The sequence below is a fragment of the Sturnira hondurensis genome, unplaced genomic scaffold (genome assembly GCF_014824575.4).
Source record: "Sturnira hondurensis isolate 20B ecotype Veracruz unplaced genomic scaffold, ASM1482457v3 Scaffold0015508, whole genome shotgun sequence".
Classification (NCBI taxonomy): Eukaryota; Metazoa; Chordata; class Mammalia; order Chiroptera; family Phyllostomidae; genus Sturnira; species Sturnira hondurensis.
Genome location: NW_028088139.1, coordinates 1020964 through 1093052, shown reverse-complemented (window position 1 = coordinate 1093052; position 72089 = coordinate 1020964). Strand labels below are relative to the sequence as shown.

The window sequence follows — 72089 nt, the reverse complement described above, 5'->3', positions numbered from 1 at the left end:
ACTGCGAACCACACGATTGTGGTTCAGTTCCCAGTCAGGGCACATGCCTGGGTTGCAGGCCAGTTCCCAGCAGGAGACTCACAAGAGGCAACCATACATTGATACTTCTCTCCTTCCCTTCCCCTCTAAAGATAAATAAAATCTTTTAAAAAGTTTTTATATATTTTTAGAGAGCAGGGAGGGAGGGAGGAAGAAAGAGAAACATCAATGTGTAGTTGCCTCTAGCATGCCCCATACTGGAGACCTGGACAGCAACCCAGACATGTGCCCTAACTTGGGACTAAACCAGAAACTGTTTGGATGACAGGCTGTCAGTTCAGCCCATGAGCCACAGAAGCAAGGCATCTTTGGCTGAAATGTTGATCAGTTCTTTTCATTCGGGCAATATTTCTCTGTTTAATTGTACCTGTTACATTCTGAGGGGTGGTGCCTTAAATATTTGCCAGGACAGGGGGACACACTTTGCTGTGTTGTGCTGCTGTTTGTGGAGCAGGGGTCAGAGAGGTAACAATCTTGTTTACTCATCACTAACCCAGCTTTCAGTCAATTCTCCCACTACCCTCAAGCAAACTGACCTTTCTGGTGCTAATTCCATGGTGAGTGGTCTTGTATACACCCTAGGATCCCTGCAACAGAATTTCCTGTGAGACTGGGAGTTTCTCCTGCTGCTACAACCTTCACAAGTTTTTGCAGGCTGAAATTTTGTGGCTTTAGTTTCCCGCATTCGAACCCTAGATTTTGCGCTCGCTCTCTCTCTCTCTCTCTCTCTCTGTCTCTCTCTCTCTCTCTCTCTCTCTCATTCCACTGTTGTTCTCCTGGTTTATCTGCATGCAAATGCAGAACCATCAGGTCTGTCAACTGTTTCCTCCCCTCCCCAGTCCTCCAGATGCTGCCTCACACTCTTGGTATGCCATCTGCCTACTTGCTGTGAATCATGTCCACACTGACTTTCCACATCTTTCCCTCCTATTCATCTGGATGAATGCTTCTTCTTTAACTACTTGGTTGTCACACTCCATACAGTTCAATCTTTGGGCACTTCTGGTGGTTTGTTGCTTTCAATTGGTTGTTATCCTTTTTTGTTCATGCAAGGAAGCAAATTATGTCTACCTACACCTCCATCTTGGCCAGCAGGGATAAGCTCACTGTTTAGTAATGAAGCCATGTTGTCTGGTACACATGCCATACTTCTCAATGGCACAAAAAGGAAGACACCAAAAATAAGTCACACATGACTTTGGGTAGAACAAATTTTATACAATTTAATTTCCCAAGAAGTAAGAAATGTAGCAGCCACAATTTTATTTTAAAACATAGCATAGTTACTTTGAGAACAAGGTTATTCTTGATACAAGACTATTTTCTGAAAAATACGGTAAAAGATAGGCTTTTAGTTTTACTCAAAACTTGAGCTATTTTCAACAACAACATACCCAAATACATACAGAGACCTGATGCATGTTCCCTGCTCTGTTTGTAACTTAGAATGAAAACATCTTAGAAGAGTAAAAAAACAATGCAACCCAATTGTTAACATTTTTTGCACACAGTAAGACATACTTATGCATATGAAAACTAGGTAGAAATGAAAATTAATAGAACATATAATTTCTATATCAACATAAATGAAGGTTATGTTATCAACATTAATCAACTGTAAATGTGGTGAATCTGTCAAAGATACCATGTGTGTTTTCTAAATAAAATAAAGAGAAATACACAAATAATGATAGAAAAGAAGTTAGAGCTATGGTTTCTTAGTATTTTATTTCTTTGAAAATGTCTTTGTATCATGAGTGGTGAACTACATCTTACCAATTTATCTAAATTAAACATACATTTATAACAGGAGTCTTCTAAAATTACCTGAAAATATGAAAAGTGATAATGTAGGGTATGTCTGTGACATGAGTGTGCAATGTAACAAAAATTTACAGGAACAAGGCTTCACTGATTAAATCCTCCATGTCAAGTTCCAATGATCTCTATGAAATAAATGTATGGCTTTCATTTCCCAAAGAAAACAGAAGTTAAAAAAACAACAAAACTGTTCAGATGGAATGTGATAGTTTTTTCAGATCCCTCAATAATTCCCTGTTAGACTCTTGTTAATGACAAAAGAAAACTATTAACTCTACACTGAATAGAGCATCTCAGTCAAGCGACTATCAGGTGGATTGGATCAATCCATATGCAGTGACTGAGGCATGCAGAAGAACGTGTCCTTACTGGTGTGACACTACTGCCGAAATACAGAAATAAGAAAGTGATTATGTGAAAATAATCATAAGTAAACAATCATTTTTTCCAATGTTAATCCACATATACCTCTCATGTTCAGTACACTAATTGTGTATTTAAATAGCATGACTTTCTTACCAATTGAGTGACAAAATCTATTCTACTGACTCTTCTTTTTCAGAAAATTCAGAGCGATTCTCACTGGAAAATCTGCATTTTCTAACCTCTAATGTACAGAGGTGATGCTGCAGCCACATGAACTTAAACATATTATTTCCCTGCTCCACCAATACCTGACCTGGGAGCCCATCCCAACAAATATATTGCACACGGCTGCTTTCCCAGGTTGATCTGTCACAAAGGGGATATGTTAAGTGTTTGAAGGTTATTAATTAAAGGAAGGAATTCTTGACCTTGGGCAGCCTTGATAAAAAGAATGCAAAGAAGGCCCTTGGACAAAGGAGAAAAGTACTATTCATAAACTACTGCCTTGGACAATCATAAATAGAAAATGAAGTAAGTAGATAAAAAGAACCTCACTATCAAAGAACATCAAATAAAAGAAATAAAGGTTGCTGGATCTTAATCCAATCATATCAGGAGGAAAAGCAAACACAGCCTCTGACCCCAAACACATCTTTTACCTGAGAAGTTGCCATGTCCTCCTGGTGCTGATCCTCCTCCTACTCTGAGTTCTTTTTTCAGGCAACCATATGCTGAGAAGTTAAGTTTGCATTTCGAGAATGTGTCTTCAAAGGCAGAGCCCTTTTATGCAATCCCACCACAATCACTGGCAGAGGGACTTGGAAATGCTGAAAGGCCCACTCTCACCTCTCCTTTGTCATGGGGAGTCTGGACAATGAGCTGCTACATGGAGACCACACTGAGTTGGTTTTTTTTTTCTGTTTTCGTGTGCTCTCTCCTCCCACAAGCTGCTACAGTAATCAGAACTTGTGCTGCTCTCCTGGACCCCACACCTAACAGAGCATTCCATTATCTCCTCTGAACAAAGATTGCTTTCCACTCTCACAGATGCATTCCAGAGTACTCCTGCCAATCAATGGGTTCACCTGAACATCACCTAGAGTAACTCATTCAACAACGATACCCCACCAGAGAACTTGACTAAGCGTGGGGTGCACACAGGTGATGTCACTTCTCAGATCTCCTCAGGTGATCTAGTAACAACCTGAAGGGGTACAGTTTACCTGTAAAAAGTGTGCAGAATCCTTTGGGATCCATGTCCCAGTCAGCATCCATAATCTTCTTTGCTGCCTCCGCACTCGGTTTCATAACTCCTCTTCTCCAAACCACTCTGTCTGAAGGGCATGTTACTCAACAGGGAGGATTTCAAAGGGGGCTTTGGTACATCTCCACCCCGAGGAGCAATTCAAGCTCCATGGGCAGAGAATGGTGAGGCACATAGATTGTTTGCTTTACCTTATCCGTGACGTTAAATGGGAAGCAGTGGGCTGGCTGCCCAGGCAACAGCTGTCAGCAGAAAATCCACGAAAGGAAGGGAGAGAAACCTCAGGCGGCATGGCTCAGTATTTTAGTGAAAATGGCCCTTCCGCCTGGTAGCGAACTTGTCAGTTTTGAAGGGGGTCTCATCTGTATTCTGGATTCACTGTTGCGGGAGGTGCGGCAGCGAGTATGTCAACCCCACTATCAACCCTCCAGCTTCACGTGCGCAGAAATATGAACTGATAGGATCTGCTTTGAACTGGAAATGCCAAAAGAAAGATTTGCGTGGTGGTCACGGTTGTATGAAGATTTCCAGTAGTCTCAAAAGGTGCGCATGCGCGTTTCATCAAAGCGCACGGTAGGAGTCTGAGCAGAGCACTTCCGGTGATGGGCGGCAATTGAATACGTGCAGGTGGATGGTGGAGACCTGGGTAGCTGCCTGGAGAAGAGAACTCGGGGTTGGGGGCAGGACTTCTTTCTACATATTTCTCATTGGTTATATTTTTTGCTTGATCCTTCCCTTTGACTTAGGAACTATTTTGTAAGGCTTCGACTTAATTACAAAATTTGTGAACTTTCCATCAAAAATTAATATTATGTCACTCCTAAAATTAAATTTTAAATGAAATCTTTGACACATTGTATTAGTAAAATATCACTTATGTTTGTATTTACTGTAGTTTAGTACTGTATGACTCTCAATTAAATGTTACTGAATCCATTAATACCCAGCTTGTGTCCCAGAGATTGCTGGGTGTGGTGGAAAAATCACACAATTTGGTGATAGGAAGTGTCAGGAGTTTAGTGTGATGGGTGAGTGTAGTAATACTAATCTGATTAAACCGGTCATAGAGGCAAGAAAACACACTAGAAACACTTCTCTCTAAAAGAAAAGGAAAACTGCGTTTTTTCTTCCATAGAAAACTCTGCCCATCAAAAGAACAATACACAACCTTTAAATATGCACATAGCACTATAGCAGGACAAAACATTTTGTGGGCCCCCAAGCAATTCTGGATAAATTTTACATGAATTCAATTCATACAAAATATGTATCTTTGAGCCAAGTAGATTAAAATAGAAACAAAAAATAGAAAAATTTCTTTGAAATCCCTAAATATTGGGCATATAATCACATGCCTGTGGCAAACCATGGGACGAAGAAAAATTAAAGTGGGCATTAAAATGTATTCTTGGTGACCAAAGCCAAATCACACACCAAAAGACCTGCTCACAACATGTATCCTCCCAGTTCTTTCACTGAACCAAAGACCTATAGCAGGGGTGTCCAACTCATTTTCACTGGGGCCACAGCAGCTTCATGGTTGCTTTCAGAGTGCCAAATGTAATTTTAGGACCATATAAATGTAACTACTCCTTAACTAGGGGCAAGGAGCTCAGTGCTGCTGTGTAGAAACAAGGCGGAGGGCCTGATTCAGCCCGCAGGCCTGGTGTTTGCCTCCTGCGACCTAGAGCAACTCTCTTACCTCATATTTATAGAGCACTAACTTTGTTCCTGTGCCTATTCTATGTACATTTTCATGTCAAAGGAAGAAATGTTATGAAAAATGTGTCAAATAAAAAAAGTTTAATAGAGTTCTACATGAACCATGACACATGTTGCTTCCAATCCAAATTTTTATTATAATTTAAGAAAAAAATCATTTATTTTTAGAGGGGAAGTGAGAGAGAAAGAGAGGGATAGAAACTTGACATACCATTCCAAACTGTGGCCCTCCAGTTTCTGAAAATACCAATGAAGTCACCTTCTTTAGTAATGAATTACTGGTCACATGCCATTCAAATTAGTTCTAGGGTTGCTTAGTTAAAAACACCCTATAATAAATACATTCTTGTTGTGAAAACCTACCTTTAGCTTTCTAGAAAAGGTAGGGTATTTTTCCACCATAACCCCAAAATATAAACCAATTTGCAGTAACCATACTGTTCATGTTAAAATTGAGAAAAAATACACATCTTTTTGACATATATGTTGAACATATATAAATGCTAAACAACAGACAATATATTACCGTGGTAAATAATCAAAAACAGGATTCCCTAATAATAATATAAATAAAGGACAGTTTAAAATTGTACAAATAGTAATAGCATTGGGAATATCAAAAAATCAGTAAAACATTTTCTTAACACAAAATGCTTTTCTGAATATCTGTTTAAAGAAAAAACTATTAGGCCATGGCTGGTATGGCTCAGTGGACTGAGCACCAGCCTGGGAAACAAAGAGTTGATTCTCAGTCAGAGCACATGCCTGGGCTGTGGGCCAGGTCCCCAGTGGGAGGCATTCGAGAGGCAACCACACGTTGATATTTTTGTCGCTCTCTTTCTCCCTCCCTTCCTCTGTCTAAACATATATAAATACAATTTTTTAAAAAACAGTGTCAGTACCCACAAAGAATGGGCATTTTAGAATATAAACAGATAGGGTATGGGTTATATTGCAAAATACATCCTGAAAGACCATCATCTATATATGTCAAAATAGAAGTTAAAAAAGAAAATATTCTAGGAAGCCATAATAAAACTAGCAATAAATCACCAGTAACCATATTATAGAAAGCTACACTCTGTCAAAATCCAGTGAAATATGATAAATGAATATTCACAATATAAGTTAAAATAAGAAATTTAACAATTTTGGTATAAACTTTGCAGGCTAAGACTCTTTGTTTTGATATTCAAAATTAGTGTCCCCTTTGCTCAAGTTTCTAATTACTTGCTATCACATATCATGTAACAACCTCTGCAATGAAATAGATGTTGGGAGTGGTATTAGCAAAAGAGGGTACAGGAAACTCTAGGCACTGATAACCCTGTGAACAGACCAAGTTCACAACATAAAAACAAAAATTCTTTGGGGAAAATTCTAAAATCCAAGTAAGAAGCTGCAGCACTGAAACAAATGCCTACCCCTAAGACATTGAACAAAAATTATAGGAAAGTTTAAGGCAACTTCCATCCTTTACCAGCACACTACAGTGAGATAGAACGCAAGAGAACTTCCCAATTCCCAGCTCTTCTCTTGGAGAAAATTCAAATCCAAACCAGAATGAGATATCACCTCTCACCCCTTAGAACAACTGTCCTCAAACATGGCAGAGATAGCAAATGTAGTCAAGATGGTTGAAAATGTAAATCCTAGCACACTGTTGTTGGAAATTTATATTGGTGAAGCCACTATGGAAAACAAGATAAAGGTTGCATAAAATACTTTAAAAAGGAAAACCATTTGATCAGGATATCCCAGTTCCAGAAATGTATTTAAAAAAATAGAATCACTACCTCAAAAAAAAAAAAAAACAACCCCTGCACACCCATGTTTATTGGAGCATTATTTTCAAAAGCCAATATACAAAAGGAACTGAAATGTTTAACAACCGGTGAATGGATAAATAATATTCTGTATATAAAGAATTAGAATGGAATATTTATTACTCAGCCATACAAGGAAAAAAAAACTGCCTCTTGTACCAACATACATAAACCATGAAGGCATTGTTAAGTGAAATAAAGCAGAGATAGAAAAAAATTAGAATTGCTCTCCTATGTCATATACATACAATCTAAAATAAGAAAGCCTAGAGGGTTCTGGTCAAGATGGCAGTATAAACACTACTCAAATTCTCCCACAACCACACCAAAATTACAACTAAACTACAGAACCACCATCATTCAGAACTGCCTGAAATCTTGCTGAGCAGAAGTCCCACAACTGACAATATAAAAAAGCCATAGTGAGACTAGTACAAGGGGCAGAGATAAGGAAAGGTCTGGTCCCACACCAACGTGTGGTGGGTAAATTAAAACCGGGAAAAATGACTTGGCTGCAGACTTCTCCACTAAGGAGCTAAGGGTCCTAGCCCCGCACCATAACCCTTGCCCAGCATTCCAGGGCCAGGAAGAGAAGTTCCCATAACTTCTGGTTGTAGAAACCAGTGGGGTTTTGGTTGAATGGCAAAGTGGGTATCTGCAGTCCCATGTGTTCCTATTAAAGGGCCTGAGCATGGACTTACATGGACTCACTCAGTCTGAGCACCAGTACTATGGCAGCAACTGGCCATTTAAAAAAAAAAAGGAACTGGAGGGGAAGATGGCGGCAGAGTAGGACAAAGGATTTCGCTTCCCTTCACGCACCGGAGAAAAACCAGGCTGCTCTGCAGAGGAGCACAGCGAACACCCAACAGGGACCCAACATATGGAACGGCAGGACCCCAGAAAGTATAGCAGACACTGAATGACCAGAGGTTGAGGAGAGGAGACAGACCTCAGATCAACAAGGTACGAGGGAACTGCGCAGAGGCTGCAGGCCCTCCACCAGGCAGCGCCAGGGCCCTGGCAGGGCCGCCTTGATCTCTGAGAGCCAAGGGAGGGCAACAACGACACCCCTATGAGAGAACTAGTCACCGGCATCCTCTCTAAACAGCAGGGTGCAGATTGGAAAACACCAGGAGAGATCGGTCTGCCTGTAGTGGGAGAGAGAGGAGTGGGCATTGGGAAGCAAACTGGAGAGCTCTGAAAACCTGTGGAGTCAGGCTGTGGTTGCCAGTTTGGGGAACTGAGGGGCCCCGACATTCCCAGTAGCCTGAGTCGGCTCTCCCACAGTCTCGGGGAGCTGTTCTGCCCCTGGGAGAGCACCAGTCACCAGCTCCCTCCCTACCCAGCTGGGCGCAGACTGAGAAGCACCGGGAGTCTCATTGTAGTTACCAGCTTGGAGGACTGGGAGTCCCGTGCATTCCCAGTGGTGTGCATTCCCGATAGCTGGGGACTCCAGCTGGCGCTCACACAGCCTCGGGGAGCTGCAGGCTACTGGCAGGGCCCCCGACGGAGCACCAGTGGGGAACTGAGAGCTCGGGACTTGGGCCTATGCTCCCGCAGTCTCGGGGAGCTGCACGCTACTGACAAGGCCCCTGGGGGAGCACCAATTGCCAGATCCATCCCTACCCAGCTGGGCTCAGACTGAGAAGCACCAGGAGTCAGGCTGTGGCTGCCGACTTGGAAGAATTGTGAGTTGCCCAGTGAGTGCAGCCACAGCACTGGGAAAGGTCCAAGCCCAAGCCTGCGAGACCAGGAAAGCCTGGCTGGGAGTGCGTGCCCTCACGTCAGGCCAGACCTGGAAAGCATGGGAAAAAACCTGCTCTCAGCGGGGCACACGAGAGCGGCGCCATTCTGGATCTTGGGAGGGCACTGGCGAGACCAGCTAAGTTCACCGAGACAAGAGAAAGACCACACTAATAGCCCCTTAGGCTGCTGCAGCTAGGGAGACCGAAAGAAAAGGTTTCACCAGCTGGAAACCAACAAGAGGAGTAGGTGGAAGTGGAAAACACCAAGATACCTGCAGGAGACTGCACCACTGAATCTCACAGGCATCTTCTCACAGAAGTTCACACCATAAACCCAGGAACCAAGAACAGATCACTTTAAGAAGCTGAAGCCAACAAGAAGAGCAACACAAACAATGGGAAGACAAAGAAACAATGCCCAAATGAAAGAAAAGGAGGAAGTCTCAGAAAGAATGTTAGATGAACTAGAGGCAAGCCAACTATCAGATACTGAATTCAAAGCACTGGTTATCAGGAAATTCAAAGAGCTTACAATGAGCTACCAGAAACTACAGGGGAGCTACAGTGAACTCTCTGCAAACTACACCAACATGAAAAAGGAAATAGAAACCATCAATAAAGGCCAAGAGGAAATGAAGAATACAATTTCTGAACTGAACAACACAGTAGAAGGTAGGAAGAATAGAATCGATATGGTGGAAGATCGCATAAGTGAGATAGAATACAGGATAGAAAGAATCTCCCAGACAGACCAAATAATGGAAAAGAGAATCAGAAAAAATGAGGAGAAGTTAAGAGAAATGCAAGACAACATGAAACGTAATAACATACGAAGAATAGGAATACCAGAAGGAGAGGAAGAAGAACAAAGGATAGAAAACCTGCTTGAAAGAGTAATAACGGAAAATTTTCCTAAGTTGAGGAGAGAGAAAGGCACACGGATTCAGGAATCGCAGAGAGTCCCCAGCAGGTGGAACCTAAAGAGGTCTACTGTAAGACACATCATTAAAATGGCAAACCCCCAAGACAAAGAGAAAATCCTATAGGCAGCAAGGGAGAAAAAGGAAGTAACATACAAGGGGGACCCAATAAGGTTGGCTACTGACTTCTCAATGGAAACATTCCAAGCAAGAAGAGAATGGCAAGAAATATTCCAAGTAATGACAAACAGAGGCCTACAACCAAGGCTACTGTACCCAGCAAGGCTCTCAATCAAGATAGAAGGCCAAATAAAGAGCTGTCAAGACAAAAGAAGTCTAAAAGAATACGCTTCCACTAAACCAGCTCTACAAGAATTACTAAAAGGGCTGCTTTAAGGAAGGGAAGGAAAAGAGAGAGACAGAGAGGAACACAGGTACATAAATGGCAATGAATAAGTACCTTTCAATAATAACCTTAAATGTAAATGGATTAAATGCACCAATTAAAAGACACAGAATAGCTCAATGGATAAGAATGCGTGACCCACACATATGCTGCCTACAAGAGACCCACCTCAGGCCAAAAGACCATCACAGACTAAAGGTGAAAGGATGGAAACAGATTTTCCAAGGAAATGGACAAGAAAAAAAATCCGGGGTAGCAATTCTCATATCAGACAAAATAGACTTCAAAAACAGGGCCATAAAGAGAGACCCAGAAGGTCACTTCATAATACTCAAGGGAAGAATCCAGCAAGAAGACATTAACATCGTAAATATATATGCACCCAACATAGGAGCACCCAAATATATAAAGGAAATCCTAGAGGACCTCAAAAAATGATATTGACAGCAACACAATTATAGTAGGGGATTTTAACACCCCAGTGTCAAAAATGGACAGATCTTCCAAACAAAATATCAACAAAGATATTGCAGCATTAAATGACAATCTAGATGAAATGGACCTAATTGATATATATAGAGACCTTCACCCTAAAGAAGCTAAATACACATTCTTTTCCAATGCACACGGAATATTTTCCAAGATAGATCACATCATAATAGGACACAAAACAAGACTCAACAAATTCAGGAAAATAGAAATCATACCAAGCATTTTCTCTGATCACAAGGGACTGAAATTGGAAACTAACCCTACAGGAAAAAAACAAAAACACCCAAAATCTTGGAGACTGAATGGTATGCTATTAAACAACGAATGGGTCAATATTGAAAATAGGGAAGAAATCAGAAAGCTTCTGGAAACAAATGAAAATGAACTCACAACAACCCAAAACTTATGGGACACGGCCAAGGCAGTCCTGAGAGGGAAGTTCATAGCAATACAGGCTTACCTAAAGAAGATAGAAACATTTCAAACAAACAACCTAACCCGACGCCTCCAATAACTTGAGGAACAACAACAAAGACAGCCCAGAGCAAGTATAAGGAAGGAAATAACCAAGATCAGAGCAGAATTAAATGACATAGAGACTCAAAGCACAATTCTAAGGATCAATGAATCCAGGAGTTGGTTTTTTGAAAAGATAAACAAAATAGATAAACCTTTAAGTAGGCTCATCAAGAAAAAAAGAGAGAGGAGCCAAATAAACACAATCAGAAATGAAAGAGGAGAGATTACAACGGATAGCACAGAAACAGAAGAGATTGTAAGGAATTACTATGCAGAGCTGTATGCCAAGAAATTTGAAAACCCAGATGAAATGGACAAATTTCTAGAAAAATATAATCTTCCAAAACTCAATGAAAAAGAAGCAGAAAACATGAACAGGTCAATAACAGCAGCAGAAATTGAAGAAGTAATCAAAAAACTCCCATCACACAAAAGCCCTGGACCAGATGGTTTCACAGGATAATTCTACAAAGCTTTTAAGGAAGAACTAACCCCGATTCTTCACAGACTATTTCAAAAAATCCAAAACGAGGGAAAACTCCCCAACTATTTTTATGAAGCCAGCATCATCCTAATTCCAAAACCAGACAGAGACACAACAAAGAAAGAAAACTTCAGGCCAATATCGCTGATGAACATAGACGCTAAAGTCCTCAATAAAATATTGGCAAATTGCATCCAACAATACATCAAAAAGATCATACACCATGACCAAGTGGGATTCATCCCAGGGATGCAAGGATGGTTCAATATTCGTAAATCAGTAAATGTAATACACCACGTAAACAAAAGAAAAGACAAAAACCACATGGTCATATCAATAGATGGGGAAAAAGCTTTTGATAAGGTACAACACCCATTTATGATAAAGGTACTCAGCAAAGTGGGAATAGAGGGAGCATTCCTCAATATAATAAAGGCCATATATGAAAAACCTACAACCAACATCATACTCAATGGACAAAAACTAAAAGCTTTTCCACTAAGATCAGGAACAAGACAAGGTTGTCCACTTTCACCACTTCTATTCAATATAGTATTGGAAGTTCTAGCCACAGCAATGAGACAAGAAAAGGAAATAAAAGGCATCCAAATTGGAAAGGAGGAAACAAAACTGTCATTGTTTGCAGATGACATGATAGTGTACATGGAAAATCCTATAGACTCTACCAAAAAACTGCTCGAACTAATAAATGAATTTGGCAAAACAGCGGGATACAAAGTCAATATCCAGAAATCAAAGGCATTTTTGTATACTAACAATGAATCAGCAGAAGCAGAAATCAAGAAAAAAATCCCATTCGATATAGCAAAAAGAAAAATAAAATATCTGGGAATAAATCTAACCAAGGAGGTTAAAGACCTGTATGCAGAAAATTACACAACACTGAAGACAGAAATCAAGGAAGACACAAACAAATGGAGACGTATACCGTGTTCATGGATTGGAAGAATTAACATCATCAAAATGTCCATACTACCCAAAGCAATTTACAGATTCAATGCAATACCTATTAAAGTACCAATGGCATATTTCACAGACATAGAACAAACACTTCAAAAATTTATATGGAACCATAAAAGACCCCGAATAGCAGCTGCAATGTTAAGAAAGAAGAACAAAGTAGGAGGGATCACAATACCTGATATCAAACTGTATTACAAGGCCACTGTAATCAAAACAGCCTGGTACTGGCACAAAAACAGGCACATAGACCAATGGAATAGAACAGAGAGCCCAGAAATAAACCCAACTCTCTACAGTCAATTAATATTTGACAAAGGGGGCAATAACATAAAATGGAGTAAAGACAGCCTTTTCAACAAATGGTGTTGGGAGAACTGGACAACTACATGCAAAAAAATGAAACTTGAGCACCAACTTACACCATACACCAAAATAAATTCAAGGTGGATAAAAGACTTAAATATAAGCCAGGAAACCATTAAAGCCCTAGAGGAGAGCATTGGCAAGAAAATCTCAGATATTCCACGCAGCAATATTTTTACTGATACGTCCCCTAGAGCAAGGAACATAAAGGAAAGAATAAACAAATGGGATCTCATCAAAATTAAAAGCTTCTGCATGGCTAAGGAAAACAGTATCAAGATAAAAAGAGAAGCAACTGTTTGGGAAAACATATGTGCCAATGATACCTCAGATAAGGGTTTAATCTCTAAAATATACAAAGAACTCACTCGACTCCACTCAAAGAAGACGAGCAACCCAATAAAAAAATGGGCAGAGGACTTGAACAGACATTTCTCCAAGGAGGACATACAGAGGATCCAGAGACACATGAAAAGATGCTCGATATCACTAGCTATCAGAGAGATGCAAATTAAAACCACAATGAGATACCACTTAACGACAGTATCCTTCTTAAATCCCTCAGGCTGGCGGGCTGGTGACCGCAGTGTCCGCAGTTGCCACCTTTTACGTTAACTTAAGCCCACGGGTCTCTGCCCGGTACTAATCTGCCTGCCTAGACGGGGAGGGGAGAGTCAGTTCTCTTCCGAGGAGTGCGTTGCCAGTCCACCGGATGCCGGTTCTCCAGCGTTCACTCCGTCACCGGTGCCCTGGCCCTGGATTCAGACAGGGCTCCTGTTTCCCCCTGATGGTGCCAGCCCCCATTGCGCACCAATTCTCGTTGGTACTCACCCTCCACCAGAGTTCGCCTGCCCTGGGAGCGCCCGGGCGGGCGCAGTCCGCAGCCTCCCGCGGGCGCGCAGCCGCTTTTGTCTTCACTGGCCTTCTGGATTCCTTGCCGACCTGCCGATGTTTGGTTCCTCCGTTACACTCTCTGGTCTCCTATTTTCATAAATGTTGGGGAACTGTTGGTTGATTATGCTGTTCTTCGGCAGATCTGCCCGGATTTTCCACCAGATGCACGAATGATGGGTTCCCTCGGTGCTACTCTGTCCCCATCTTAACCCTCCTCCAAGATATAAATACTTTTCTGTTTTTAAGTATGTTTTGAGATAAAAACTTTCACCCTTTATTATGAATGTAAAATTCTTCCACATTTTGCAAACCTTGACATTGAATATAGCTGTAGGTGCAGTTACAGGATTCCCCACATTCTTCAGATTTAAGATTTCTCTATAGTCAAGAGACAATTCTCACGTGTCAAGTAAGTTTTGACCACAGGTTAAAAACTTTGTCACATTATTTACATTTGTAAGGTTTCTTCCCAGTATGAATTCTTTCATTTTGGGTAAGCCTTTAATCACCAATGCTGATTAAAGGCTTTGGCACATACACTACATTTATAAAGCTTTTCTCCAGTATGAATTCTCACATGCTGGGTAAGACTCCAAGGGTGAATAAGGTTTTGCCACATTTTCCACATTTGTATTGCTTCTAGTGAGAATGAATAATCTGATGTTTAATAAGATATAATATAGGACAGAAAACTGTACTTAAACAAGAATTAAATTTAAAAAATAAGATACAAATTCCAAGCAAAGGCTTTACCACACTTTACATCTCTAAGGTTTTTCTCCAATATGGTCTGATGTCATGTAAATTTTGAGGAGGGATTAAAGGCTTTGCCAAATAGGCCACATTCATAAGGTTTTTCTCCAGTATGATTTCTCTGATGCTCAGTAAGTTCTAAGGACTGCCTAAAAGCTTTGCCACATTCTCTGTATTTATAAGGCTTCTCTCCAATATGAATTTTCTGATGGTGAGCAAGGTGTGAGGATTGGCTAAAAGCTTTGTCACATTCTCTACACTTGTAAGACCTCTCTGCAGTATGAATCTTCTCATGTGCAATAAGATATGAGTGGCGTTTAAAGGCTTTGTCACATTTCCCACATTCACAAAGCTTCTCTGAAGTATGAATACTGTGATGTTGAGTAAGTTTGGATTTCTCATAAAAGGCTTTACCACATTCTCTGCATTTGTAAGGTTTCTCTCCAGTATGAAATCTTCTCTCATGTACAATAAGACATGAGTGCCATTTAAAGGCTTGGCCACATGTTTTACATGTGTAAGGCTTCGCTCCATTGTGATTTCTCTTATGTTTCATAAGACACCAATGGTAATAAAACGTTTTGCCACATTTTTCACATTTGTAAGCCTTCTCTCGAGAATGAGTTCTTTGATGTTTAGTAAGGTATGAATGCCAGGAAAAGGTTTTTCCACATTCCTTACATCTGTAGGGTTTCTCTTCACTATGAATGATCTGATGACAATTCAGTTTTGAGAAGCAAATAAAGGCCTTGCCATACTGTCCACATTTGTAAGGCTTTTCTCTTGTATGAATTCTGTGATAGTCAGTAAGAGTTGAAGACTGGCTAAAGGTTTTGCCACATTCCCTACATTTACAAGGCTTCTCCCCAGTATGAATTCTCCGATGTAGAGTAAGTTTTGAGCCACAGCTAAAGGCTTTGCCACATTCTTCACATTTATGAGACTTCTCTGCAATATGAATTTTCTGATGTTGTGTAAGTTTTGAGTGTTGGTAAAGGCTTTGTCACATGCTTTACATTTGTAAGCCTTTGCTCCACTATCAGTTATCTGATGCAAAGTGAGCCCTGAAAGCCAATTAAATGTTTTACCCCATTTGTAAGTTTTTTTTCCAGTATGGATTTCCTTGTATCTATTTAGATAGAATATTTGATTGCAGACTCCCCCACAAGTATTACTTTTGTAAGCTTCTTCCAGGGTATAAATATCATCTTGTTCAATATGACCTGAAAACTGCTTAAAAGATTTGTCACATTTACTTTGTTTGTCTGACTTTTCTCCCACATGAATTACCTGATGAATAATACTGTGCTTTGATCTTTGGCCAAAAACTTCTCCACATTTACAATGGTCTCCTGGAAACTGAATTTTCTTTTTTTTACTTTATTATTTATTATTATTTATTTAATAATTTTTTATTTCTTTCTTCTTCTTTTTAATGTGATGATGCATTTATTTTTTTAATATAATTGTTATTTAATTCTTCTTCAAGTACAGCTTTCTGTCTTATATTCCCAACCCTGCCCGCCCCCCGCCCCATGCTCCCCGCCTCCCTCCCCTTTCCACCCCCCACCCTTAGTTATTGTCCCGGTATCCTTTATACTTGTTCATGTGAGTCCATTCTCTTTTCCCCTATGATTCTCTCCCCTCTCCCCTCTGGACCCTGTCAGCCTGTTCCATATTTGAGTGTCATTGGTCGTATTTTGCTTGCTTCTTTGTTTTGTTTAGAATCCTGTTAACGGTGAGATCATATGGTATTTGTCTTTCACTGCCTGGCTTATTTCACTCAGCATAATGCTTTCCAGTTCCATCCATGATGTTGCAAAGGGTAGTAGTTCCTTCTTCCTTTCTGCAGCATAGAATTCCATTGTGTAAATGTACCATAGTTTTTTGATCCAGTCATTTACCGATGGGCATCTAGGTTGCTTCCAACTCTTGGCTATCGTAAATTGTGCTGCTATGAACATCGGGGTGCATAGGTTCTTTTGGATTGGTGTTTCAGGGTTCTTAGGATATACTCCCAAGAGTGGAATTGCTGGGTCAAAAGGCACGTTCATTTTTAGTTTTCTTAGAAAATTCCATACTGTTTTCCATAGTGGTTGTACCAGTCTGCAATCCCACCAACAGTGAACTAGAGTCCCCTTTTCCCCACAACCTCTCCAGCACTTGTTGTTTGTTTCTTTGTTTATGATAGCCAATCTGACTGGTGTTAAGTGGTATCTCATTGCGGTTTTAATTTGCATCTCTCTGATAGCTAGTGATATCGAGCATCTTTTCATGTGTCTCTGGATTCTCTGTATGTCCTCCTTGGAGAAATGTCTGTTCAAGTCCTCTGCCCATTTTTTGATTGGGTTGCTTGTCTTCTTTGAGTGGAGCCGAATGAGTTCTTTGTATATTTTGGAGATTAAACCCTTATCTGAGGTATCATTGGCAAATATGTTTTCCCAAGCTGTTGCTTCTCTTTGTATCTTGATACTGTTTTCCTTAGCCATGCAGAAGCTTTTAATTTTGATGAGATCCCATTTGTTTATTCTTTCCTTTATGTTCCTTGCTCTAGGGGACGTATCAGTAAAAATATTGCTGCGTGGAATATCTGAGATTTTCTTGCCAAGGCTCTCCTCTAGGGTTTTAATGGTTTCACGGCTTATATTTAAGTCTTTTATCCACCTTGAATTTATTTTGGTGTATGGTGTAAGTTGGTGCTCAAGTTTCATTTTTTTGCATGTAGCTGTCCAGTTCTCCCAACACCATTTGTTGAAAAGGCTGTCTTTACTCCATTTTATGTTATTGCCCCCTTTGTCGAATATTAATTGACTGTAGAGAGTTGGGTTTATTTCTGGGCTCTCTGTTCTATTCCATTGGTCTATGTGCCTGTTTTTGTGCCAGTACCAGGCTGTTTTGATTACAGTGGCCTTGTAGTACAGTTTGATATCAGGTATTGTAATCCCTCCTACTTTGCTCTTCTTTCTCAAAATTGCAGCTGCTATTCGGGGTCTTTTCTGGTTCCATATAAATTGTTGAAATGTTTGTTCTATGTCTGTGAAATATGCCATTGGTACTTTAATAGATATTGCATTGAATCTGTAAATTGCTTTGGGTAGTATGGACATTTCGATGATGTTAATTCTTCCAATTCATGAATGCCGTATATGTTTCCATTTACTTGTGTCTTCCTTGATTTCTTTCTTCAGTGTTGTGTAGTTTTCTGCATACAGGTCTTTTACCTCCTTGGTTAGGTTTATTCCCAGATATTTTTTTTTTGTTTTTGCTATATCAAATGGGATTTTTTTCTTGATTTCTGCTTCTGCTGCTTCATTGTTGGTATACAAAAATACCTTTGATTTCTGGATATTGACTTTGTATCCTGCTGTTTTGCCAAATTAATTTATTAGTTCAAGCAGTTTTCTGGTAGAGGGTATAGGATTTTCCATGTACACTATCATGTCACCTGCAAACAGTGACAGTTTTGTTTCCTCCTTTCCGATTTGCATGCCTTTTATTTCCTTTTCTTGTCTGATCGCTGTGGCTAGAACTTCTAATACTATATTGAATAGAAGTGGTGAAAGTGGACAACCTTGTCTTGTTCCTGATCTTAGTGGAAAAGCTTTTAGTTTTTGTCCATTGAGTATGATGTTGGCTGTAGGTCTTTCATATATGGCCTTTATTATGTTGAGGAATGCTCCCTCTATTCCCACTTTGCTGAGTACCTTTATCATAAATGGGTGTTGTACCTTATCAAAAGCTTTTTCCCCATCTATTGATATGACCATGTGGTTTTTGTCTTTTCTTTTGTTTACGTGGTGTATTACATTTATTGATTTGCGGATATTGAACCATCCTTGCATCCCTGGGATGAATCCCACTTGGTCATGGTGTATGATCTTTTTGATGTATTGTTGGATGCCATTTGCTAATATTTTATTGAGGATTTTAGCATCTATGTTCATCAGCGATATTGGCCTGTAATTTTCTTTCTTTGTTGTGTCTCTATCTGGCTTTGGAATTAGGGTGATGCTGGTTTCATAAAATGAGCTGGGGAGTTTTCCCTCCTTTTGGATTTTTTGGAATAGTCTGTGAAGAAAGGGGTTAGCTCTTCCTTAAAACTTTGTAGAATTCTCCTGTGAAACCATCTGGTCCAGGGCTTTTGTGTGATGAGAGTTTTTTGATTACTGCTTCAATTTCATTTGCTGTTATTGGCCTGTTTTCTGCTTCTTTTTCATTGAGTTTTGGAAGATTATATTTTTCTAGAAATTTGTCCATTTCACCTAGGTTTTCAAATTTCTTGGCATACAGTTCCACATAGTAATTTCTTATAATCCTTTCTATTTCTGCGGTATCAATTGTAATCTCTCCTCTTTCATTTTTGATTGTGTTTACTTGGGTCCTCTCTCTTCTTTTCTTGATGAGCCTACTTAAATGTCTATTTTGTTTATCTGTTCAAAAAACCAATTCCTAGATTCATTGATCCTTAGAATTGTGCTTTGAGTCTCTATGTCATTTAATTCTGCTCTGATCTTGGTTATTTCCTTCCTTATACTTGCTCTGGGCTGTCTTTGTTGTTGTTCCTCGAGTTCTTGGAGGCATCGGGTTAGGTTGTTTGTTTGAAATGTTTCTATCTTCTTTAGGTAGACCTGTATGGCTATGAACTTCCCTCTCAGGACTGCCTTGGCCGTGTCCCATAGGTTTTTGGTTGTTGTGAGTTCATTTTCCTTTGTTTCCAGAAGCTTTCTGATTTCTTCCCTAATTTCAATCTTGACCCATTCATTGTTTAATAGCCTACCATTCAGGCTCCATGATTTTGGGTGTTTTGGGCTTTTTTCATTGGGGTCGTTTTCAATTTCAGTCCCTTGTGATCAGAGAAAATGCTTGGTATGATTTCTATTTTCCTGAATTTATTGAGAATCGTTTTGTGTCCTGTGATCTATCTTTGAAAATGTTCCATGTGTGTTTGAAAAGAAAGTGTATTTAGCTTCTTTGGGATGGAGGGCTCTATATATATCAACTAGGTCCATTTCTTTTAGGGTGTCATTTAATGCTGCAATATCTTTGTTGATATTTTGTTTGGAAGATTTGTCCATTTTAGACAGTGGTGTGTTAAAATCCCCTACTATAATTGTGTTTCTGTCAATTTCTTTCTTGAAGTCCTCTAGGATTTTCTTTATATGTTTGGGTGCTCCTTGTTGGGTGCATATATATTTACAATGTTTGTCTTCTTGGTGGAGTGTCCCCTTGAGTATTATGAAGTGACCTTCTGGGTCTCTCTTTATGGCCCTTTTTTTTGAACTCTATTTTGTCTGATATGAGTATTGCTACCCTGACTTTTTTTTTCCTGGCCATTTGCTTGGAAAATTTTTTTCCAGCCCTTCACTTTTAGTCTGTGTTGGTCTTTTGTCCTGAGGTGGGTCTCTTGTAGGCAGCATATGTGTGGGTCATGCTTTCTTATCCATTCAGCTATTCTGTCTTTTGATTGGAGCACTTAATCCATTTATGTTTAATATTATTATTGAGAGTACTTATTCATTGCCATCTTTGAACCTGTGTTCCTCTCTCTTTTCCTTCCTTAAAGCAGTCCTTTTAGCATCTCTTGCAGAGCTGGTTTGGTGGAGGCATATTCTTTTAGACTTCTTTTGTCTTGGAAGCTCTTTATTTGGCCTTCTATCTTGATTGAGAGCCTTACTGAGTAAAGTAGCTTTGGTTGCAGGCCTCTGGTTCTCATTACTTGGAATATTTCTTGCCATTCTCTTCTTGCTTGGACTGTCTCCAGTGAGAAGTCAATAGCTAACCTTATTGGGGCTCCCTTGTATGTTACTTCCTTTTTCTCCCTTGCTGTTTTTAAGATTCTCTCTTTATCTTGGAGTTTTGCCATTTTTATGATGCTATGTCTTGAAGTGGGCCTCTTTGGGTTCCTCTTATTTGGGACTCTCTTTGATTCCTGGATTTCTGTGAGGTTTTTTCTCATCAATTAGGGAATTTTTTTCTCATTACTTTTTCAAATAGGTTTTCTATCCCTTCTTCTTCTTCTCCATCTGGTATCCCTACTATTTGGTATTATTACATTTCATATTGTCTTGCATTTCTCTTAATCCCTCTTCAATCTTTCTGACTCTTTTCCTTTTCTTGCTCTTGTGGTGAGTTTTTTTCTACTTTGTCCTCCAACTCACTGATCCAATCTTCTGCTTCATTGATTCTGCTTTTGATTCCTTCTACTGTGTTCTTCAGTTCAGAAACTGTATTCTTCATTTCCTGTTGGCCCTTGCTGATAGTTTCTATTTCCTTTTTCATGTTGATATATTTTGCACTGAGTTCATTGTAGCTCCCCCGTAGTTTCTGGTAGCTCATTGTAAGCTCTTTGAACTTCATGATAACCAGTGCTTTGAGTTCAGTATCTGATAGTTTGCTTGCCTCTACTTCATCTAACATTCTTTCTGAGCTTCCTTCTTTCCTTTCATTTGGGGATTGGTTCTTTGTCTTCCCATTGTTTGTGAGACTCTTCTTGTTAGCCTCAGCTTCTTAAATTGATCTGTTTTGACTCCCCGGGTTTATGATGTGAAGTTCTGTGGTGGAATGCCTGTGAAATTCAGTGGTGCAGTCTCCTTCAGGTATCCTGATGTTCCCCACTTCCACCTGCTCCTTTTTTTTCTGATCAGTTGGAGCGGGAGGCAGAATGGTTTATGACAGCAGGAGAGTATTTTATGATATTTACAGTCACAGCTGGTACAGAAGAGATGGAAGATCTTTAGGCTATATATAATGTTAACCATAATCTTCAACCCAACTTGCCACTTTTAAGAAAGGATGGACAAAAGATAAGTCTCTTGTTGGGGAGGGAAGGCTTGTGAGTTGGATCTAGAAAGCAGTGAGGTTGCGGGTGGTCAGATTAAGATTACTGCAGCTGTCTCCTTACTGTCTCATCTTTCAGTGTCCATAACAATCTCTGGTCTCTTAGTTTCATAAATGCTTGGGAACTGTTGGCTGTTTGCGCTGTTCCTCTGTAGATCCATCAGGATTTTCTCCCATGTGTATAGGAAACGGAATCCGCACTGTCCTACTCCATTGCCATCTTCCTTCCTCCAGCTGTTTTTTGTTTTGTTTTGCCTAAAGTAAACTGAGGAACAAAACATTTTCCTAAATAAGAAATGTCTAAGATGTCTATAACTCAACTTCTTACTAAAGGGGTACCTTCAAGTACATTGTAGCAGCACTTCTCCATTTAAAAGAACAAATCTGACAAAGATCTAATCAGACAGTGAAAATACACAGGACACCACTCTGGCAGCTTTAGACTGAACAAGAGACAATGATAAAATGACAGTGAGAAAGAAGTCAGGTAGCAATACTCTCCTTTGTGGTAGGCAATGTTCTAAGGTTGCCTATGGCAATAGTTTATTGAAGTCTAAAACATAATAGATAAACTTAACTACTCTAACACAGAGAAACCAGCACATATGGATTGGAAATTTCTTGTTAGTTCGTGCAAAGAAAAATGACCTTTTTTTCTCTTTTTCTTTTTTTTTTTGAAAAATAACCTTTTGAAGTGAAACATAAAATTAGATTTTCTCATTTGGTGTAGGTGCATTATGTGTGATGAAATCACTGAAAATGAACATTGTAGGATCTTATTTGAAGCCTCTACAGAATTAGAAATCATATACCAGAAAACATGATACCTGTCCGCAGGATCCCTGTGATTTCTGCAATAAATTTCAGAATCTTAACAACTTCATAAACACCTTACATGAGACAAAAGCAAAACAAAAAATAGAAAGGCTTAACAGGAAGACGGCAGTGGAATAGGACAAAGGATTTCGCTTCCCCCCACACACCAGAGAAAAACCGGGCTGATCTGCAAAGGAGTACAGCAGATAGCCAACAAGGACCCAGCATATAGGAAGGTAGAACTCCAGAAATTGGAGCGGACTCTGAATGACCAGACGGTGAGAAGAGGAGACAGCTGCAGGTCAATAAGGTCTGAGGAACAGCACAGAGGCCACAGGCTCTCTGCTGCAGGGTGCGAGGGCCCGGGCTGGTCTGCCTTGGTCTCTGGGAGCTGAGGGCTGGCAGCAAGGTCCTTGGGAGAGAGCCAGTCATCAGCTCCCTCCCTACCCAACCAGGTGCAGTTTAAAAAGGCAAGAAGGGGCTGTAAAGAAGTACTCCAAGTCATAAAATCCAAAGACCTACAGCCAAGATTGCTCTATCCAGCAAAGCTTTCATTTAGAATGGAAGGGCAAATAAAGTGCTTCTCAGATAAGGTCAAATTCAAGGAGTTCATCATCACCAAGCCCTAATTATATGGAATGTTAAAGGGACTTATCTAAGGAAAATAAGATAAAAAATATGAACAGTGAAAGGACAGAAAACTCACAGTTATTTACAACCACACCTAAAATAAAAGCAATCTAAGAGGACAGCTAGATCAAGAGCAGAACCATAGAAATGGAGATCACATGGAGGGTTAGCAACAGGGGAGTGGGAGGAGAAGAAGGGGGGATAAGGCACAGAGAATAAGTAGCATAGACGGCGAGTAGAAAATAGACAGGGTGGAGGGCAAGAATAGTATGGGTAATATAGAATCTAAAGAACTTGTGACACATGGACATAAACAAAAGTGGGGAATGGTGGGGGTGTGCAGGATGGAGGGGAATGAAGGGGGAAATAGGACAAGTATAATGGCATAATCAATAAAATATATTTTTAAAAAGTTAGCTATAAAAATATGCTCATCAAATTACAAAATGAATAGATGGGCTCTGTTCCAATCAAGTTTCAAGTCAATCCAGTCCATCCTTCAATATTTTCAGAGAAAGGATAAGAGGGACTTGAGGGAAATAGCTCCTTTGTGGCTCAGTCACTAATTCAACAAATCACATAAAGGGAAGGAACATTATACCAACTCATGAAACTTTGTTATGAGTATTAACATCACTGACATCCTTACCAAGTAAGTGCACACTGAAGTAGCCTGCTATTATTGACTAAGTACCAGTGGATATTTTCACATATGATAAAGAGTAGAAAGAATGCAAGTTCAGAATATAAACTAAATACAATATATTTAAAAGGAAAAAATTGGGGGTATTTTATTTATTTATTTTTAGAGAGAGGGTACGGGAGAGAGAGAGAGAGAAACATGGATATGTGGTTGTCTCTCACAGGTCCCCCAAAGGGGACCTGGCCCACAACCCAGACATGTGCCCTAACTCAGAATTGAAGCAGCAATGCTTTGGTTCACCCGCCTGAGTTCAATCCACTGAGCAATACCAGCTAGGGCAGATCTGGGATTTTTTTTCTTTTTAATGTAATGACTTCTGTGGCCATAGTTTTAAAAAGTTAAGACTACCTCATATTTAGAAAAGAATGTTAAGTGCTGGTTAAGAAACATCCCCAATGCTTATTTCAAAAGTTAATGACTAGTTACAGAAAAGTAAGTATTCAACAGACTAACATTTATCTCAGTGTTTTTTCAAAAATAAATTCAATGTGAGATGTACAAGTACATTCCTAGGGCAGAAAAAAATAAGACTCAATGTTTTTAATATTCCTTGAAAAAGCATCATTTGATAACAGACTTAGTTACTTCATGTCCCAGGTCACTTCCCTCTTGCTACCCCAGGAAATGAGAAGGGACCCATGACTGACTGACAGGTCTCCGCCCTCTGAGTGACTAAGGGTTTTCAATTGAAAACAAATTATTATAAAATTCACAAGCCTTATAAACTGGAGATTTGTAATTCTCATTCAAATCTATTTAAAGGAAACAATTCAGCAAATGTTAAATTAAACATATAAAGCCACAAGTCGGTATCTCACAACTTAATTATCCACATCCCATCAGCTTACCACTTCTCTACATCACTGCTCCTCTTCTTCTGTTACCATGTATTTCTGTGTATGGATCTGTTTCTGTCTCTTCCCTGTCCGTCATGTACTGTTGTACTTTTCTGTTTCTCCCCTTTTTTCGATTCCTGTCCCCACGCGTGTTCCGTGAAAAAACTGAAACCTATTTCACCTTTAGCTCTTGTTTCTCCCTGATCTTTCTGATTGCTCCCATCTCCATGTGTCTGGGTGTTTCTCTCCCCACACCCCCACACCTGTGTCCCCTCTGCGGACCCTGTTACAGTCTGTCCAGACACCTCCGCCCCCCGCTGGCAGACTCTCAGTGCTGTTTCTCCCTTGGCTCTGTCACCTCAAACTCCCTGTCTGTCCCAGGCCCTGCTCCCCTAACTCATCTCTTCAGAATCACTCCCTCCGTCTGAAGCGCCTTGCCCTTTGCTGCGCCCACGTCTGCTCAAAGCCCCTCTTCCTGTCAGCTCCCCTCATTTCTCTGGGACTCCCCCGTCTCCTCGGCATTTCTTCTCTGTCTTCCTCCTCAGGCTCCTTTCCCCACTTACTCTTTCACTCCTAGCGGTCCCATTCCTCCAACATTCCCTGCGTTGCAGTCTCTTATGGTTCCTCATGGACCTTTTCTCCCCTCTCGCGTCTGTCTTCCTTTTTCCACCTCCAAACCCCCATCACAGTCTCCTTCCGCTGCTTTCCGGCCGCCCCTTCGCCGTAGCGGCTTCCACAAAGCCCCTCCCGCATGGGGCAAGTCACCTCTCCTGGAGACACTGTGTTCTCTCCCCCTAAGTCCCACCCCATAGAAAGTGTGCTCTTTCTGGGATTCGAGTCAATTATCAAAGGGGGAGGTCCTGCAGAGAGTCCCAGGCCCGGGTGCAGTCCCGGCTTCAGTTCCGGCTTCAAGGGCCGAGAGCGGCGAGGTGGGAAGAGTTAAACCGTTTGCGCCAAACGGTTTAACTGCATCCCCTGAGTCTGTCTCTCGAGACTTTGAACAAAGCGGGGTGGGAGGGCTGCCCAGGGAAGAGCTTTAAGCTGACAAACCACAGAGCAGACGATGTCCAACGGTGTAAAGGAGGAGGGACTACCGGCGAGACTGCCTGAGTTTCCGCGGAAACGAACACGTAGTCACCCCATTCCCCCACCCCCTCCCGGAGGGAAGAGGTGTTGTAGGGGGTTCAGAAGCGGGGATTTCAACGTCTGCAGCGACCCCAAGGATTCGTACTAGCTTACGACTGTGGACTGAACAGAGAGATTTGCACCCAGAAAGCCAGCAGCAGGAAGACGCGGGGCATCTGGCTACTTCAGAGTCGCTTCTGGGTCTGCAAGAAACTGCGCGTGCGCTTTGTCTCCGAAGTCGAGCTGCGTAGGATATACGAGAGTGATTCTGGCAAGTGGCTGGGCGTAACAAGTGGCCACACCTGTGATGAGATCATGTAGGGACGCTGCAAGAACTCCCCTTCACCTCATTATCAATGGTTATAGCCTTTCCTTGTACATTGCGTTTGCCTTATCCACATCATTATTCCTAAAAATTGTAAGATTTATCTCCAAAATTGATGTTATGATGACCCCCCAAGGTCTTCAGCAACCTTGGTGGAGTTGAATTGACAGTTACTGTGTTGTGACCGGCAGTTCACCAGTAAAAGGGTCACCCAAGTAGAGTCATGGGTTTTGGGGGTTATTAATGATTGTTGGCACATCATATATCTAAACTGAATTACAGTGCCAGATGAAATTATAGGTGGGAATGAAGCTTGTGTATTATTCATTCATTATCATGAGTAATCAGCAATTTAATATCCTCAAAAAAAAGCATGCAGATCCCTTGGAGAACCAGGCCCCACTGTAAGTTATAATTCTGCAGGTCAGCAGTGGGGCCCATGAAATGGTATCTTTAGCTTCCTTGAGGTGCCTAAGTTGCTCTCCCCATGCTGTTTTCAGTAGCACTGGGTGACTGATATCAGACTCAGCACACTTCAGACCTATGCATAGTTTGAAGGCTTGAGGGGCAGGAACTTCTAGAAGGGAAGGTTCCCTGGTCAAATTTCCAAGAGTAGAGCTTCTCCTGGAATGGCTGTACTAAATCATCTATCCCCACTGAGCAGGGGAACCAAAGGTAGAAATGGGCACACTAACCATTTGTGCTAGGAAGACCGGCACCTTTGAAAATGATGCCATAAATGCACAGTTTATGATACACAAAGGAAGTTGTAATATGTTTAGTAATAAAGCAGATTATAACGGAATTCAGAAATCAGCATTTTTTCATTATTCTTTTTGTGTGTGAGTACATGAGTTTTATGAATAGTAAAAACACAACTGTAGGACCCAGCCGCAGGTTTAGTTACATATATTTTCTCCCATCTCTAAAGTGCAATAATTAAGGTACATTTTTTAAAAGCCTAGTTTTACAATATGCTTTGAGAGCTTTCAATGTTTTAAAATGTTCTCCCTGGCATGTGTCACTCAGTGGTTTGAGATCCAGCCTGTGATCAAAAGGTTGCCAGTTCAATTCCCAGTCGGGACACAAGCTGGGTTGTAAACCAAGAGGCAGCCCATCACATCATTGTTTCTCTACCTCTCTTTCTTTCTCCCTTCCACTATCTCTAAAAAATAAGTAAATAAAAATCTTTAAGAATAATAAAATGTTCTTAAATAAGTTTCATGCTCCACAAACCACTGTACTTTGATTTTTAAAACTTTTTTTAGAACTTTACATTCACAGAAAAATGGAAAGCAAAATCTTTCCAGAATAAATCTTTCTAAGATAAAATATGGCAGAATCTTTTACAACAGAAATTTTACATATCCTAGTTTACTAAATTTAAGTTACAATTCCTCATACTTCTCACACTTCATTTATTCATCTTTCAATGTCCACTGACAAAAATGAACCACTCTGGGGATTTTACTCAAACAGAATGTTGAGGTAACACATGAGCCCAGCTGGAAGCTCCTTCTACCCCCAGGACTAGATGGTCAGTGGGAACGAGGTGGCACTGCTGGAGCCCAGCAGCCAGAACCATCATCTGAGCCATGATACTGATGCCGCCTGAGGCAAAGTAAGAGAGGGCAAATCCTCAATCTCTTCTACCCTCCCCAGTCTCTGCCAGGACCTCCTTGGACCTATATCTGCCCAAATAAGAGTAGGCTGGGGGATGGCCCTCTGTCTACTGCAGAGCAGGTGACAGGTGAACAATGAGTCAGATAAATTACAACCAAGTGAGGAGCAGAGATTCTGAGACAGAAAAACCACTGCTACATACACCCTCAGGTGGGCCACTTACACAAAAATTAAGACCTAAAATTTCTCTCTAGTGTCCCATGGGAAAGTGTCACATATTCTCTATCCGGGTAAATTCCCAGGGCTATGTTATTTTCCACTACTCTGAAGTCAGGGTCTGCCTCAGGTGGCCTCTTTTCTCATAGTCTTCTCAAGAAACATAATCCCTCAATATGCCCAGGGTATTCTTCTTCCTCCACTTTGAAATGACAAGTGAGGATTTCACAAAGGTAGGACCACAGGGGTTACAATGACAAGGCACAATAAAAATAAAGTGTGCTTTTCAAAAATAACTTCCTTCAGAAATGAAATCACTGTCCTGAGAGAGATCCACACCACCACATTCACTGCAGTATCAGTCACCAAAGCCAAGAGAAGCATACAACCTAAGTGCCTACCAGCAAAGAAAGAAATGTGTATATATGTAAGTATGCATGTTTACCTATAAATATAGGCACCAAATTTTATTTTTTAATTTTTATTTATTGGTTTTAGAGAGAGAGGAGAATGAACAGGGGTGGGAAAGGGAGTGAGAAAGAACAGAAAGAGAGAAACATCAATATGTTGTTCCGTTTCATCATGCATTCATTGGATGATGCTTGTATGTGCTCTGACTGAGGATCAAACTCACAACCTTGGCACATGGAGACAATGTTCTAACCAACAGAGCTATCCACCAGGACAGGTGCCAAATATTAAATTTCCATATATATACAGGGTGAAACAAAAGTAGGTTATGGTTATTATGATAGCTTTATGAACACTGTATTTTGTGTAAACAAATGTAAACCTAGTTTTGCCAGACCCTATAAAGCAAGGATGTCCAACCTTTGGCATCTCTGCACCACACTGGAAGAAGAGTTGTCTTGGGCCACACATTAAATACTTTGCAACATGTGATTATGAAAAAAATATCAATGTTTTAAGTAAATTTATGATTTTGTGTTGGGCCCCACTCACAGCCATCCTGGGCTGCATGTGGCTTGTGGGCTGAAGGTTGGACACCCCTATAAGGAATACTATATTATATAGATAGTATATTATATATGTATAATGTATACATAAGATTTGTAGTCTGTCCAGAAAAAGCCCAGCCATTTAGTCATTGTTAATATAATAAGAACAGTTTGCACAACATCGATGTAACCTGGCAGCCGAGGAGAGTGGACTAGAATGCACATGTGTGAACAATAACCACTTCACTGTACTACTAGTCAATGGGGGCAGTAGACACTGTTGAGTCAGCATGTATCTGGTGTAGCCATCACATTCAAAATGAGTGTGTTGCTCTACACTGAGTGTGTAGAGCAACAAAACTGCATCAAATTTTGCATTAAGCTTGAGCATTCCTCCACAGTAACTATTTGGATGATTCGGAAGGCTGCAGCTATGCGCACCTGGTGACAGGCAGCTTCATCACCACCACACACTAGTTCATGCATCACTCCTAGTGTTTTTGACAAAACATCAAATCACCCAGGTGACTCAGCCCCTTTACAGCTCAGATTTGGCACCCTGTGACTTCTGGCTTTTCCCAAAACTAAACTCACCTTTGAAAGGGAAGAAATTTCAGACTGTCAATGAGATTCAGGAAAATATGATGGGGCAGCTGATTGTGATTGGGAGAACTGTGTGAGGTCCCAAGGTGCCTACTTTGAAGGGGACTGGGAAATCATCATCCTATGTATGTTTCTTGTGTCTTGTATCTTCTTCAATAAATGTCTATTGTACACATGGCTGGATACCTTCTGGACAGACCTCATATATACAATATATGTGGAATGCTATGTATATAAATACCCATACATATGGAATACTATATATGTAAAATACTATATACCAAATTTTTGGACTATAAGAAGCACTTTTACCACATTTTTTATTGAAAAATTTTGTTCCTATTTTACTCCTCTAAAACCTAGGTGTAGCTATTTTTTGGACCATAAGATGAATCTAGATTTTAGAATAGAAAAATAGGAAAAAAAATTTGAAGCAAAAAAATGTGGTAAAAAAAACTCTTGGCATCTTATAGTCTGAAAAATACAGTGCATAGTATGGAATAAAATATACTGTATATAGTATACTATAGAATACTGTATATAAATATATGTAATAATACTGAGCAATAAAAAGAAGGAAATCCTGCTGTTTGCCACTCCTGAAAGGACCTTGAGGGCATCAGGCTAAGTGAAGTCAGGCACATACTACATGACCTCATTTACATATAAAATCTAAAAAAAAACAATCTCGGAAACAGCGATTAGATTCCAGGTTGCCTGACTGGGAGGGGGGCGGCTGGTTGTTAGTGGGCAAAAGGCACAAATGTCCTCTTGTTAGATAAAAAGCTTCTGGATGTAATGCACATGTGGACTACACCTTACTATACCATACTGAACTGTACTCTCACTTATCTTTGGTTTCACTGTCCCTGGCTTCAGTTACATGCTGTCAGCTGATGTCTGAAATGTTAAATGGAAAATTTCAGAAATTAACAGTTCAAAAAAGTTATTTTGAGAGAGAGACAATATTCAGAGAACTTTAGTTACAGTACATTGTTATATTAGTTCTACCTTATTGGTGTTGATTTTCTACTGTGCCTGATTTACAAAGAAAACTTCATCATAAATATGTATGCATAAGAAAAATAATAGTATCTGTAGGGTTCAGGACTATCTGACATTTCAGGCATCCATAGGAATCTGGGAGCAAATCCCCAATGGTAAAATGAAATATTACACCATATATTTGAACATTGCTAAGAAAGTAAATCTTAAAAGTTTTCAATGCTAGAAAAAAACTAACTATGTGATGATTTTCAATAAACTTATTGTGGAAACCCTATCACAACATATACAGATATCAAATCATTACCTTATACAAATGTAAACTTATTCAGTGTTATGTGATAATTATATCTCAATCAAACCAAGAAAAATACATACTTTTAAACCTCAATAAAATTTAAGAATAAAAATTAATAAAAAAGTGATTGCTCCCTTCAGATAAATTCACTGTAATAAAGTGAAAGAGATATTTAATTGAAAAAATTAAGTGTACATTTCATTCTCTCTAGGTATGAGAACCATTAACCAAGGGGTGCCTTTACTCAGTGGCCCCTCCCTTGACAAAAGAGAGAGGAAACTGGGGTTTAGAACAGCTGGATTGAAGGACAATTTACAAATATGTCTACCTATATAAATAAAGGCCAGATTTTATATTTTAATCAAAATGTAACCAACAATGAATTAGATTAAATTATGGTAAACATTTTTTAAGATTTTTATTTATTATTCATTTTTAGAGAGAGGGGAAAAGAAGGAGAGAAATATCAATGTGCAGTTGCCTCACCCACACCCCATACTGGGGACCTGGTCCACAACCCAGATATGTGCCCTGACTGGGAATCCAACTGGCAATCTTTCTGTTCGCAAGCCAGCACTCAATACACTGAGCCACACCAGCCAGAGCTGTTTTTATTATTTTACTATCTGTCTGTTCATTCATTCAAATATGATTTATTTAAATTAAACTATTATTTAATGAGCACTAAGGAGTAGATTCCTCAATAAACAAGGCAGATGATAGTCACATCACCTACATGAATACACAAATTAATAAGCATGAGAAACATCTGTCCAATTATAAAATGCAACCTTCCTGTATGCCAGGCACTGTTCCAAGTTCTTTCTGTATATTCACTCAGGTAATTTTTGTGACAACCATAGGAGGTAGGCGAAATGACCGTCTCCATTACAGTTGAGAAAACTGAGGCACAGAAGGCCACAGTACTGACAGCTCCTCAGACCCATTTGCTGCTCCTGCTGCTGCTGGGTCCTACCTGTACTGGGGGGAAAAAAGTGAGGATGCTTTACCCTGGGAAGCAGGTAAACCAGCAGGTGCTGGGCAGAGGGGCCAGGAAAGGTTGAGGAGGGTGGCTGGTCACCCAACTGTGGATGACCCTAGATTTTGTTGGGGGGAGGGGTGACATGGGAAGCCATGGAGGCATTTCAGCAGGGAAGGGGTGGGTTAGCTCTGGATGCAGGAAGACCCTCTGGGGCCATGAGGGAGGGAATTAGACTGGAAGAGAATGGAGGCCTAAGAAGAGGCTGGGTGAAGGTCCTGAGGGAGAGGACAGGCTCAGCTAGACTGGGACCATAGGGATGGAGCAGAGGAGAGGGACAGAAGTCAGGGGTCCAGGGATCAGAAGGAACAGGGCTGGAGACTGACAGGTTTGCGGGGGTGTCAAAAAAAAGGAGCTTGTTTGTGACTCATTGCTTGGCTGGACAGTGGGGAATCTAGAGGAGGAGGGAGATTAGGGAAAGAACCCAGTGGAAACCTGTGGGCACGAGGGGCCCTCATTCAGATATTTGGATCCAGGAGGCTACAAACCTGAAAACAGTGGTCTCCTAGAGCAAGGGAGGGCATGGTCTGTGCAAAGCCTTCCAGATGTGAAAAACCTCAGGGTGTTCCAGTACCTTCTGCTAGCCTAGGGCCAGTTGGGTGGGAGTTTCAAAATTCCACACATGCTAGGCAAGAGAGCAGAGAATGCCTGCCCGGAGCAGCAGTAAGAGATGGGGCATGTGTAATGGAGGAAAGAACGTGGGACTGGGTGTGGGAATAAGAGGCAGGCAGGTGGGTCAGAAGGGAGGAAGAAGGGAGCTTCCACTGGGTTCTTGATGAGCTCAGAGGGATCTAACAGAAACATTTTGTAGTAAATGCCTTAGTGACACAGGCCTTGTGCCCAGGCTTTCCACAAATCTACTCACTTAATTGAGATCCAGGTGTCATCATTGTCCCCATTTCACAGAGGCTGAGATAAAGGCACAGTAAGGTAAATAATTTGCCCAAAGTCACACAACTCGTAGTCACAGAACCAAGATTTGATCCTGGGAGGTTCCAATTATCTGTGCTTTTCACTTTTGTGCCACAGTTTCCTTATTCGTACAAAAGATGCTGATAATAGTCCTCCCATCATAGAGTTGTTTGTTGCCAGGTTAGATGAACAAGCACGAGCACTTCCTTCTTTTTCCAGGAAATCATAGCAAATTTTTTTAAAAATATAAAATAATAAACATAAATTTTGATGATGAAAACAATGAAAAAAGGTTAAGGGGTGTGTGAGAGGCAACCAATCGATGTTTCTCTCCCTCTCTTTCTCCCTCCCTTCCCCTTTATCTGAAAATAAATAAAATCTCTAAAAACTACTCCTGATAATTACTTTTATTAGTAAACCACCTAACCATGAATAAAAGCCATATTTCAAAAGCTACCATCATACTTAACAGTGACTTTCAGAAACCTTCAGCTTCTTGATAAGGAAAAAAGGCGAGGATGAATACTATGGCACAAGTATTCAACTATCTACTGGCAGTCCCAGCCAGTGCAAAGTAGACAAGAGAAAGAAAAGTCATCCAAATTGAAAAGAAGTAGTAAATTTCTTTCTTCGCCAACTGAAAAATCTTACATATGGAAAATCATAAACATTTCACAAAGGAAAAAAATATTACAACTACAGAACTATTATAGAAAAGTTGCCAGGAAGAGTCCCCAAAAAAACCTTTATCAAAACAATCCTATTTACCAAACTGAAAGTATTATACTAAAATAAGATTAAAAAATGTTAAAGAAAGGAGATTACAAAAAAAGAAAGAAAGAAATCCCCTAATATATCCAATCTATCCAAAGTGTTCTGCAGATTAAATGAATTTCCTATCAAAATTCCAAAGGCAAATTGGCAGGAAAAAATAAAAACAGCCAAGAATTCATATGAAAACAATCAAAAGGGATTCAGGAGAGGGAAAACACTCTTCAAATAGAAAAGAGTTGGAGGCTTAACTTTTTTAGACTGAAATCTTATTACAAAACAAGAGTAATCATGGCAGTGTGATATTGGATTAACATAGATATTTAAACCAATTAACAAGAGAGAATGACCTGAAATAAACTCTGACGAAACCTTTCCTGCATTAAACATAAAGACTTCTCTATGTCAAAGGATATAATCCACAGGGGGAAAATGCAACCTCCAAGGAATAGATATGGTAAAAAAAAATTGATCTAAAGAATCTCCAATGTCAGACTTTGTGGTTGACTTCCTATTTTAAAATTGATGATGGAGTAAACACCCTCCCTCACTGCCCGCTGTCAACTTTCTTCACCATTTCCAATCACAGATTTTCAAATCAGTGACCCATTTAGTTTCAAATGTATTATAAGCACAGTCAGAAAGATTCTGCTTATTGGCTCCTTTTCTAGGACTTACCTGGTCTGTGTGCATATTATTACATGACTTCTATGTGCATGTTCTTTTATAGTGGTTGTAAAAATATTCATGTCCTTGGATCATGGTAAGATAGAATTTAAGCTGAGATGAGAAACACTGAGGAAAGGCCCAGGCTAAGTGTGAACAAATGTCAGGCAGGACACTTCAGAGTCAGAGATGATCAGCAAGTCAAAGGCCATTTCAGGCAACAAAGAAAGATACAACTATTGAGAATATAACTTTAGCTGTGAAAGAGCCCTTGCTGAACTCTCTTTCTTTCCTTGTCCTCCTCTTCTGGGTTCTTTCTCAGGAAATGAGAGCCTTCAGCAGTGAATCTGGGAAGTTAAAAATATGCTGATTATCCACATACCCCCTTCCTGTGCCACCACCATACACACAGTATGACCCCACCATGTGAAAGAGATGGTATCCGCTACCCACCACTAAAGGAGAAATTCAAAGGCTGTAAACTGCTTTCAGAGACAAACAAGTGAGTTTTCCCACAGCTTTTTACAGATTAGGCAGCTCTCCTAGTGACACCTTCACACACACATAGCAGCAGTGGGGACCTCCACTGAACTGGCGCTCCCTTTGGGGTCACAGGTTAGCCCTGATCAAACCGCAGACAGAGCAGCGACTGTGAAAGGGATGCCTGAGAAGCTGAAGGGCTGGGCTAGAGAAGAGTGCGAGGATTGAGACAAGGAGGGAGTCTTTCAGGACATGGGTGGGGTCACCAGAATCCCAGGATCAAAAAGAGCACCCCTCCTCACCCAGAGCCAGGTGGGAATGTTAGTGAACTGCAAGTTGAGGTCCTGCTACCTGTTGCTACCCTCTAAGAAAAATTCCAGAGGCAAAGGTTTGGTGATAAATGAAAGGAGTCTTTATTCAAAACCTTCACAATTTTGGAATAACAGCTTTCCAAAAGAATTAGTCACTTAGGCCTATCTATCAAGACTAAACTCTCACTTTTTAGTTGCAATTTTAATCACTTAAGCCTATCAGTTTTTAAGGGGAAACCTAACACCTGAGTTCTCCTATCATTCCCCCTGTTAGTTTTCTTATTTCTATAGGATTAGTTTGCAAACTAAAACAACGTAAGATAAAAAAGCTACAACATTTTGGAAGAATAGCAGGCTCTGTCTGCCTCAGAGCCTGTACCCCCCTGAGAACCCCCCCAAAAATAACCTGCCACCCCCTGCCATGCCAGCCAGATCCTAGGCTATGACCAGTTCCTTCCCATTCAAAATACAGTCTGTTGGAAAATGAAGGCAGCCGCAGCACAATTCTCCGAGTATCCTTGATGAAAAGTCGGAGAGCCAGTCTTTTTATTACCACGCACTCTGGGGCTTTCAGCTTCTCAGCCAATCACATCCCAGACTGTTTATCATTGCCTGGCAACCTGGAACTGGCCCCTCCTACCTCTCCCCAGTGATCTGATGATTGTTTGTATCAGGGATGCTGTCCGCAGAGGCCTGGAGAGCGAGGATGTGGGACGCAAACCCACATCCTGGGGGACTTTAATGGCGCCTGAAGGCCANCAAAATACAGTCTGTTGGAAAATGAAGGCAGCCGCAGCACAATTCTCCGAGTATCCTTGATGAAAAGTCGGAGAGCCAGTCTTTTTATTACCACGCACTCTGGGGCTTTCAGCTTCTCAGCCAATCACATCCCAGACTGTTTATCATTGCCTGGCAACCTGGAACTGGCCCCTCCTACCTCTCGCCAGTGATCTGATGATTGTTTGTATCAGGGACGCTGTCCCCAGAGGCCTGGAGAGCGAGGATGTGGGACGCAAACCCACATCCTGGGGGACTTTAATGGCGCCTGAAGGCCAAAGACGCCAGTAAAGGGTAAGAAGGGAAATAAAAGAAAGGGTAAGTAGGAAGGCTGAGAAGCACAAAGCAGTGAGAAGCTTGGCAGCCATTTTAAACCTTAAGGGAAGCACCACGCTTCTCACCACACCACCTGAGTTTACCTGGGCGGAAGGGCCGGCTACAGAGACTCTAAAGACCACCACGCCCTGAATGAAAATGGGCTGGGGAAAGGCAGGTATAAACTAGAAAGTCAGAAACGCTCCGCAGTGTGACTTCCCCTGCCTCTCACCCTTCAGGTTCAGACAAACTAGCGACGAGAGGGAAAAGGGGCCCATTCCATAGGCAGAGTCTGGGCTGAGCGCAAGAGCGAGCGTTGGGGCTCCCGGGAGGCTGGGCTCGCGCTCCTTCCTCACGGAAGTGAAACGGAAGTTCATGAAGGACCGGGGCCTCTGAGGCAGTTAGGGAGAGAGTGGGGCCTACTTAGAAGCCGGGCTTGCGCAGTAACTGGAGGAATACTGGAGAAAACCGGTGTGGAGCAAGGACTTGGAGATAATAGCCAGGCTTGCATTTGTTGTGTGGTAAGCAAAAGAAAAACCTCGAGGGAAAGAGGAGTGTGTGGTTTTACTGGAGCTTGCGAGGCCACGGATGCAGTGACCACAAGCAACCTGAACTGAACCTGTGTGAGAACCAAGCTGGGGGGGGCGGTGGGGGGTGGCTGAGTTTCTCTGCACTTGGCTCCCAAAAGTGCCTTTTTTGTTTTAAAGAATTAAAAAAAAATTTTAGTCCCATCCGAGGATATGTTTTTTTAAATTGATTTTAAGAGGAGGTAGATACATTGAAATTTTATTTATTTATTAATTTTACAGAGGGAGATCCAGTTACTTACACATCTGTTGATTCTTGTATGTACCCTCACCAGGGATCAAACCCCAGCACTGGCATAGCAAGACAATGCTCTGTGAGCTACCTGGCCAGGGCTAAAATAGTGATGTGTTCCACTTGTTTATGCATTCAGTGGTTGATTCTTGTATGTGCCCTGACCAGGAATTGGTCCTACAAACCTTGGCTATCAGGAAATACCAGGGGGGAACACTTCATAAAGTGTATGATTGTCTGACCCTACTGACTGTACACCTTAAACTAATACAAAATAATATTGAATGTAAACAGTAATTAAAAAAATACAATTTATAAGATGCCGTCTTTTGTGTCTGTGCAGCGGTGTGGTCTGTGCAGCGGTGTGGCTTTCTGATTACCGTATTTTGCCATATATAATGTGCACATTTTTGCCCAAATTTTTGAGGGGAAAATAAGGATGCATATCACACATGGATAGTACTAATTCTGTTTCTATATAAGTGTTTTTAATTCTTTTATTTATGCTTATGAGTTAAAAGTGTAACTCTAGAAAACAATAATATCTGTATGCAGAATAATATCCTGGATTATGATAATCAGTTTTGTTTATAAATATAAATAATTGAATTACAAAATTAAACTTTTTTTCATAAAAGTTTGGGCCAAAAATGTGGGTGTGTGTGATACACACTCACATTATACATGGCAAAATACAGTATTTTAAGTTACACATTGTACATGGCAAAATACAGTACTTTTATGGTACATCATCCATCAGTTTTAAGGTAAAAGCTTAAGAATTGTGAAAGCCACTCGTGTCAGAAACTAAGTTGTTTTCCTCTTTATACCTAAAGAGGTTTAGATCCAGAGCTCATGAGGCAGAAGCAACTCTGGCAGAACTGGGATATCTTTGAGGGAACTGGGAGTGGGGAGGAGGTTGGATCCAGGAACATTTCTGCAATTAGATTTAATATAAGCAGTTTTATTAAACAAGAACTCCAATAGTCTCTGAATGGATTAAAAATTAGAATGTGAAATTCTGCCCTGGCTGGTGTAGCTCAGTGGATTGAGCACAGGCCTGCGAACCAAGGGATCGCAGTTCAATTCCCAGTCAGGGCACATGCCTGGGTTGCAGGCCAGTTCCCAGCAGGGGACACATGAGAAGCAACCATACATTGATATCTCTCTCCCTCTCTCCTTCCCTTCCCCTCTAAAGATAAATAAATTAAATCTTTTTTTAAAAAAAAAAGAGAGAAAAGCTGCTCTATTCAGATGTGCTGCTTTAAAAAAAAAAAAAGAATGTGAAATTCCTAGCTCTCTCTGGATTCAGTTTCATCCTGACACTCTGCAGCATGTCCTTTCTATACCCCTTTTATCAGGGAGGCCAAGAGTCAACAACACTCCAGAAACTTTCACAGGGACACGACCTGGGATATGAGATGTGGACAGCTAAGGTAAGTAAGGACAGTAAGCATTGCCTTAAAAAGAAAAAGTATCTTTTAAAATGTTATAAATTGTATTAAAATAAGTGGGGTTTTTTTGTAACACACTTCAAATTAATTATTTTGAAATACCTTTGATACACACTTTTCACATTTTAATATAGTTATGTCAATTACATCTGAATAAAATGTAACTTCAAATTCATTATATGTTCCTTCAAAGAGTAGCTACTTTAAAAAATGTTTATTTGTTTTAGAGAGAGGAAGAGAAAATCAATGTGAGAGAGACACTTTGATTTGTTGTCTGCCATAGGCACCCTGATCAAGGATCAAACTTGCAATCCAGTCAAGTGCCTGGACCCAGAATCAAACCCCTAACCACTGGGTATAAGGAGCCATACCAGCCAAGGCTATAAAGCTTATTTTTTATTTCATTTTATTTAAGATTTTATTTATTTTATTTAAGATTTTATTTTTCATTTCATTTTATTAAAATATTTTATTTATTTTCTGGGAAAGGGAAGGGAGGCCAAAAGAGAGGGAGAGAAACAACAATTGGTTGCTTCTCCCACGTACCCTGACAGACCAGAGACCACCTGTAACTGAGACATGTTCCCGGACCAGGAATTGAACTGGTGATGGTTAGCTTTTCCAGACAATGACCAGTCAACAGAGCCACACTGGACAGGGCAGCACAGTTCTTTTTTTTTTTTAAACTGGATTTCCAAATTTTAAAAAGAAAGTAAAGCAGTCATCTATTAAGTGGTTCAGATAAAAGCAAAGCATCTTTACCTGAATTACCCATCAGGCCTGCTCTAACCTGCCTGAGCACCTGCCAAAAGAAGTTTCTGGTATCTAAATACTGTTTACATGTTGACTACATTAAAAGTCACCTCTACCATGGGACAGCTAACTATGAGCATGATTATTCTTTATATCTATTGTATGTTCACTGTCCATAATTTAGATTGCTCACTAGAGCAAAATAGTCTACAGAGTAGGTTCTTCAGAGCCCAAAGGTAGAGGTGAACTGTTTCCATGTCATTACTTTCACCCTGATCTGAGGTGGGTCTCTTGTGGACAGCATATCTATAGGTCTTGTTCTATCCCTTCAGCTACCCTCTGTCTTTTGATTGGATCTTACTATATAGTAATCTGACAGCTGTACTTTCATGGTTTTCGGAATGGAGGCTAATTATTTAGCAAACATTGAAATACAATAATTTTATGCTTTTAGAAGTCAATTGATACTCTCTCTCTCCCCTCTTTTCTTCTGTCTATAACATTAATAAACTTATCCTTGGGTAAATAGTTAAAAAAAGAAATGAGTTGTCTATACCTTTTCAGATATCCCTGATCACTTTTTTATCTCAACCACATTGTCACATCTGTCTATGGCTACTGTGAAGCTACATCAGGGTTTTAATAAACTGCCACCATATTTTCCTGAAAGAGTTATTGGAAAAAGAACTTAAAATTCATAATGCTCCACAGTCTTACACTGATGCAGAAAGATGCTCTTCATGGTGACATACAACAACGTTCTAAGTTCAACCACAAACAACATCTTCATTTAGATTTTTTTCATACATTGTGCATTATGTCTTCAATCTTCCACGGAAAAGGAAATATGAGTGAAACTCACATAATATACAAGAGTCCACAGATCTTTAAAAAAGCAACACTCAAACTCATACACACTAGGAATAAAAACATAGTAACACTATTATGGAAGTGGAATCACATAAATATTTCTTCTCAAAATATCTAATATACTGTCAATATAAAATAGAATACACTGTAAGTAATTATACATATAGAAACATCCATCCCCTTGATACTCTGAAGCAAATAAAAGTCCTTATCTGAGTCTTTAAAAATTGGATTATTCTGTATAAGTATTCTGATTTACAGTAATATCTAAAACTTTTTGTTGACCTTCCTTCTGTGAATTCAGTGGGATTTTAAAATCCCTATTCAATTACAAACTTTCACAAATTATTTACATCTTTAAAGTCACTTTAAGGCCTAAGTTGTTTGGGCTTTTGTGAAGTGTAGAATGTGGGCAAGTCTTTCATCTTTTATTATTAATATAGAATTCTTCCCCAATGTGCAATCCCTGATATTGAGTGAGGTTGTAGGTCCAGCCATAAGGTGTTCCACATTCTTTACTTTTAATGTTTCTCTCTAGTATGAATTTTCATGTGTTGAGTAAGCCATGCATGCTGAATAAAGTTTTTTCAGCTTCTTCACAATTGTATTGTTTTTCTTTAGTGTGAATTCTAATGTTTAGTAAGGTTTGCATCCTGGGCAAAGCTTTGGCCACATCATTTTTATTTGTTAGTCTTTTATGCAGTATTAATGATCAAATATTGAGAAAACTATGATCGAGGATAAAGACTTGGGAACGTGTTATATTTATAAGGCTTATTTTTCTGATGCTCATGAGGCTTGAACAAAGGTTAAATATTTTGCCAAATTATTTACATTATTATTATTACTATCCAGTACAAATTCTGCAGTGTTGAACAAGTTTTGAGCACAGATTAAAGGCTTTGCCACATTCTCTATATTTGTAAGGTTTCTCTCCAGTATGAATTCACTCCTGGTAGGTAAGATTGCACTGCTGATTAAAGGCTCTGGCACATAACAGTGTATAAATTCTCTGGTGTTTATGTAAGAAGCCAGTGGTAATTAAAGGGTTTGCCACATTCTTTATATTTGTAAGGCTTCTGTCAAGAATAAATTATCTAATTTTTAGTAAGATTTACTCTCAAGCAAAGGTTTTACCACACTCCTTACAACTGTAAGGTTTTTCTCCAGTATGAACTCTCTGATGTACAGTAAGTTTTGAACGCTGGGTAAAGGCTTTGTCACATTCTCTACATTTATAAGGCTTCTCTCCAGTATGAATTCTGTGATGTTCTGTAAGGGTTGAGGAAGCTCTAAAGGCTTTGCCACATTCTGTACATTTGTAAGGTTTCTCTCCAGTATGAATTCTTTCATGTCGGGTAAGACACCACCGCTGATTAAAGGCTTTGTCACACTTTCTACACTTAAAAGGCTTCTCTCCAGTATGAATTCTCTGATGTTCAGAAAGGGTTGAGGATGCACTAAAGGCTTTGCCACATTCTATACATTTGTAAGGTTTCTCTCCAGTATGAATTTTCTCATGTCGAATAAGACACCACTGCTGATTAAAGGCTTTGGCACATACACTACATACATAAGGCTTCTCTCCAATATGAATTTTTTGATGGTGAGTAAGTTCTGAGTAATAGATAAAGGATCTACCACATTCTCTACATTTGTAACGTTTCTCCCCAGTATGAACTCTTCTCTCATGTTCAGTGAGATATGAATGCCACTTGAAGTCCTTCCCACATTCTCTACATTTGTAAGGCTTCTCTCGAGAATGCGTTATTTGATGTTTAGTAAGGTATGAATACCACAAAAAGGATTTTCCACATTCCTTACATCTGTAAGGTTTCTCTCCACTATGAATAATCTGATGATGAGTAAGTTTTGAGGAGCATTTAAAGGCTTTGCCACATTGTCCACATTTGTAAGGTTTTTGTCCAGTACGATTTCTCTGATGGTCTGTAAGGGTCGAGGACTGGCTGAAGCCTTTGCCACGTTCTCTGCATTTATAAGGCTTCTCTGCAGTATGAATTCTTTTATGTTGAGTAAGTGCTGAACGCTGGCTAAAAGTTTTGCCACATTTTCCATATTTATAAAACCTCTCTCCAGTATGAATTCTCTGAAGTTCAGTAAAGTCTGGAGACTGGATAGAGGCTTTGCTACATTCTCTGCATTTGTATGGTTTCTTTCCTGTGTGTATTCTCTGATGTTTAGTAAGCTCTGAGTAGCAGATAAAGGTTTTGCCACATTCTAAACATTTGTAAGACTTCACTCCAGTTTGAATTCTCTGATATTTAGTAAGTTTGGAAGACGGGCAAAAGTCTTTGCCACATTCCCTGCATTTGTAAGGCTTTTCCCCAGTATGAATTGTCTGATGTATAGTAAGACCTGAAGGCCAATTAAATGTTTTACCACATTCTTTACACTTGTAAAGTTTACCACTAGTATGGCTTTTCTTGGGTCTATTTAGATTGAATATTTGACTGAAGACTCTCCCATACTGATTACATTTGTAAGCTTCCTCCCCAGAATGAATATTGTCTTGTTCAGTATGATTTGAGGATTGCTTCAAAGATCTGACATATTTACTTTGTTTGCTTGTCTTTTCTACTACAATAGAAATAATCTGATGAGTATTGTGATTTGACTTTTGGTCAAAGACTTTACAGTGGTTCTCCGGAAGCTGAGTTCTCTGATGTTTTTTAGGATTGGACTCTTGGTTAAAGTATTTCCAATGTTCATTGAACTGAAAACTTCTGTCTCCATTATATGTACTCTGGTAACATTGAAAATAGAAAGGGCTTTAGTGACAGCTGTAATCTGATTAAATATGTACACTTATTTCCAAATAACTATTCTTTGATACCTATTAAATCATGATGGTTGTATTAAAAAACACTGCATGTTTATAAAAACTATAGAAATTGGAATAAAAAAACATTTAATGATGGAAAAGCAATGATTTCCTGATAAAGGGATTGCCAATTTCATCACATTTTAATTTTATATGTGGACTATAAATCTAAATTTTAGGCACGACTGACTGAAAGTTTAATCCTATCCTACATTTTAAACAATACAAATGGTTATTCACACCATGGATTATATGAGTTCCAAGATTTCCCATATTTTCCTTTTCAAGAATATACATCTTTAGAAATTTTTTTTTCAGTCTTCACAGAGAAACTCATCGATCTGTAAAGGTAACTGACTTAATGTGAGAGTTTTTCCAAATGTGTAATATCATTGACTTCTTTAGGTACCAATAATTTTATTATGAATAATTGTCCCAGTTTAGTTCGGTTTATGTTAACGTCCTTTCTTCTTGTCACACTATTCCTCAAATTCAAAGGCTTGCATTAGGTGTACATTATCAAAGCGACACCCTCCATATCTTACCAGTATTATTTTAGAGAATAAATCTTCTATTCCTGGCTTTTGTAACAAGGCCTGGTTGTCTTCAGATGACATAGCTGAAAGATAGGAAATCAGTTTTCACAGTTACGACATTCAAGTGATTGTACTTTGAACTTACCAACAATTATACACAAAATTACATTTCTGAGTATTCCAAAAGCAAGTGAAGAGTTCAAAACAAGCCCACAAAAAGTACAATTAAAAAAATCACATCAAAGTGAGACAAAAAGTTGCTTATAATTGCCAACAATACTGCTCATCCCCCATGGTACACACTGGCAATATTGTAAGAAAACTCCCAGTTCCCAGTTTCTTCTCTGGAGAGAGAAAGATAACGGTACTGTGTGTTCGGTGATCTCACTGTTTTGCACCTTCTTGAAGAATGTGTTTCTGTTTTGCACCACACAGTGCTAAAAAAATGGAATGAATTACAGTAGCAACTAAAAAAAATGAGTAATTGTTCAAACACCACATCTCTGTAAGACTTAAGACAGATATCAAGAACAGAAAGACACCATGGGATCTGAAGAAGAAACAAAGTATTTTAAACTTGGAACTTGCACAAAAGAACAAAACATGCATCCCACCACAGTTTATTCCCATAGAACACAAGTTCATAAAGCATGGATATTTACAATATGAATCTCAACAAAGATATCAAAACAAAGAAAAACAGAAAGTTAGTTCAGAAAAATAATATAAATGTACAGAAATTCATACTACATTAATAAAAATATATTACCTCAAAAAAGAATTGAAAATAATTATATAAAAATGGGGAGATAGATAAAACTGACAACTACATAATATAAAAAAAACTGTACATGACAAAAATGAAAGTGCAAAGAGAGAAAAATATAAAATTAAACCAAACAGAAATGGGAAGCTGAAAAACAGTATCAAAATTTTAAAATACAGTAGACTCATCACAAAAGATGTGACCAATGTGGAGAATCAAACAGCTTATATATACTTCATTAAAAATTTCAATACAAGGAAGCCAACAAAAATATGGAACAGTGAAGAGAGCCAAGGGACTCATGGGAAACCAACAAATCGACCACTTTGCACATTAAGTGAACCCTATAAAAACAGAACAGTGAAATGGAGTACATAACTTAATATGCAAAATTAATAGTTTAAGATTCTGCAATCTGTAGAAAGAGACATACAAATTCAAACAGCTCACTGAATGCTAAATAGGATAAATGTAAAAATGTCAACAGAAAGACATAAGGAAAATATAAATCCTAGACAACTCCTGAAAGCATAAAAAAAAATGACATGGGAAATACAGCTCCTCTAAGATTATCAGTGACTTTCTCAGCAGAAACCTTATGAAAAAGAAGACCATGAAATAAAATACTGAACCAATAAAAGAATAAAAGCTATCAAGCAAGACACATCAACAATGGAGAAAAAAACTTCTATAGCTCAAAAACACTGAAAACTTTCTCACCACTGAATCTTCCCTATGAAAACTAAGAAAATACTTCCAGATGTAGTTAAAACTTTCCAAACAACACTAAAACATATGAACATACAAAGATTTGTTGTACAACAAATATATACACCAATACAAAAATGCAGTGGTGGAATCATGAAACACAAGTCACTTTGACTTCTCCTATAGAACATTAAAAATAAAGGCATTAAAATCTTATATCTGTGTTGTAAGTACACAGCATAAAAAATATGAGATATCAACAACATAAGTGACACAATGGGGAGAAATGGCAAGTAATAGAGCTTTTTTTAATAAGATTTTATTTATTTTTAGAGAGGGGAAGGGAGGGAGAAAGAGAGAAAAGCATCAATGTGTGCTTGCCTCTCTCGTGCCCCCTACTGGCAACCTGGCCCACGACCCAGGCATGTGCCCTGACCGGGAATCAAACCAGCTACCCTTTGGTTCACAGGCCCACACTCAATCCACTGAGCTACACCAGCCAAGGGAAATAATAGAGTTTTTGTATGCAATTGAACAATCAGTTTAAAGCATAATGTTATAACTTTAAAATGTTTTAAGTACCTCCCATGGTAATAACAAAAATGGAAAAGAAATAAAATGATCTGTTAAGCCCTAGCTAGTGTAGCTTAGTGGATTGAGCACGGGCCTGTGAACTGAAGTGTCGCTGGTTCAATTCCCAACCAGGGAAGATGCCTGGGTAGCAGGCCAAGTCCCCAGTTGGGGGCACGGGAGGGGCAACCATACATTTATGTTTCTTCCTCGCTTTCTCCTTTCCTTCCTCTCTCTCTGAAAAATAAATAAATAAATTCTTTTAAAAATTATCTGTTAATAGGTGACAGAATTGTGTATTGGAAATCACAGATTCCATGTTTCTAGAAAAAAAAATTTCTCAAAAGATGTAAAACCATGAAATTAGTTGTGTTCCTTGTTACTGTAAACAAAAATTAAAAACAAATTAAGAATGTAATTACATGAACAATAAAAAAACAATAAAATACTTAGGTGTTTACTTAATGAAGAAGATGTACAACTTGTATGATAAGAAGTATTAAATATTGCTGAGTATAATTAAAGAACTCAATAAATGAACTATTGAGTTCTTGAACCATGCCATAATCTTATATTGAAATGCTAATAGCATAAGCTGTCAGTAGTACCAAAGGTGATCTAAACATCCAAAGCATTCCTATCAAAATCCCAATGACACTGTTGGTGAAAAAATTGGAAAGCTCATCCTAAAATTAATATGAAATGTCACAGGACACCAGGTAACCAAAACAATCATGGAAAGGAAGTGTAAAGTTATAAGCGCTGTGTTTTCAGATTTTAAACCATATTCCAAGCTGCTGTTATCAAAAAGTGTAATACAGACATTAATGCGGAGGTAAATAACGAAGCATGGTGGACATGGAGCCTACATACAACTTCTCCTGGGCAAGGTCAAATGACCTTCAACACGCCTTCTTGTACCACAATATAAGAAAAGGGTATTTTTGTAAATCATTAGTACTGAGGAAATTGGATGTCCACATGTAAAAGAATGAGTGAAGTTGAACCATTACGTAACACCATAGACAAATATTAAATCCAAATGGATAAAACATTTAAACATAAACCTAATGACTCAGTCTAACTCTAATAAAAGTTATGGAAAAGATTTTATGACATTTAATATTTTTACTTATAAAACCGAAAGCAAAGGTAAACAAAGCTAATATAGTCACATGGGATTGAACAAAATATAAAAACTCCAACACATTTAAGCAGATAATCAGTGGAGTAAAGAACCTAGGAAATGGGTGAGGACTTCTGCCAAGATGGAGGCATAGGTGTAAACACTGTGCCTTCTCCCACAACCAAGTTTCAATACAACAAAAGTTTTGGAAAACTAAGACATACCCAGAGACCAGAAAACGGAATTATACAGAAGTCCCACAGCTACGAACCGTTCAACAAGGACGGTAAGACAGGTGGAGCCAGCAGCGGAGCTGGGTCGGGCAGGACAGACCTAGGCGCGCAGGCAGCCCCGAACTAGTCAGGGTGCGGGGCAGACTGACCAAGGTTGCACATTCGCGAGCAGTGAGACAGACCACGCAGGCCCCAGGGGGCGAACCCAGTGGTGGAGGGCTGACAGCGGTGGCACACTCCCGTGCAGTGGAGTGAGGCACGTGGGCCTGGTGACGGTGGTGCCGGTGGGGGTCGCGGCAGCAGGCGCAGAGGGAAGCAATTGTCCCTCTTTGACCCCGCCCCCACATACAACGTCACAACCCAGCGACTGAATTGCCCTGCTCTGGTGAAAACCTAGGGCACCAATCCTGCTACTTAACAGGCATGAACAGCCCAAAAGATGGCGCAAGAAGAACTCAAAGTCCCAGAGCCAATAACTCTAAGCGACCAACAGATTGCCAGCCTCTCAGAAGCCCAATTCAAGACACTATTTATCAGGATGCTCACTGAATTGGTAGAGTACAGTCACAAATTAGAGGAACATATGAAGGCTAAACTAATTGAAATGAAGGGAGATGTCCAGGAAACCAATAGCGATGGAAAGGAAACTGGGACTCAAATCAATGGAATGGACCAGAAGGAAGAACGAAACATCCGACCAGAAAGGAATGAAGAAATGAGAATTCAAAAAAATGAGGAGAGGCTTAGGAACCTCCAGGACATCTTTAAACGTTCCAACATCCGGATTATAGGGGTACCAGAAGGGGGAAAGAAACAGCCACGAGTGGAAAACTTATTTGAACAAATAATAAAGGAGAACTTCCCCAGTCTGGCAAAGGAAATAGACTTCCAGGAAATCCAGGAAGCTCAGAGAGTCCCAAAGAAGTTGGACCCAAGAAGGAACACACCAAGGCACATCATAATTACATTAGCCAAGACCAAAATGAAGGAGAGAATCCTAGAAGCAGCAAGGGATAAGGGGACAGTCACCTACAAAGGAGTACCCATCAGACTGTCAGCGGATTTCTCAAAAGAGACCTTACAGGCAAGAAGGGGCTGGAAAGAAGTATTCCAAGTCATGAAATCCAAAGACCTACAGCCAAGATTGCTTTATCCAGCAAAACTTTCATTTAGAATGGAAGGACAGATAAAGTGCTTCTCAGATAAGGTCAAGTTCAAGGAGTTCATCATCACCAAGCCCTTATTATATGAAATGCTAAAGGGACTTATATAAGAAAAAGAAGATGAAAAATATGAACAGTGAAAGGACAGCAAACACACAGTTATTAACAACCACACCTAAAACAAAAGCAAACCAAGAGGACAGCTAGATCAGGAGTGGAACCATAGAAATGAAGAACACATGGAGGGTAAGAAACAGGGGGGTGGGAGGAGGAGAAGGGGGGAGAAGGCACAGAAGATAGCATAGATGGTAGGTAGAAAATAGATAGGGGGGAGGGCGAGAATAGTGGGGGAAATATAGAATCCAAAGAAATTGAGACACGTGGTTATAAACTAAGGGGGGGAGAATAGTGGGGGAGGGAGTGTGCGGGTGGAGGGGAATGAAGGGGGGGAATAGAACAACTGTAATGGTATACTCAATAAAATATATTTAAAAAAAAAAGAACCTAGGAAATGGGAGAAAGTTTCTGCAAAGCATCTATCTAATGAGTGGTTAATATCCAGAATATATAAAGAATTTTTACCCCCCAAAATGAAAAAAGAAGTAACACAATTTTTAAAATGGTCAAAGGTACATGATTAACTAATTTATAAGAAAAAAATGTAGTAATACACAATGGGGAAAGACAGAGTCTTCAAAACATGGTGCAAGAAAAACCAAATACATGCAAAAAAATTAAAATGACCACTTTCTGATGCCATGTATCAAAATAAACTAAAAAATGATTAAAAATTAAAATATAACGTGATATTATGGAAATACTGGAAGAAAAGATAGTCAATGAACTGTCATCACTCTTAGAAATATTTTTTTAGATATGTCTCCCTAGGCATAAGAAACAAGAAAAAATGAACAAGCGAGACTAAAACTAAATTTTTTTTGTACAGTAAAAAAAAAGAACAACCTACTGAATAGGGTAAGATAATCACCAATGATACATTGAGCTTAAAAGCTCAATATGCAAAATATAAAAGAAACTCACACAACTTAACACCAAAAAAGCCCAAACAATACAACTGAAAAATGGGCAGAGGACCTGAACAGACATTTCTCCAAGGAGGACATGAAGGTGACCAACAGATACATGAAAAGATGTCCCACACCATTCGTCATCAGAGAAATGCAAATTGATACCACAGTGAAATACCACCACACACCTGTCAGGATGACAATCATTAATAAATCAACAAATAAGCCCTGGCTGGCGTAGGTCAGTGGATTGAGCGTGGGCCTGCGAACCAGACAGTCGCAGTTCGATTCCCAGTCAGGGCACATGCCTGGGTTGCAGGCTGGTTCCTTGCAGGCTAACTACCAGCAGGGGACGCACAAAAGGCAACCGTACATTGATGTTTCTCTCCCTCTCTCCTTCCCCTCTAAAGATAAACAAATAAAATCTTTAAAAAAATAAAAAATAAAAAATCAACAAATAACAGATATTATTAATGTTGTGGAGAAATGAGAATGCTAATGCACTGTTGGTGAGATTATAAATAAATGGGTACAACCACTGTTAAAAAAACAAGATGGAAGTGCCTCAAAAATTTACAACCAAGTACCAGGTAACAGGGCCATTCCATTTCTGGGGATTTTTTCAAAGAATATGAGGACATGAATTCAAAAAGATATATGCACACTTATATCCACTGCAGCATTATTTACAATGGTGAAGATATCAAACTGAAAAGAAAAAGACCATTTTAACAATGGTGCTATACAATTTGGAATAAATTAAATGTCACAAAATTTATCTCAACTTCACTTCAAAATGTGTTTTAGATTATCTGTTTATCCCAAAAACAATACCTAGCGCAAATATAACTTCCATGTCATTGCATGTAAACTAAAGTTAATTTTATAACTTAAGATTTTTTTTCAGGGCAAATTATTAACCATGTTTTTCAATTCATAGTATTAAGAGTTAAACTTGCTAATGTATTAAATCAAACATTAGAGGGCCCTAAAATGCTCTTTAAGAAAGTCATTCACAGACCTTCTTCTCTGAAGTATCTGTTGTCATATCTATGCATCATTCCTATGATTCTTTATGCACATCTGAGGAATAAATGTTTGTATCCTCCATTAAAACACACACCATATATATATATGTGTATATGTGTGTATATGTGTGTGTGTGTGTATATACATAATTTCACAACAATAAAAATGACCAGATTCAAAGAAACAAAAAATAGCAAGTGTTTCAAAAAAATGTAGAGAAACTGGACCCTATACAGTGGTTGAATGAAAGATAAACTGGTGTAAACAGTATGAAAAATGTTGTGGTGTTTGTCAAAAAATTAAAAATAGAATTATCCTATGATGCAGCCATCTGACTTCTAGGTATATATCGAAAAAAATTCAACAGAGGATCTGCAAGTGACATGTGCACAGCTGTGTCCACTGTGTTATTAACAAAAGACTCTAATAGGTGGAAGCAACCCCAATGTCTATGGATAGATAAATAGATGAAGAAAATGTAACATACACATACAATTTAATACAACTCTATCATGAAAGAGAACCACATCATATCACCTGACAGCACAAAGACAAACCTTGAGGACTTTTTTTTAAATGAAGAGAGAGACACTTTAGGATTCCACTTAGGTAAGTTATCTAATGGAGTCCACCTTGTAGAAAGAAAAAGAAAGTAGTTATCTGGGCCTTGGTTTGAAGACATATGAGGAAGTGATTGTTTAAAATAGATATTGTGACATTTCTGCAAGATGGATGCTTCCAGAGATTGGATGCGCAACAAAGACAGTATACTTAATACCACTGGACTCTGTAGTTACAGATAGTTAAGATGGTAAATTTTTTCTCGCATGGTTTTTAACAAAATTGAAAATAAACAGAGGGAGAGAAACATCTAAAAGAGATAGAAATATACAACATTTCAGAAACTACCTTCAATTTTAAAAAGTCTTTCCCTCTCATAAAGAGAATACAAATTCATAAATTCATAAGATTAAGACTATTTTCATACCTATGTAACTACACTAACCATTAACCAAGCACAGAAAGACAAGATAAGTCATTAATAAAGTAGGGTAAAGCTAACCAGAAAAACATGCACACAATTTCAATGGCAACAGACATATAGCTGATTCATATTTGAACTAAGTCCCATAATGTCTTAAGTGTACTGAGTATCATTCACCTTGTAATATACAGATAAAAACCAAAAATGCAATATAAATTTCAGGAAACTACCATTAAAAAAACAAATACATTGTTATAGAATTGGAAAACAAGAATAGAAAATTTAAATCCAGAAATCTGAGTACTATCAGTATATAGAAGTACTATTAAAAACAAATTCTTCTATAAACTATAAATTCTAACTGTGAGTGTGACTCCATGAACAGCAAACATTGTGCATCACTGGCAATGTCCTATATACAACATGAAAATTTCACAGAAAATACAGTAAAATCATTCAAAAATAGCCCTAAAAGTAATTTTATAAAGAAGTATTTAAATAATCCAAGAAGTTTTTCAGCTATTAATATATTTCAGCTATTCTTTTTTAAAAACTTATTGGTGTGCCCTGGCTGGTGTGGCTCCATGGATCAAATGTCAGCCTGCATGTGAACTGAAAGCTGGTCAATATGATCCCCAGTCAGGGCACCTGAGGGCCAGGTCCCTAATTGGAGGCATGCAGGAGCCAACTGATCTATGTTTCTCTCACAAGTTGATGTTTCTCTCCCTCTAAAAATAAATAAATATTAAAAATTTCTTGGGGTGACATTGGTTCACAAAAGCATACTGGTTTNATTTCAGCTATTCTTTTTTAAAAACTTATTGGTGTGCCCTGGCTGGTGTGGCTCCATGGATCAAATGTCAGCCTGCATGTGAACTGAAAGCTGGTCAATATGATCCCCAGTCAGGGCACCTGAGGGCCAGGTCCCTAATTGGAGGCATGCAGGAGCCAACTGATCTATGTTTCTCTCACAAGTTGATGTTTCTCTCCCTCCCTTCCCCTCTCTCTAAAAATAAATAAATATTAAGAATTTCTTGGGGTGACATTGGTTCACAAAAGCATACAGGTTTCAAACCTACAACTCAAAAAATCATCTGCACACTGCTACTTCAGCTTACACAAAATGTGTAGGCTGCAATCCACCCTACAAAAAAAAAAAGCCTTCATTTCTAAATAAAAGAATCATAACAAACTTGTAAAATATGCAGAGAATAACTGATGATTAAACTAAACATTTGAGATTGAGAATACTATCATTAAGAGACATGCTGAATAAAGATTAAATTTTTAAACATTTTTAAAAGATTTTCCCCCTGGCTGGTGTAGCTCAGTGGATAGAGCGCAGGCTTGCGAACCACGGAATCGCAGTTCGATTCCCAGTCACGGCACATGCCTGGGTTGCAGTCCAGTTCCCGGTTCCCCGCAGGGGACACATGAGAGGTAACCACACATTGATATTTCTCTCCCTCTCTCCTTCCCTTCCCCTCTAAAGATAAATAAATAAAATTTAAAAAAAAAGATTTTCTTTAGAGGAGAAGGGAAGGAGAGAGGGAGAGAAATATCAATGTATGGTTGCCTCTGGTAGGTCTCCTGCCGGGAACTGGCCTGCAACCCAGGCATGTGCCCTGACTGAGAATCGAACCATGGTTGTTTGGTTCTCAGGTCCACGCTCAATCCATGGAGCTATGCCAGCCGGGGCTGAATAAAGATTAAATTTTTTTTAAATGCAAGCTAAAAAAAAGACATGCTGAGGAAAACAAATGAAAAACCTAATCATTGCTTTTGCCTGAACTAAAATTGAGGAAAAACCATTTTTCTAAATATGAAATGTCTAATTCTGTAACTCACCTCTTACTAAAGAACATTCAAGCATATTTAATTAGCACTTCTGAATGAAAAGGCAGAAATTTGACAAAAGATCTAATTACAAAGTGAAAACACATCAGGCATGGTCCAAACGAGAATGATAAAATGATAAAGAAATAAGGTAACAACAGAGATTTTCCTACGTGGTGGGAACTGTTCTAAGGACATCTATGGCAGCAACTTATTGAAGAATTCTATGAGTAACACAGTCCACTATTCTAACATGGAGAAATTGTGAATACAGACCAGAAATTTATGTTATTTAATACAAAGCAAAAAAGCAAAGGGGCATTCGAAGTAAAAGAGATAATTAGATTTCCTGATGTTCATTGTGCTGTGATGAAATCACTGAGTCTAAACTTTGTACGGTCTTGTGTGAAGCCTCCACAGGATTAGAAATAATAAATCAGAAAACATGACACCTGTCTCCAGGGTTCCTGGGATTTCTGCACCAAATTCCAGGATTTCAACCTCTTCCTTCATAAACTCTCTACATGAGACCAAAAGAAAAGGAAACAAACAAACAAACAAACAAAAAAGGCTTAACATACAATTCCTCAGCATCATGCACAGATATTCCTAGGTCCCCAAAGCAATGGAAGAGGAGCCAGACCAGGGCAGCCCTCACAGACGAAGGTGGGGTCTTTGCCCCCACGGCTAATGTGATGATGGAGGTCACTAGAGCAGAGCAAAATCCTGAGAGAATATAAGGAGCAAGGGACATTTTGCAGATGAGCTGTCCCTATTTCTATGACAGCAACAGAAATAAACCTGAGCTTCTCAAAATCTTTCCCACTGAAGCACAGCTTCCCAAATCACACTTTAGGGTCTAGCTTTCCTTCATGGCCTTTGGACCTCTCACCTGTGTCACCAGCTTCCCCATTCCCACCTACCTGGGTAGGCACACATGTCTTTTCCCTTCACATTCCAGTGCTCCTTTATTTTCTCCAAAAAGGTGACCAGGACTGGCTTAGAGACAACAAGACCTGTTTATCAGAAATAAGAACATGAGTTTTGATAGAGATGCTCCCATTTTCAATCTTAGGTAAAAAGACATGGTATAATATTATAGTATTATGGAAAATATTGTAGAATATTTTCCAAAATACTGTTTTCTGTTAGCACATTAATTATTCTAGACAACATGTAAGGTCTTCAGACAATAGGATTCTATTTTACGTATATCACAAAGCTTTTCTTTTTTAAAATGTTTTTTTTTCTTTTTTTATTGTTGTTGAGTGACAGTTGTCCCAATATACCCCCCAAGCTTTTCTTTTCTACACCAAAAAATCCCCATTTCTTCCTTGAGACCAGGGATCTAAAAGTCTACCATACAAAGCAAAAGCTACAAACCCTGTGGGTGGAGTTGGAACTCTGAAAGGAAGTCATCCTCACCCAGGGAGACCAGGTTCCTGTAGTTCTCCATCATCACATCCCTGTACAATTTCCTCTGAGCTGGATCCAGGCATTCCCACTCCTCCCAAGAGAAATCTACAGCCACATCCCTGAAGGTCAATGATCTCTGAAAGAAAAGACATTTACCAAGGGGCCACCAACAGAATTCATAATGTAACCCAACTTGAAAACAGTGGTTTTGACCTAGGAGAGTATCCTGAACCATCTAGTAAGATCACTGTGACCCAGTGATATTCTCTAATGTATTTTCTAACACTGAGAAAGGAGGATGTCCCATCTCCACAAATCCACTGCAGAGACAGTACTTTTCAGGAAAATGAACTTTAAAATGAAAGCATCGCCCTGACCACTGTGGCTCAGTTGGTTGAGCCCACTGAAATTTTTTGAGCCAAAATCTGAAAACACAGCGCTTATAACTTTACACTTTCTTTCCATGACTGTTTTGGTTACCTGGTATCCTGTGACATTTCATATTAATTTTGTCATTCTGCAAAGCAAAAGGTTGCTGGTTCAATTTTTGGTCAGGGCACATCCCTGGGTTGCAGGTTCGGTCTCCAGTTGAGAGGCATGTGAGAGGTAACCAAATGATGCTTATCTCCCTTTATTTCTCCCACCCCTCTCCTCTCTGAAAGTTAAAAAGAAAAAGAAAAGAAAACAAAGGCATCAACACAGGCACATGGCTTTCTAAGAGTTATAACTATCATTCAGAATCAATTGTAGCCCTGGCTGGTGTAGCTCAGTGGATTGAGCGCGGGCCTGTGAACCAGACGATCGCGGTTCGATTCCCAGTCAGGGCACATGCCTGGGTTGCAGGCTGGTTCCTTGCAGGCTAACTACCAGCATGGGATGCACAAAAGGCAACCATACATTGATGTTTCTAAATCTTTAAAAAAAAAAAAAAAGAATCAATTGTGTGTATTTTTCAGGTGGAGAAGACATGGTAAGCTGGAAATGTAAGGAGTTCAAGTTCATCACAGACAACAGAAAACTGCAATGGTTTTTTAAAAGATTTTATTTATTTATTTTTAGAGAGAGGGGAAGGGAAGGAGAAAGAGAAACATCAATGTGTGGTTGCCTCTCTGCACGCCTCTGTCCTGGGGACCTAGCCTGCAACCCAGACATGTGCCCTGACTCGGAATAGAACCAGTAACTCTTTAGTTCTCAGGCCCACACTCCGCCCACTGAGCTACACCAGTCAGGGCTTTTTTTTTTTTTAAGATTGTATTTATTTTGAGAGAGAAGGGAAGGGAAGAACTGCAGTTTTATAAAAATGCAGATTCTGATGCAGGAGTTCTGGGATGGGGCCTCTGTTTCTTCAACAAGCTCACTTTCTACTAATGATGCCAGTGTCTGTGGTCCACATGCCATACTTTTGAATAGGACGAAAAGGAAAACAGAGAAATTCATAGATGACTTGCAGCTGAAAAAGTTTCATAGAATATACAGTTATCATAAAACAGGAAGCATAGCAACCACAGTCCTTTTTGATAATGTCTTCTATACTAGGTATCATTCCAAGAGTTTTGTATATATTCATTTTAATATATATCAGTGATCTGAGAAAAAGATTATTTTTTATCTGTTATAAGAATATTGGGTGAAACTTCCAGTAAACAGTAGATCTTGAGTTTTAATTCAATTCTAGAATTTTTCACAAAGAACACAGGCCAAGAGGCACAAAGAACTGTCATGAGCATTCATGGCAGTTTCTGTAACTGAGAAGAATAACAGAAACATCCTAAGCGGGTAAGGAGAAAGAATAGCTCAAAGAATGTTAACATTTTATTCACACAAACATACATATGGAAACTGAGAGCACATTAACAGTGACAGGGAATAGAATTTTTGATTCTGGAAATCTCATCAATCTTTTTGTGGATGATAACCTGTGTTTTATAAACACAATAGGGAAAGGAACACACAATAACGTAGAATAAGTTACAGCTATTGTTTTTCAGTCTTTCATTTCTTTGAAAATTTTCATGTACCATTTTTGGTGAGCTATATCTTAGAAATTTTACTGACTTGAACATATGTTAATATGATTCTTGTAAATTTTCATGAAAATACAAAAAGGAATAAAGTGAAGTATGTCTGTAACATGACTGCAGAATGTTATTAAAATTTACAGAAACTTAAAATTTTTAACCTGATTGGTTAAAGCCTCCACATCCACAGCCAGTAATCTCTAGGAAATTAAAAGCAGGGTCTTCAGCCCTGGTCAGGTAGCTGAGTTGGTTACTGTGTCAACCTGCTATGTCAAGAATCTGCGTTCGATCTCTAGTCAGGACACATACAAGACTCAACCAATGAATGCGTTAGTAAGTAGAACAACAAATCAATGTTTCTCTCTCTTTCCTCTCTCTCTAAAGTCAGTAAGTACAGTAAAAAAAAGTAGAGCCTTCATTTTCCAAAGCAAACAGAAACTAAGGAAACAACAGAAACAGAAGACAACAATGTCCAGATAAAATGTGACAGTTTTTCGTATCTCTCAATAATTCCCAACTAGACCCTTGTTAATGATAAAGAGAAACTGTTAACTGCATAGTGAAGAGAGCACCTCAGCCAAGTGAATATCAGGGGGACTAGAACAAGGGACATCTGGTGACTGAAGCAAAAGGAAGGACGTGTCATCACTGCTGTGACATTACTGGCAAAAATACATAAATAAGGAAATCATAATCTAAATATGACTATAAAGAAGTCATTGGTTTTTGGGACTTCCACCAAAATGGAGGCGTAGGTGGAAACACTGTGCCTTCTCCTACAATCAAGTTTAAAGACAACAAAGTTTTAGTAAACAAAAACACAGCCAAAACACAGAAAATTGAACTATACGGAAGTCCGAAAACAACAATCCACTCAGCCAGACCGGTAAGAGGGGTGGAGCCAGCAGCAGAGCCCGGTCTCGCAGGAAAGATCGTTAGGTCAGACCGACCCAGGAGCAGAGGCAGAGGTGGTTGGTGGATCCCAGGCGTGGGGTGATTATGGGCGGACCGAGTGAGGGCACAGGGCGGCTGGCTGACTGCGGTCACACATTAGCGCACAGATAAACCAAGTGAAGGAGCAAACAGTGAGACAGAACGCTCAGGCTAAGGCCCCAGCAACGGGAATTAGAGCCTGAAAGCATCAACTGGAAAGACTTTCTTGGGGTCGAGGGGCCCGGAGAGGCTTCCAGGCTCACAGAGAGTTCGTTGGAGAGACCCACAGGGTCCTGGGGAGTACACAGGCCCACACACCCGGGAACTGGGGGGCCACCAGAGGGGCTCAATTTGCTTGTGGGAAGCTGCAGAGGCCACAGAAATCTGAAAGAGTGGAGCGGAGCAAAGCTCCATTTTTTCCCTCTCTGACCCCGCCCCCACATACAGCATTACAACCCAGCAACTGGGTCGCCCCGCCCTGGTGAACACCTAAGGCTCCGCCCCTCATACACAACTAGTGCAAAAGGACCAAACATTATGACTCCAGAAGAGCTCAAAGCCCCAGAGCCTATAATTCTAAGTGACCAAGAAATAGCCAACCTTTCTGATGCACAGTTCAAAACACTGGTGATCAGGATGCTCACAGAACTGGTTGATTTTAGCCACAAATTAGAGGAACATATGAAGGCTAAACTAAGTGAAATGAAGGGAAATGCACAGGAAACCAATAGTGATGGAAAGGAAACTGGGACTCAAATCAAGGGAGTGGACCCGAAGGAAGAAATGACCAAACAGAAAAGAATGAAGAAATAAGAATTCAAAAAAATGAGAGGCTTAGGAACCTCCAGGACATCTTTAAACATTCCAACATCCGGATTATAGGGGTACCAGAGGGGAACAGGAACAGCTATGAGTGGAAAACTTATTTGAACAAATAATAAAGGAGAACTTCCCAAGTCTGGCAAAGGAAATAGACTTCCAGGAAATCCAGGAAGCTCAGAGAGTCCCAAAGAAGTTGGACCCAAGAAGGAACACACCAAGGCACATCATAATTACATTAGCCAAGACTAAAATGAAGGAGAGAATCCTAGAAGCAGCAAGAGATAAGGGGACAGTCACCTACAAAGGAGTACCCATCAGACTGTCAGCAGATTTCTCAAAAGAGACCTTCCAGGCAAGAAGGGGCTGGAAAGAAGTATTCCAAGTCATGAAATCCAAAGACCTATAGCCAAGACTGCTCTATCCAGCAAAGCTTTCATTTAGAATGGAAGGACAGATAAAGTGCTTCTCAGATAATATCAAATTCAAGGAGTTCATCATCTCCAAACCCTTATTATATGAAATGTTAAAGGGACTTATCTGAGAAAAAGCAGATAAAAAGTACGAACAGTGAAAGGACAGCAAAGTCACAGTTATTAACAACCACACCTAAAACAAAAGCAAACTAAGAGAACATATAGATCAGAAGCAGAACCATATAAATGAAGATCACATGGAGGGTTAGCAAAAGGGGAGTGGGAAGAGGAGAGGAGGGAGAAGGTACAGAGAATAAGTAGCATAGTTCTTAGGTAGAAAATAGATAGGGGGAGGGCAAGAATAGTATGGGAAATGTAGAAGCTAAAGAACTTATGACACATGGACATGAACTAAAGGGGGGAATGGTGGGGGAGGGGTGTGCAGGGTGGAGGGAAATGAAGGGGGGAATAGAACAACTGTAATGGCATAATCAATCAAATATATTTTTTAAAAAAACAAAAAACAAAAAAGAAGTCATTGGTTTTTGCAAATCGAATACCTTCTCACACATACCTTCTCTGTTCTGANTAGATAGGGGGAGGGCAAGAATAGTATGGGAAATGTAGAAGCTAAAGAACTTATGACACATGGACATGAACTAAAGGGGGGAATGGTGGGGGAGGGGTGTGCAGGGTGGAGGGAAATGAAGGGGGGAATAGAACAACTGTAATGGCATAATCAATCAAATATATTTTTTAAAAAAACAAAAACAAAAAAAAGAAGTCATTGGTTTTTGCAAATCTAATACCTTCTCACACATACCTTCTCTGTTTTGAGACTCTACAATGCATTTAAACAGTAAGTCTTTCTGACCAATCTAGTGAGCAAGTCTCTTCTAACTATTCTTTCTTATCAGAACTTTCTAAGGTAGCTACATGAACATAAGACCTACATGCCCCTTTATTGATACCCGGGCCTCTGAGACCATCACAACAGGGATGTGGGACACCGGTGAGTGAGCACCTTCCCAGGTTAATCTGTCACAGAGGGGATGTGTTCTGTAGTTAAGGGTCATTAATTAAAGGTGGGAATTCTTCATGACCTTGAGAAGCCTGGATAAAGAGCATGTAGAGAAGCCTCTGGAACAAAGGAGAAAACTATATAAACTGCTGGCCTAGACAATCACAACAAGAAAAGAAAAAAATAATTAACTGAAAACATCACTAGGAAAAAACATCACAACTAGAGGATTAAAGGTTGCAGGTTCTAAATCCACTGATGTTAAAAGGAAAAGCAGACACAGCCTCTGATCCAAGTTATATCTTTTACCTGAGAAGCAGCCATGTTGTCCTGGTCCTGGTCCTGGTCCTGGTCCTGCTGTGGGTTGTTTTCTCAGGGAACAATATGCTGAGGAGTCATGTCTGCATTTTGAGGATGTGCCTTCGAAGGCATCCACACAGTCCCTTCCTCCACTTCCACCACACACATAGGCAGAAGGACCTGGAAAGCTGAAAAGGCCACTCTTTCCTGTCCTTTGTCATGGAAGAGTCAGGAACAATAAGCTTCTAGGTGGAGACCACACTGCGAGTTCTTCTTTGTTTTCAGGTGCTTTCTCCTTCCACAGATGTCCACAAACTCCTAGAGCAATGAGAACGTGTGCTGCTTTCCTGAACCCTCAGCCCCAACAGAGCACACCATTATCTTCTCTGAACAAAGCCTGCTCCCCACTCTAAAAATGGATACAGAAGCCCTCCTGCTAATCCCTGGGCTCACCTGAGCGTCACCTGGAGCACTTCATTAATGAACAAGCTCCATCCCAAGCAGTTGACCAACTCTGTGGGGGAGCACACAGTTGATGTCATTTCTTAAAACTCCTCAAGTGAGCTGACAGGAACCTGGAGGGGAACCATTTAAGTTTAATGAGCATGCAGATCCCTTGGGGATCAGGGCCCCACTTCTGCAGGTCAGCAGTGAGGACCGTGAAATGACATCTTTACCTAGTTCCCTTGAGGTGCCTACATTGCTCCCCCAGAGCCGATTCCAGCAGCACTGGGCACCAGATAGTAGACCAGACAGTAGACTGTAAGGACTTGAGGCAAAAACTTCTAGAAGGCTAGGCTCCCTGGTCACACTGCCAGGGGCAGAACTTGTCCTGCAATGGGCACGGCTACATCTATGTCCACTGAGCATGGGAAGCAAAAGAAATGGGCACAGATTAACCATTTGTGCCAGGAAGGAACAGCCACCTTTGAAAATGATGCCATAAATGCAGACTTGATACAGAGAGGAAATCCTAACACGTGTTTAGTAATAAAGCAGATTATAACTGAATTCAGAGATCAGCATTTTTTTCTTTGTTGTGTGTGTGTGTGAGTGTGTGAGTTTTATGGATTGTGAAGACACAATTATAGTACCTAGCTATTGGTTTATGATACATATTTTCTTCTATTTTTAAAAAGATTATATTTATTTTTAGAGAGAGGGGAAGGAGGAAGAGAGGGAAAGAAACAGCAATGGGAAAGAGAACCATCAATCGGTTGCCTCTCCCACAACCCCAACTCGGGACCCAGGCCTCTGCCCTGACCAGGAATCAAACTGTGATCTTCAGGTTTGCAGGCCAGTGCTCAGTGCACTGAGCCACACTGGCCAGGGCTTCTCCCACTTTTAAAATGCATTAATTAAGGTACATTTTTTAAAAGCCTAGTTTTCCAATATACTCTCAGGGCTTTCAATCGTTTAAAATGTTTTCAAGTGTTTCATGCTCCACATACCACTGTAGTTTAATCTTTAAACTTATTTTTAGAGCCGTTTTAGGTTCAAAGGAAAATAGAAAGTAAAATCTTTGCCAAAGTAAATGTTTCTAATATAAAATATGGAGCCCTGGCCAGGTCACTCAGTTGGCTAGAGTGTTGTCTCAATGCCCAAGTTGGGAGTTCAATCCTCAGTCAGGGCATATACAAGAATCAAACAATGAATGTATAAAAAAGTGCAACAACAAATCTCTCCCTCCCTCTTTGCCCCTTCCTCTCTCTCCCTGCCCCCCACTGTGTTGCCCTCTCTAAAAATAAACACATGAATAAATAACTAAAATATGGCAGAATCTTTTACAACAGAAATTTTACATATCCTAGTTTACTAAATTTAAGTTACAATTCCTCATACTTCTCACACTTCATTTATTCATCTTTCAATGTCCACTGACAAAAATGAACCACTCTGGGGATTTTACTTAAAGAGAATGATGAGGTAACACATGAGCCCAGCTGGAAGCTGCTCCTACCCCCAGGACTAGATGGTCAGTGGGAACGAGGTGGCACTGCTGGAGCCCAGCAGCCAGAACCATCATCTGAGCCATGATACTGATGCCACCTGAGGCAAAGTAAGAGAGGAACAAGTCCCTGATCTCTTCTACCTTCCCGGTCTCTGTCAGGACCTCCCTGGGCATGTATCTCCCAGAACAAGAGTAGGCTGGGGGATGGCCCTCTGTCTACTGCAGAGCAGGTGACAGGTGAACAATGAGTCAGATAAATTACAACCAAGTGAGGGGCAGAGATTCTGAGAAAGAAAAACCACTACCAAGTATATCATCCAGATGGAATACTTACCTAAACTATGAGACGAGGCATAAACATTCTCTCCAACACAGTCTCCCATCTCTGTCATACAGGAAAGTATCGCATATTCTCTGTCCTGGTAAATCCCAGGGTTATGTTATTTCCCACTACTCTGACGTCAGCATCTGCCTCAGGTGGTCTCTTGCCTTGTAGTTTTCTCAAGAAACATAATCCCTCAATATGCCCAGGGTCTGCTGATTTCTCCACTGTGAAATCACAAGTGAGGGCTTCCCAAATATTGGACCACAGGAGTTACATTGACAAGTCACAGTCAAGTAAAATACACTCCTTAAAAATAGCTTCCTTCATAGATGAAATCGCTGTCCTGAGAGAGTTCTGCACCGCCACATTCACTGCAGCATCAGTCAAAAAAGCCAAGGCAAGGATACAACCTAAATGTCTACCAGCAGACAAAGAAAGGGGCATATATGTAATTAAGTATCTTTACCCAAAAATATAGGTGCCAGAATTTTTTCTGTTTAATATATTTTATTGATTATACCATTACAGTTGTCCCATTTTCCCCCCTCATTCCCCTCCACCCTGCACACCCCTCCCCCACCATCCCCCCCTTTAGTTTATGTCCATGTGTCATAAGTTCTTTAGCTTCTACATTTCCCATACTATCCTTGCCCTCCCCATTTTCTACCTACCGTCTATGCTACTTATTCTCTGTACCTTCTCCTCTCTTCTCCTCCTCCCACTCCCCTGTTGCTAACCCTCCATGTGATCTCCATTTCTATGGTTCCACTCCTGATCTATCTGTCCTCTTAGTTTGCTATTGTTCTAGGTGGTTGTTAATAACTGTGATTTGCTGTCCTTTCACTGTTCATATTTTTATCTGCTTTTTCTCAGATAAGTCCATTTAACATTTCACATAACAAGGGCTTGGTGATGATGAACTCCTTGAATTTGACCTTATCTGAGAAGCACTTTATCTGCCCTTCCATTCTAAGTGAAAGCTTTACTGGATAAAGCAATCTTGGCTATAGGTCTGGATTTCATGACTTGGAATACTTCTTTCCAGCCTCTTCTTGCCTGTAATGTCTCTTTTGAGAAATATGCTGACAGTCTGATGGGAACTCCTTTGTAGGTGACTGTCCCCTTATCTCTTGCTGCTTCTAGGATTCTCTCCTTCATTTTCATCTTGGCTAATGTAATTATGATATGCCTTGGTGTGTCCCTCCTTGGGTCCACCTTCTTTGGGACTCTCTGAGCTTCCTGGACTTCCTGGAAGTCTATTTCCTTTGCTAGACTGGGGAAGTTCTCCTTTATTATTTGTTCGAATAAGTTTTCCACTCATGGCTGTTCCTCTTCCCCTCTGGTACCCCTATAATCCGAATGTTGGAATGTTTAAAGATGTCCTGGAGGTTCCTAAGCCTCTCCTCATTTTTTTGAATTCTCATTTCTTCACTCCTTTCTGGTGGGATCTTTCATTCTTCCTTCTGGTCCACTCCATTGATTTGAGTCCATTTCCTTTCCATCACTATTGGTTTCCTGTGTGTTTCCCTTCATTTCACTTAGTTTAGCCTTCATTTGTTCCTCTAATCTGTGACTAAAATCAACCAGTTCTGTGAGCATCCTGATCACCAGTGTTTTGATCTGTGCATCTGATAGGTTGGCTATCTCTTGGTGGCTCAGAAGTACTGGCTCTGGGGCTTTGAACTGTTCTTCTTGAGCCATGACATTTTGATCTGTTTGCACTTGTTATGTATGAGGGGCAGAGCCTTAGGTGTTCACCAAGGTCGGGGCGACCCAGTTGCTGGGTTGTGATGCTGTATGTGGGGGCAGGGTCAGAGAGGGGCAGTGGTGTTTGTTCTGCTCTCTCTCAGATTTTGGTCCCCTCTGTTGCTTCCCGCAAGCAAACCTGGCCCCCCTGGTGCCGGCTCCCAGGTTGTGGGCCTGTGCACCCTCCAGGACCCCTGTGGGTCTCTCCAACAAAGTCTGTGAGCCTGGGAGCTTCTCCCGGCACCTCGACCCCAAAAGTTTTTCCAATTGGTGCTTTTAGGTTTTAATCCCCATCACTGGGGCCCTAGCCTGAGCGGTCTGTCTCACTGCTCACTCCTTCACCTGGTTTATCTGCGTGCAAATGTGTGACCATGGTCAGCCAGCAGCCTTGCAACCTTACTGGGTCCACCCATTGCCACCCCGCACCTGGGATCTGCCAACCACCCCCTGCGCTCTTTGGTCAGTCCAGCCCCTTTTTCCTGCCCAACCCCACTCTGCTAGCCACTAACTCCGCCCCTCTTACTGGTCTGACTAAATGGCTCGTTGTTGTTGGACTTCTGTACAGTTTAATTTTTTGTGTTTTGGTTATGTTTTTGTTACTAAAACTTTGTTGTCTTTAAACTTGGTTGTGTGAGGAGGCAGTGTTTCCACCTATGCCTCCATCTTGGCCAGAAGTTGGTGCCAGATTTTAAATTTCCATATATACACAGAGTAGGATGTAAGTTGGTTTGCAGTTGTTTGTATAAATAATATGCAGGTTATGATTATTGAAATGGCTTTATTAACTCTGTGTTTTGCTTACCCCCAACCATAAACCTACATTTGCCCCCACCCTGAATGGAATTATACACATGCACACACATAAAATTCCATGATTTTGTATATGGAATAGTATATATATGGGATATTATATAAATATTTCCATATATGAAATACTATATATATGTAATACTGAATACATAGTATACAGTAAATATACTATATATACTATACTACTGAATACTATGTATAAATATATATAATACTATTGAGCAATAAAAAGAAGGAAATCCTGCTGTTTGTTCAAGTACCTGAAAGGACCTTGGGGGCATTATGCTAAGTGAAGTCAGACAGGTAAAGACACATAATACGTGACTTCACTTATGCATAAAATCTAAAAAAATCAATCTCAGAAACAGTGATTGGATTGCAGGTTGCCTGACTGGGGTTGGGGAGGAGGTGAAGGTGGTGGTGACAGTGGCCAAAAGGCACAAATAAATGTCCACTTATAAGATAAAGAGCTCCTGGGATGTAATGCACAACCGTACTATATTGGTTTCACTGTCCCTGGCTTCAGTTATATGCTATCAGCTGAGGTCTGAAATGTTAAATGGAAATTTTCAGAAATTAACAGTTCAAAAGATATTTTGAAAGAGAAACAATATTCAGAGAACTTAAGTCACAGTATATTGTTATACTAGTTCTACTTTATTATTAGTTATTGCTGTTAATTTTCCACTGTGCCTGATTTACAAAGAAAACTTAAACTTATTTAATGTTATATATGTTGACTGTAGCTCAATTAAAATCAGAAAAAAATTAAATTTTAGTAAAACTTAAAAATAAAAAGCTGAAAAATAAAAACAATTAATTTACTTAAAAATTATGATCATTCCCTTCAGATAATTTCATCATAAATAAAGTCAAAAACAAATTGAAAAATTAAGTGTACACTTTATTTTCTCCATATATGAGAACCATTAACCAAGGGATTCTCCACCCTTGACAAAAGAGAGAGGAAACTGCCTGGGATTTGGAACAGCTAGATTTTATTGAAGGACAATTTACAAGCACATTCACCTATGAAAATAGAAGCCAGATTTTAAATTTTAATCAAAATGTAACCAACAGTGAATTAAACTATAAGAAACATATTTCATGAATAGTACATGAATGTCCTAGTTTTAGTCAATGCTTTAAAATGTAACTTTTTACACTACAAATTTAAATAAAATGCATTTCTAAGTACCCTTAAAACATCTTCCAAATTTGTCCACTTTTTCCCACTCTTGTATCATCCATTTCATACCCCTCCATTGGATAGGGCAGAGGCACAGCAAAACACTTGGTTGCATATTCCAGAAGCTTGTCCAGATTTGGGTATTCATATATCATATCTAACTGGTATGACTTAAAATTTCTCATCTCATAAATAATTAATCCTAGATTTAAAAGTCACACAAAAAAACTAGATTACTGAAAAAAATTATTTTAATACTTAATATCACCTATGACTCCATTCTTTTTTATGTTTTCCAATTGACCCACAATGTTTTACTATTGTTCTTCTTACTGTTTTATTGATACAAATTATTTTATTAAAAAATAATTAATTAATTATTTTTAGAGAGAAGGGAGGAAGAAAGGAGAGAAACATCAGTATGTACTGCCTCTTGAGTACCCCCTCCAGAGGGGGAGGGACCTGGCCCAGCAACCCAGGCATGTGCCCTGACTGGAAACAGAACAGGTGACCTTTTGGTTCACAGGCCAGTGCTCAGTCCACTGAGCCACACCAGCCAGGACTGAGATAAGAATCCTTAAAAGATCTACCCTTTCTATAAAATTTTAGGTGCACAATATAATAGTGTTAACTATAGGCACACTGTTATACAGCAGATCCCTAGAACTTACTTATCTTCTAACTTAAAATTTGTACCCTCTGAACAGAAACTCCCCTTTTCCCGTCCCATCAGCCTCTGGCAACACCAATCTAATCTTTGCTCCTGTGAGTTTGACTATATTGTTGGATTTCTAAGGATGGATTTACATATGAAAAATACTTATTATGGCCCTGGCCAGTGTGGCTCACAAAGGGAAAGGTTGCCAGTTTGATTTCCCACCAGGGTACAAGCCTGAGTTGTGCATTCGGCCCCTGGTCAGGGAGCAAACAAGAGGTTATGATCAATGTTTCTCTCTTACATCAATATTTCTCACCCTCTCTTTCTCCCTCCCTTTCCCTCTCTCTATAATTTAATAAATATTTAAAAAATATATTTATTACCCATAAGTCTAAAAATCTTTAAAAGTAACAGTCATATTTTTTAAATTTACAGGGAGGAAATGTGATTAGATCAACACAGATAAGTCCCACAATTTGATAGCATCCAACATAATTATTAGGAGAGAACTGAAAAACCAAGTTACTGCAACACTACACATTCACTATGATAAACCCTTATGGCTAACATGGACCTTCATGGTGCAATTTATGTTGTTAATGTTTTATCTTCCATTTGTTCATTTATTCAAACATTTGATTTATTTAAATTAAATTATATTATTATTTTATGAGCACTAAATAATAGGTTCAGCTAATAAATTAGACAGATGAAGAGTACTGTCACCCACACTGAGCTCAAACAGAGAAGAGAAATAAACAAATTGATAGACAAGCATAAGAAACATTTGTCTAATTATAAAATAAAATGCAACGTTCCTCTGTGCCTGACACTGTTCCAAGTTCTTTCACTCATGTAATTTCTGTGACAACCTTAGGAGGTAAGCATAATGACTGTCCCCATTACGTAAGAGAAGACTGAGGCACAGAGGGCCAGCGGCCCACCCAAAGTCACACAGCCAGCACCAGGAAGCATCTCTGGCCAGGCCCCTGTCCTCAGACATCCAACCTCCTCTCTGTCCTCAGATTCCTCCATCCTGCTGTCCTCATAGGGTCCTGAGGCCTTGGGGACCACAGCCCTGACAGCTGCTCTGGCCCATTGGCTGCTCACGCTGCTGCTAGCTGGTGTCTACATTGGGGAAAAAAGATGAGAGGATGCCCTAACCTAGGAAGCGGGTGAGCCAGCAGGTACTGGGCAGAGGTACCTGGAAAGGCTGAGGAAGGTGGCCAGATGTTCCATTCACCCAACTGTGGCTAAACCCACATTTTGCTGGGGGAATGGGTGGCATGGGGAACCACGAAGGGTTTGAGCAAAGGAGGGGGAGGGTCAACTCTGGATGTAGGAAGGCCCTTCTGGGGGTAAAGGGATCAGACTGGAAGAGAATGAAGGCCTAAGAAGCTGGGTGAGGGTTCAGGGGGAGAGGACAAGGCTTAGCCAGGCTGAGACCATAGGGATGGAGCAGAGGAGAGGGTCAGAGTCAGGGTCAGGGATCAGAAGGGACAGGGCTGGAGACTGACACAAGTGGTAAAAAGGGCCTTGTTTGTGGCCCATTGCCTAGGTGGACAGTGGGGAATCTGGAGGAGGGAGATTAGGGAAAGAGAGAACTCAGTGGGGACCTGTGGGTATGAGAGGCCCCCATACAGATAATTGGATGCAGGAGTCTGCAAGCCTGGAGACAGTGGTCTGTGCAAATCCCTCCAGGTGTGAGAAAGTACAGGGTGTTCCAGTACCTTCTACTACCCTGGGGCTGGTTGGGTGGGGTTTTCAAAATTCCACATATGCCAGGCAAGGGAGTTGAGACTGCCTGCCCAGAGCAGCAGCAGCAAGAAATGAGGCGGGTGTGATGGAGGAAAGAACCTGGGACCAGGTGTGGAGATAGGAGAGCAAGTAAGCAAGGGATTCACTGGATTCTGGACAAGCCCAGAAGGATTAAATGGAAAGATTTTGCAGTAATCACCTCAGTGACACAGGTCTTATGCCCAGGCTTTCTACAAATTCACTTGCTTGAGAAGCAGATGACATTATTATCCCCTTTTCACAGGGGCTGAAATCAAGGCACAGAGAGGTAAATAATTTGCCAAAAAGTCACACAGCTCATAATCACAAAACAAAGATCTGACTCTAGGAGGTTACAATATTTGTGCCTTTCACTTCTGTGCCTCAGTTTCCTTATCTGTACAAAAGTTGCTGATAATAGTCCTCCCATCACAGAGTTGTTTGTCACCAGGTTATATGAAGAGGCACAAGTACTTCCTTCCTCTTTTCCAGGAAATCATAACATTTAAAAAATATAAAATGATGAAAATGGATTTTGATGCTGAACAATTTGAAAAAAGGTTAACTATGGAGATATGCTGCTGATCAAATCACTTTACCATGAATAGATGAGCTCTGTGGGAACCAAGTTCCAGGTTGCTCCAGTCTATTCTTCAATATTTATAGGAAATGAGTAAGTGGGGACAGCTCCCTTGTGGCTCACAGTCACTAATTCAACAAATCACATAAAGGGAAGGAAAAGTCTACAAAACATTAGACGAACTCATGAAACTAGGTTCTGACTACTAAGATCATTGACATGCTTATCACATACACAGTGCAATAGCCTGATATTATTCACTAAGTACCACTGGATGTTGCAACATGTGATAAACAGCAGAAAGGGTGCAGGGCTCAGAATCTAAATTAGACACAACATACTTAACATGGAAAACAATTTGGGGTTTTTTTTAGTGTGATGACTTCTAAAGTTAAAATTTTTTAAAAGTTGAGACTACCTCACATTTAAGAAAGAACAGTACGAGCTGATCATATGAGATGTCACAAAGCTTATTTCAGAAGTCAATGATGATTTACCAAAAAAAAAAAAGATTTAACAAACTAAAATCTGTTTCAATATGTTTTTATAAGATAAACTAAATGTGAGAAGCATAAAAATGTGAATTCATTGGAGAGAAAAAAAGACCCAACGTCTTCAGTATTCCTTGAAAGAATCATGGGATGAGACTTAGTCACTTCTTGTTCCAGGTCACCTGCCTCTTGCCATCCCAGGAAATGAGAAGGGACCCACTACTGACAGACAAGTATCTCCCCTCTGAATGAATAAGGGTTGTAAATGGAAGCTATTTGGCGATGTAAATAATAATAAAACGAAGAAACTTTATACACGAAAGTTCTGCAATTCCAATTCGACTCTGTTTAACAAGACAATTCAGCAAAAGCCAGTATCTCACAAATTAATCATCCACACCCCATCAGCTTACTATTCTTCCACATCCCGTTCCACTTCTTTTCCTGCTACCTACATTTCTGTGTATGGATGTTTGCCTCTTCCCTGTTTCTCTGAACTGCTCTTTCCCCTGCTTTTTCTCCCCTTTCCTCTATTCCTGTCCCTACACCTGTTTTGAGAATCTCATGAAACCTTTTTCACCTTCAGTTGCGCTTTCTCTCTGATCTTTCTGATTGCTCCCATCTCCATACACCTCTGCGTCTGTCTCCACGAGCTCCACGCCTGTGTGCCCTCTGTGGTCCCTGTTACTACGGTCTTTCCTGTCACCACCACCCCCCCAATCGGGGTGCTGACTCAGTGCAGTTTTCCCCTCTGATCCGTCACCCACGAAACCCCTTTCTGTCCCTGCTCTCGCTCCCCCAACTCTTCTCAGAACCACTCCCTCTGTCTGAAGCGCCTCGCCCTTTGCTGCCCCACTTTTGCTCACAGGTCCCTCTCCCTGTCAGCTCCTCTCGTCTCTCTGGGGCTCCTCAGTCTCCTCGGTATTCCGCCCCTGTCTTCCTCCTCCAACTACTTTTCCCGGTTACCTTTCCACTCCTACGTGGCGGCCCCCCTCCTCCCATGTCCCCTGCTCCCCTACGTTGCCGTCTCTTAGAGCCCCTCACCGACATCTTCTCCCCCTCACGTGTCCGTCTCTCTCCTTCAGTCTTCAGATCCCCTCAGCGGTTCGTTCCGCCGCCTTCCTGGCCGCCCCCTCGCCGTCACCGCTTCCTCAAAACTCCTTCCCGCGTGGGGCAGGTCACTCCTGGGGACACAGTTTTCTCCCGTCCTAAGTCCCACCCCTTGGAAAGTGCGCTCTTCCTGAAACTGGGGTCTCTTATTAAATGTGCAGCAGGTGGAGAGGGTCTGCAGATCCCCAGGGCGGGGTGCAGTCCGGGCTCCAGGGGCGGAGAGCTGCGAGGAGGGGGAGGGGCACAAAAGGTTTAACTGCATCTCCCGATACTTTAAACAAAGCGGGGTGGAAGGGCTGCCCAAGGAACACCTTTAAGCAGATAAACCAGACGGCAGGCGGAGTCCAACGGCCCGAAGGCGGAGAGACCACGGGCGGGACGGCCTCAGAGTTTACCCGAAAGGAACCCTGACCCTCCACCCGGCAGCAACGCGGTCAGGGCAGCAACGCGGTCAGGGTTGGTGAATCTCGAGGGGACGCCAGACTCACCGCTGTAGGAAGTGCACGTTCACGTTCGGCGATTTCAACACCTGTAGTGTCTCTCAGGCTTATGCGTGTAGAACTGTGGACCGAGACGCTCAGGTTTACACCAGCAATACTGAAGCCAGAAAGGCCAGCGTACCCTTCCACACGCCACAGCCACTTCCGGGTCTGTGAGCGTCTGCGGGTGCGCGCTGCCCGAAAGGCGGAGTCAGGGGTGTGTCCTGGGCCTACCCGTCTAGCCTCAACGGGGCGAGAATAGACCCGGGAGAGCGGGGCGGAAAGATGTAGGGGCGGGACCTGGATTCAACCTCGCTCTCAGGGGGTCTCTTCTGAATGTTGGAACCTGTTCTATTTCCTTCCTGACATGTGGAGCTGAGCGCCTTCCTGAGTGCTGTAAGTTGATCTTCCAAACAGCTTAAGGTAAATGCTTAGAGTTGTGTGAGCCACGCTATGTTGAAAGCTGCGATGACGACTTTAACAGGTGAGAACTATTTTGGGGAAGATGGGACAAAGGTTGGATCCAGGAATGACCATCACCTGCAATTTGAATTTAATCTATTGCAGCATTATTTACAACAGCCAAGATTTGGAAACAGCCTACCTCTATCAGCAAGTAATTAGTGGATAAAAAAGCTGTGGTTGGCTGAAAAGTCCGTTATTTTTATACAATGGCTCTAGTAGTGTTTAGTTGTCTTTAACTTCATTTGAAACAATTTTGGTAGACTGTATTGACAGCTGTCATATCGGTGTGCATTTTTAAAAAATATCAAAGTTGGTGAATTTTTGTGCAGCTATTTTAATAATAAAGATGGTAGGAGATATACAACATTTTCTTCTATTATGGCTTTATTATTTCAAGAAAGGTAAAAATGCAACTGAAACACAGACTTCTGCAGTGTATGGAGGTGTTGTGACTGATGGAATGTATCAAAAGTGGTTTGCAAAATTTCTTGGGACTGTTGACACTTTGGCCAAATAATTCTTTGCTATGGGGTTTTGTGTGTTGGAAGACGATTTAGCCGCAGTCAGTGTCGCTCAGTGGTTTCAGTGGTTAGAGCCTTGTCCTGTAACGGAAAGGTTCCAGGTTTGATTCCCGGTCAGACTACGGTGCCTAGGTTTCAGGTTCATCCCTGGTCATAATGTGATCCCATGTGGCCCCAGTCCAGACATGTAAACTCCTGGCCCTGGCACGGATCCCCAGTCCGGATGCATATGGAAACAACCAATCCACGTTTCTCTTTCATCCATGTTTGTCTCTCTCCCTTCCTCTTTCTTTCTCTCAAAAAGCTAATGAAAAGTCCTTGGTTGAGGATTAAAAAACAAGTTTTAGCAGCATTCCTCTCTATTCATTAAAAGCCAATAGCGGGAGATAGCCAACATACTCAAAACATCCAAATCAATGAAGTTACTGGTGAAAATGGAAAATGTGTGTTTTATTTTACAGAAAAACTAAACAGACTACCCAATACTACTCCATAGTAA

The 72089-nt window shown here is 40.2% G+C and overlaps 2 protein-coding genes across 2 annotated transcripts; both read right to left on the bottom strand.

Moving 5' to 3' along the window:
• Positions 1-14603: 14603 nt before the first annotated feature.
• Positions 14604-15604, bottom strand: LOC118999874 (zinc finger protein 626-like; the record flags this gene model as incomplete). Its single annotated transcript, XM_037064619.1, has 1 exon — positions 14604-15604. A coding segment is annotated over one exon (960 nt), but the record flags the coding sequence as incomplete, so codon positions are not given.
• A 24081-nt stretch (positions 15605-39685) lies between these two features.
• LOC118999823 (zinc finger protein 85-like) lies at positions 39686-54469 on the bottom strand. The gene is made up of 4 exons (XM_037064561.1): positions 53950-54469; positions 53490-53582; positions 43132-43205; positions 39686-42508 (listed from the first exon to the last, which is right to left on the bottom strand). Exons 1-4 carry the CDS (start codon positions 54215-54217, stop codon positions 40865-40867), a joined length of 2079 nt encoding a protein of 692 aa, XP_036920456.1. The 5' UTR covers positions 54218-54469; the 3' UTR covers positions 39686-40864.
• Positions 54470-72089: the final 17620 nt, after the last annotated feature.

Bases quoted from the DNA above. Each gene is read 5' to 3' on its own strand.
- LOC118999823 (XM_037064561.1), bottom strand. From the start codon at position 54,217: ATGGTTCAGGATACTCTCCTAGGTCAAAACCACTGTTTTCAAGTTGGG. The intron at 53,583-53,949 runs GTTTGTAGCTTT...TCTGATAAACAG, and splicing joins GTTCCAACTCCACCCACAGG to GTCTTGTTGTCTCTAAGCCA. The intron at 42,509-43,131 runs GTAAGATATGGA...CAATGTTACCAG, and splicing joins TATTCTCTAAAATAATACTG to AGTACATATAATGGAGACAG.